General features: G+C 41.4%; 1 protein-coding gene across 2 annotated transcripts; it reads left to right on the top strand.

The window, feature by feature from the left end:
- Window positions 1–34,194: 34,194 nt before the first annotated feature.
- CCNYL1 (cyclin Y like 1) lies at window positions 34,195–70,193 on the top strand. Of its 2 annotated transcripts, XM_047084403.1 has the most exons (10): window positions 34,197–34,528; window positions 45,919–45,993; window positions 47,669–47,703; window positions 53,201–53,301; window positions 56,393–56,428; window positions 58,671–58,722; window positions 59,572–59,691; window positions 63,398–63,564; window positions 66,808–66,970; window positions 68,155–70,193. In XM_047084403.1, exons 1-10 carry the CDS (start codon window positions 34,303–34,305, stop codon window positions 68,269–68,271), a joined length of 1,092 nt encoding a protein of 363 aa, XP_046940359.1. In that variant the 5' UTR covers window positions 34,197–34,302; the 3' UTR covers window positions 68,272–70,193. The 2 variants fall into 2 exon arrangements, with proteins under 2 accessions (XP_046940360.1, XP_046940359.1); XM_047084404.1 differs by lacking the exons at window positions 53,201–53,301; window positions 58,671–58,722 and having other exon boundaries at window positions 34,195–34,528.
- The last annotated feature ends 1,183 nt before the right edge of the window (window positions 70,194–71,376 follow it).

Genomic DNA, 71,376 nt, shown 5'->3' with positions numbered 1-71,376 from the left:
TGGTTTCATTTTAGGCATAATTCAGTGGCTTTCACCTTAGCAGCACATTAAAAATCACACAAGAGGTTTTTAAAAATATCCACCGCCTACCCTCCCTGCACTCCACCTGCCCCCAAAGATATTAAGTTAGAATTGCTTAGGTTTGTTTTGTTTTGTTTTGTTTTGTTTTGTACTGTGGTAAAAAAAAAAAATAACATAAAATCTATCATCTGAACCCATTTTTAAGTACACAGTTCAGTAGTGTTAAGTATATTCACCTTGTTATGTGATGGATCTCCAGAACTTTTTCATTTGACAAAACTGAAATTCTATTAAACAACATCTCCCCATTTCCCCCTACCCACCCAGCCCCTGGCAACTACCAGTCTGCTTTCTGTTTTTATGAGTTTAACTACATTAGTGGAATCATACAATATTTGTCTTTTGCAACTGGTTTCTTTTGCTTAGCATAACGGCCTCAAGGTTGATCCATGTTGTAGCATGTGACTAGATTTTCTTCTTTTTTTTAAGTTTATTTATTTATTTTGAGAGAGAGAGAGAGAGAGAGAGAACTAGTGGGGGAGGGGCAGAGAGAAAGGGAGACAGAGGATCCGAAGCAGGCTCTGTGCTGACAGTAGAGGGCATAACATGGGGCTTGAACTCACAAACCGTGAGATCATGACCTGAGCCAAAGTCGGATCTTCTGTCTGGGTTACTGGCCATTAAGGCTTTAGTTGTAAAATCGTGGATAGGTCTGAGCAGGATTGAGATGGCCGGAGCGCACCTGAGTGTTTAGAGCAACAGTATTTACTAACCAGTAAGGAGGTGTTCAGAGGTGATATTAAAGATATCACATCCTAGAATAGCATGGGTACTAATCAACAGTAACAGACACTAACCATAAGCAGTCTCTTTGCTCATGCCAGTGCCATACTGGATAAATATCAGCCCTGGTCTGCAGGTGGCTAATCTCTTGGTCTTACACTTGGTTATTTGAAATGGTTTCATTTTTGCATACACATAGCAAGAGTTTAGCAGTGTAGACATCTATGTTTCTCAGTTCCTTGAAGCTATTACTTCACTGGCTTTTTTGTGTCATCTGATGGGAAGACTGTTGCCTAATTGCACACCCTGTCTTTTACTTATGATAGCCCTTAAGATTTTCTTGTTGTCCTTGCTGTTTTGAACTCACCCTGCAATTTAACTTTTTTATCTTTTTGGTACGTACAATACACTTTCAGTCTGAGGATTTTGGCTCTTTCCCTTCATTTTCTTCTTCTGGAATCCTTGCAATAGATCCTCAGTACTGCTTCATCATTCTTTCCTATTTTTCTTTTCTTTGGCCAGGAACTGGGTGAATTTTTCTCTTTCAATTCTCTCTCTAAATATTTCCAGCCTAAAATTCATCCTTTCAATTGATCTTTTAATTTTAATGTCTATATTTTCTATTTCTATTTTTTTCTCTTTCAGATCCACCTGTTTCTTGTTTCATTATTGATTTTTTTTGTTTCAAATTTTTGTGCTTTTTATTGTTTATTTTTGAGAGAGAGAGAGAGAGAGAAAGAGAGGGAGAGAATGAGTAGGGGAGGGGCAGAGAGAGGGGGACAAAGAGTCTGAAGCAGGCTCTGCGCTCTAAGCACAGAGCTTGGACGAAGGGCTCTGACTCACAAACCAATGAGATCATGACCTGAGCCAAAGTCAGATGCTTAACCAGCTGAGCCACCCAGTCACCCCTGTTCTTTTTGAATACAAAGGTTACTTTCACTTATCTCTTAGTGCATCATCAGCATTTTTTATTTTGAATTCCTTGTTGAATAATTTCATAAAATCAATTTTATCTAGAGTGGGAAAGTAGGACTCACACTCTTTCTTATGTTAGATATTTTAATATGGTTTTGGAATTTTATTTTTCAGGAGGTTCATTTTTAATAGAAAAGCGCTTAATCTTTTATTTTCTTTCCTTCTCTTTCCCTCCATGATCACGCCTTCCTGTGTGACTATATTGCTTTTGTGCCTCACAGCACCCCGGCACCCCCAATTCAGAACTGACTACACAGTAGTATTTTGGTATTCCTGGTTAACTTTGTTATCGTAGATGTCACAGATTTCCTCTCAACACCAAGCTTGTCTGAGTTCCTACTTCCCAACATTTGCAGCTTTTTAATGAATCCATACCTCTAAGCAATGTGTGAGCAACCTTCCTTCAGTCTCCTATGACAAGGGGGAGCTCCAGCTTGGTCTGTGTCCTCAAAGATCTGCTAGAGGTGGTTAGTCTTCATGAACCTGCGGGAGCTGAAGCCTTGGGTATCTCACAGACTGTGAGGTCATGACCTGAGCCACATCAGGAGTCCGACATTTAACCGACTGAGCCACGCAGGCACCCATTTTCCCTTTTAATGTCCTATTTACAATTGCTGTGGATTGTAATGGGTGTGGGGACAGAGGTGGGAGGGGACATTTTGTCAAGCATGAGGTTGCTGCACCACTTGACTGGACATTGGTTGTTTACTTCTGCTTGAATTTAATATGCGAAGTTTGGGAGTTCTGTGATCAAATATTACGCTGCTCTTCTTTTGATTCCTCTTCATACTTCCGAACTCAAAGAACCCTCTCCTCCTGATGTTGGATAAGTGTTCACTTTGTCTACTTTGTCTGCAGGCTTTACTATTTTATTTGAACCTTTCGTTTTTAAATACCACTTGGAACACATTTGATTATAGAATATGAGATGAGGAATTTCTTCTTAAAGAGCTAAGATCTTCTCAACCCCCTTTATTGAAAAATCCTCTCTTTTTTCATAAATTTCTAAAGTATTCTATATACTAGGATTTATTTCTGAGCTATCTGTTCCGTTCTATTAACTTACTTCTCCAGTCATTTTCCAATAGCATCTGCTTGAATTATTGCAGCTTTTATTTATTTTAATATCAGGTAGAACTAGTCAAATACAAAATAAATATTTGTACTAAATTGGAGGAAAATTTATAGGAGCATGACATACATTAATATGTTATTTTTTTAAATTTTTCTTTAACATTTATTCATTTTTGAGAGTGAGAGAGACAGAGCATGAGCGGGGGAGAGGCAGAGAGAGAGGGAGACACAGAATCTGAAGCAGGCTCCAGCCTCTGAGCTGTCAACACAGGGCCCAACATGGGGCTCGAACTCACGGACTATGAAATCATGACCTGAGCTGAAGTCAGATGCTTAACCGACTGAGCCACCCAGGTGTCCCCAATATGTCATTTTTAAAATCTCCCTTTAAAATGGTTTTGATTTTTTTTCTTCTGGGCTACATTCATTTTTAAAGGTAATTCTAGCTTTTTAATTCTTTCTTTTTCTTTTTCTTTTTTCCTTTATTTCTTAGAAATAATTATTGGTGGTCCACGGGACAACTCTATCTTGTTACTGTTTCCTATGTTGGCTAGAATTTCCATCTCTCTTTTTCTTATTGGTGAAAGTATTTAAAGGCACAAATGTACATCTTTGTTTCTGAAAGAACCTCTTGTCCTTTTCAAAAAGCTATGTTCAAGTTTTATTTGAAAGCTATTAAGTAGTGTTTAGTTTTTAGTTTTTAATGAAAACATGGCAGGGTTCGTGGAGTGAGGAGGACACACACAGGAGGCCGGCAACGAGTCGGGATGAGGTTTTGGAGATCTTACGTGTTGGGCTCAAGAATTTGGCATTTCAACACTACAGGAAGTGACAATCCAAGTTCCACGTTTGTCCTTAAAAACTCAACTTCCGGAACACACGAAATTCCTGTAAAGCTCTTTCTGTGCTACAGCGCAAGGAGCACAATGTTACATTTGAGAATGACTATTTGTTCATTTCCTGCAAGGCATGTTTGAATGTAAAATGGGAGGAAAAGCCTTGTATTTAAGTTCCTTCCTGATTTTTTTTTCCTTAAAGGGAAGGGGGAACATTACATATTCGTCTTCCATGGTTGAACACCAGCAAAACCCCACACCTGTGCTCCACTGTAAAACACAGTCACAGAAGCAGCGCTGTTTTCTATTGCTCGGTTTTGTATTGCTTAGAAAAGCCAAGTTCCAAGCGGTCAAGAGTCTTTGTGATGTTATTTAAAACCTGAGAAATCTGTAGTTAAGTTGAAAGGGCTTTTTTTTTTTTTTTCTTGAATCTTGGGTTCAATTTTTCTTGGTCTCAGGCCCAGTGTATCAACAGTGGTGAGTCAGAAGGGATGCCTGAAATAGTTCATGTGCAGTTATCTGTGTTTGTGTCTTATCTGCCTAGGATGGCCAGGACTGGCTCTTATTCATCTATTTATTCCCCAAAATCCCAGCAAAGTGTTCCTGGAGTAAATGTTTGCCGAATTATATTAAAAAGGTTTCAACTCATCTTTCAAAATTGGGAGACGACAAGTAGTGTTTTATGATGTGCACATTGATGTGAATTTATGGCTTATAGTTAGAATCCTAAGGCCACGAGCAACCCAGAAATGCCCTGTCCCTTTCCTTGACTGGGAGAAAGCATTGCCCAATAAATGGAATTAGCCGATGATGAGAAAGTTCTAGTAAAGATATTTTTCAAAATATGAATAGCAAAGGAAAAACATGTAGAATACATACACACAGAAAGTGATTTTCCTGGTCTAGAAAAGCCAAATGACGCATGAAACAGTGATATCCCTCTTTTGGGGGTAAGATAGAATAATAGATGCACAGTCACTGAGCCCCTTTTCCACAACCCTTAAAAAATGAAAAATAAGTTAGCCTAAGCAATATACTAGCAACGTGTAAACTAAGGAAGGCCACACATTTTGAAGAAGGTCATCCTGCAGTAGAATGAGAAGGTTTAAGGAGGCTTCTCACTTCTGACTTCTCCCCTACCCTCCACAGGCCATGGTGGCCTCCAGAGCACTTCTCAGAGGTGCCACAAGTATTCCTATAAGAGCTTCTATTGACCATACACATGGGTATCAAATCCAGACAGCATAAGAAGTTGGATAGGAAAGGTTGAGGCAAAATTGTTAGTGAAGGTTGTCATTAACACCAAATGAAAAAGAAGGTATGCCCTAGGTATGTTTTTGCAAGAGGTAAGTTGGGGTTGCTCTAAACTAAAGAAACAGGCACACCTGGGTGGCTCGGTCGGTTGCGTGTCTGACTTCGTCTCGGGTCATATCTCACAGTTTGTGAGTTCGAGCCCCACATTGTGTATTTGAAAATTGCTAAAAGAGCAGATCTTAAATATTCTCACACATGCACACACACAAATGGTAATTATGTGAGGTGATGGATGCATTAATTAACCTAATTATGTTGATCATTTTGCAATATATACCTATATCATATCATACCACCGTTCACCTTAAACTAACACAATGTTATATGTCAATTACATCGCAATAAAGCTGGGGCGAAAAGGCATGGCTCTCAATTTGCTAATGAGTCTGGTGGTGGAGCTTCTTCCAATCATTCAACATTTTTGCAGCACTTGTGTGGCATGAATACATGACAGGAAGGCAGAGGGTTTACCAAATGAATGGTGCTGCTAACTCCATGTGGTGGGGTTTAGGAAGCCATGTTTGTGGGTTGGATGGCCTGGGAAGGCATCGCCAGAGTACTCATGATTTGGTGGGACTCATGGAATGTGTCGGATTTGGACTGGAAGAGAAAGAGAAGGTGATGGCTGGAAGTGCAAAGGCATGAGTAGGAGACCTAAGAGAAGTCAAGCAGTCAAGGGAGGTTTGGGCCAGGTTGGGGACACCCGTGGGGTTAGGAAATGTGGGAGGGAAGAAAAAGTATGGTAGGCAGAATAATGCCCCCCCCCCAAGATGTCCATGTTCTAATCCCCAGATTCTGTGAATATGTCACCTTCCATGGCAAATGGAGCTTTACATGTGTGAGTTAGTTGAGGCTCTTGAGAGGGAGAGATCATCCTGGATTATCAGGCTGGGCCCGGTGCAGTCACAAGGGTCCTTGTATACAAGAGGGAGTCAAGAGGGTCAAAGAAGGAGATGTGACCACAGAAGCAGAGCCTGGAGGGATGGGGAAGAGCCTCTAGAAGCTGGAAGAGGCAAGGAAATGGATTCTTTTCTAGAGCCTCCAGAAGGAATGTGGCCCTGCCAACACTTTGGTCTTAGCCCAGTGAGACCCATGTTAAACTAACTCACAGAACTATAAGACAACAAAGTTGTGTTGTTTTGGTAATTTGTTTCAGCAGCAACAGGAAACTAATACAAAACAGAAGTAACATTGAAGGATCCTTTAAAAAATCTTTACATCTTTTAGAAGCTGGGACTACCCTTACTACCATTTTACCGGGAAGAAAGTGAGGCTTGGAGAGAGAGTGCAATCGGCCAGGATCTTATACGCAGCAAACCACGAAGCAAAGTTCCAGCCAGTCCTACCTGACCCCCAGACTGCTGCCCTCTCTGGGTGCCAGGCTGCCTCTGGCACTGGGGAGACCATGAAGTGGCCTGGGCAGGACAGGTAGGGACTTGATTCCGAGGTGTGTAGCCCCAAGGAGTGTGAATCCCCACAGCTCCAGGACAGAATGCCTCAGACACAGTGGCTGCCCAGTCAGCACTGATTGTCGGAAAATAACACCAATGACAAAATGTCGCTCCAGACTTACCTGTGATTCCACACATTCTTCCTCACCCCAAGGTGGATTCTGGTCAGGGGAAGAGTGTTTGTCCAGAGGCCAGGCAAAATGGAAGAAAGTGAGGGAAGAGAGAGGGAAGGAGAAAAAGAGAGTGGAGGGGTGAGGGGTGGGGGGCACTAAAGATAAATTTTGTGTACGTCTACTTTGGCTCAGGGTCTCCAGGCTCAGAGGAACCCCTGCCATGTCAATGAAGGGGCCAGTCAGAACTTTCCCCATCGGCTTGGTCTTTCCTTTCCAAATGTTAGAATCTGAATGTCCTTTTCTTTAAGAAAATTTGTAGAATTACTTAAAATGAAATTTCTCTTTGCTCTGTAGTTCTCTTGTGCCATGTTAAACTGATCATTAAGACCAAATATATACCTTAAAAGAATGTATTTTATGCTATGTGAATTATATCTCAACTTAAAAGCAAGTTCAGGCTATTTAGTTAAGAACCCCAGAAGGAATTAAAGTCAATGTTGAAATGTACTCTAAAATCAAGACAAGAGTCACTGTTTCAACAAAGGTTACATTTTACACAGCATGTCAAATGAAAATTGTATCTGCTGTATGACAATCACTCTGGAAAATCCCTTGAATTGCCCAAGGTATAGTAATAGGATTAGGATATTCTTTACCATTTCTTTTTTTTTAATTTTTTTTTCTTTTTTGAGAGAGAGAGAATGAATGGGAGAGGGGCAGAGAGAGAGGGAGACAGAGAATCTGAAGCAGACTCCAGGCTCTGAGCTGTCAGCACAGACCTGACAAGGGGCTCAAACTCATGAATTGCAAGATCATGACCTTAGTCGAAGTCGGACGCTTAACCAACTGAACCACCCAGGTGCCCCCTTTACCATTTCTTAATAAATGTAGCACAGCCAGCTTTTCTTCCAGGAGTCCATCACTGTTTCTATTGCTAGGGTAACAGATGAAGTTGTTGGCTTGCACTTCAGCCCTAGATTGTGTGAAAAATACAATTTGAGTGTGCAGAGTTGACTTGTCAGAAATTAAAGACATACATGATGCGATTTCATTGTCTTGTTAAATTCTTCTATTTACCTCAGATTATTTCACTTCATCACTTTCCTCACTTCTGTTCAGCTTGTGATTAATTTCAACTATCTAGTCCTAGTGAACCTTTCTGTATATTATACATGCCCCTGCAAAAAAAGGAAACCCTTCCGTATAGATAACATAATCTTGACATTTTCATACATTTCCTTCTAATCTTTTTTTCCATCTTTTTAAATACAGTTGAAATCATTCTGTACAAATTGTTGCACATTTTCATTGTTTTTAGTTTTCTGATATTATAAGTAACGCTGCAGTGAACATATATGAACAGAATTCTTGGCCTTTCCAGCTGTATGTTTTTCAGTTGTGAAATTTTGAAATAACAATAGATTTAAATTTTTGAAACAATTACAGGAAAATTGCAAGTACTGTTCAAAACATTTTATTTTCCCTAATCATGAGAGTAAGTTGATATCAACCTGCTAGCACATCACCCCTAAATATTTCTCTGTGTGTTTTCCTAAGAACACTCTCCTACATGACCATAAAATAACAACCAAAATCCAGAAATTAACACTGATACTCCACTACCACTTAATAATACTTAGAGCTCAGGGTGCCTGGGTGGCTCAGTCGGTTGAGTGTCTGACTTCGGCTCAGGTCATGATCTTGCGGTCTGTGAGTTCGAGCCCCACGTCTGGCTCTGTGCTGACAGCTCGGAGCCTGGAGCCTGCTTTGGATTCTGTGTCTCCCTCTCTCTCTGCCCCTCTCCCACTCATGCTCTGTCTCTCTCTATCAAAAATAAACATTAAAAAAAATAATACTTAGAGCTCATTCAAGTTTAACCAACATTACATTCCAACCATTCCATTACAGCAGAAGCATCCAATTCCAAATCAGGTATTACATGTGGTTGCCGTATCTCTTTAGTGGCCTACATCCTGGAACATTGGTTCGGCCTTTTTCTTTTTTTTTTTTAAACATTTATTTATTTTGGAGAGACAGAGACAGAGCATGAGCTGGGAGGAACAGTGAGAGAGGGAGACAAAGAAAATGAAGCAGGCTCCAGGCTCTGACCTGTCAGCAGAGAGCTCGATGCATGGCTTGAACCCACGAACCTTGAGATCATGACCTGAGCAGAAGTCAGATGCTTAACTGACTGAGCCCCCCAGGAGCCCCTGGTGCAGCCTTTTTTTGTTCTCATTGGCTTCACACTGTGGAAGAGTCCAAGACCATTATGTTGTAGAATGATCCTCAATTTGTGTTTAATTCCTGTTTCCTCATGATTAAACTTAAGATTAGCATGGATTTTTGGCAAGAAGAGCACAGAACTGATGCTGAGTTCTCTCTGCATCCTACCAGGTGGTGCATGATTTAACTCTGTGCCGTGACTGATGATGGCCACTTTGATCATTTGATTAAGATAGTGTCTGCCAGACCTCTTCATTGTAAAATTACTCTTTTCCCCTTTGTAGCTGATAAATATCTTGTGGGATGGTCCTTCAAAAGTATGAAAAAAATCCCATTTCTTATTAAACTTGCAATTGATTTATTCATCCATGTATACCAGTGTGGACTTGTGGATTCTTGTTTTAGATGTTGCATTGTAATTCACTTTTTTCATCATTTATGTTGATGCTCAGATTGTCCCTGATTTGGTAGTTGGAAGCTGTCCAGCTGACTTTTGTGTCCTTAACATGACCACTTTATTCTTTAAGTACCTTTTTGTTTTCTGGTATAGCAAAATATTCTAGGCTTGCTTTGTACTTTCCTTGTACCAGCCCTAGAATCAACTATTTCTCCAAGGAAACCTGATTTCCTTTACTGGGAAATGGTGTTTGGAAGGCAAGATCTGGTCACTAGATGTACTTCTTGCTACTGGGGTGTCACTGGCCAGTAGACAGCACAAACACACCCACAGGCAGACATTTACATCTAGAATTATTTCTGACCTTACCTATATATATTGAAAACCATCAGTTAACAGTGATACACCCAATTCCAATTCAATGTCTTTTCAAACTATTCTGTAGGAAAAACCAGGCTTGCATTATCTTTTTTTGTTAAGGGTGCATATTTATTTTTTATTTTTTAATATAATTGTCAAATCGGCTTACATACAACACCCAGTGCTCAACTCAACAAGTGCCCGCCTCAATGCCCATCACCCATTTTCTCCTCTCCCCCACTCCCCATCCACCCTCAGTTTGTTCTCGGTATTTAAGAGTCTCTTGTGGTTTGCCTCCCTCCCTCTCTGTTTGTAACTATTTTTCCCCTTCCCCTCCCCGATGGACTTCTGTTAAGTTTCTCAAGATCCACATATGAGTGAAAATGTATGATATTTGTCCTTCTCTGACTGACTTATTTCACTCAGCATAATACCCTTCAGTTCCATCCATGTTGCTGCAAATGGCATGATTTCATTCTTTCTCATTGCCAAGTAGTATTCCATTGTATATATAAACCACAACTTCTTTATCCATTCATCAGTTGATGGACACTTAGACTCTTTTCATAATTTGGCTATTGTTGAAAGCACTGCTATAAACATTGGGGTATATGTGTCCCTATGAATCAGCACTCCTGTATCCTTTGGATAAATTCCTAGTAGTGCTATCACTCGGTTGAAGTGTAGTTCTATTTTTAATTTTTTGAGAAACCTCCACACTGTTTTCCAGAATGGCTGGACCAGCTTGCTTTCCCACCAGCAGTGCAAGAGGGTTCCCATTTCTCCACATCCTCGCCAGCATCTATAGTTTCCTGATCTGTTCATTTTAGTCACTCTGACGTGTGTGAGGTGGTATCTCAGTGTGGCTTTGATTTGTATTTCCCTGATGATGAGTGATGATGAGCATCTTTTCATGTGTCTGTTGGCCATCTGAATGTCTTCTTTGGAAAAGTGTCTATTCATGTCTTCTGCCCATTTCTTCACTGGTTTATTTGTTTTTCAGGTGTGGAGTTCGGTATGTTCTTTACAGATTTTCGATACTAGTCCTTTATCCGATATGTCATTTGCAAATATCTTTTCCCATTCTGTCGGTTGCCTTTTAGTTTTGTTGATTGTTTCCTTTGCAGTGAAGAAGCTTTTATCTTGATGAGGTCCCAATAGTTCATTTTTGCTTTTAATTCCCTTGCCTTTGGAGATGTGTCGAACAAGAAATTGCTGCGGTAAGGTCAGAGAGGTGTTGCCTGCTTTCTCCTCTAGGGTTTTGATGGTTTCCTGTCTCACATTTAGGTCTTTCATCCATTTTGAGTTTATTAATTGAAGAAGAAAACCAAACTGGGAGGCATCATAATCCCAGACTTTAGCCTCTACTACAAAGCTGTAATCATCAAGACAGTAAGGTATCGGCACAAAAACGGACACATAGACCAATGGAATAGAATACAGAACCTAGAATTGGACCCACAAATATATGGCCAACTAATTTTTGACAAAGCAAAAAAGAGTATCCAATAGAAAAAAGACAGTCTTTTTAGCAAATGGTGCTGGGAGAACTGGACAGCAACATGCAGAAGAATGAAACCAGACCACTTTCTTACACCTTGCATTATCTTTTTAAAATTTTTTTTAAATGTTTATTTAGTTTTGAGAGAGAAAGAGAGACAGAGAGAGAGAGTGCACAAGCAGAGGAGGGACGGAGAGAGGGAGACAGAAAATCCGAAGTAGGCTCTAGGCTCTGAGCTGTCAGCACAGAGCCCGATGTGGGGCTTGAACTCACGAGCTGTGAGATTCTGACCTGAGCCAAGTCGGACACTTAATCAACCGAGCCACCCAGGCACTCCCAGACTTGCATTATCTTTAAAATATTTTCTTATTTGATCAGTTCCCTATATGTTACTAGACTGGGTTGAATGGTTGCTCCCCCCCCCCCCCCACCCTGCAAAGACATGTCCACATCCTAACCCCTAAAACCTGTGAATGTGACTTTATTTGGAAAAGGGGGCTTGGGGATTATGAGTGAGGCCTAAATCCAATGACCACTGTCTTTAGAAAGGATATACACATGGACACCTGGGTGGCTCAGTTGGTTAAGCGTCCGACTTCGGCTCAGGTCATGATCTCATGGCTCGTGGGTTCAAGCCCCACATCGGGCTCTGTGCTGACAGCTCGGAGCCTGGAGCCTGCTTTGCATTCTGTGTCTCCCTCTCTCTCTGCCCCTCCCCTGCTCATGCTCTCTCTCTGTCTCTCAAAAATAAATAAATTTAGAAAGTATATACACACAGGGGAGAGACACACAGGGAGAAGAGGGGAAGGCCACATAGAGACCCAGGCAGGGGTTGGAGTTGTGCAGCCACAAGCCGAGAAATATGCCTGTGGCCACCCAAAGCTGGAAGAGGCAAGGAAGGATTCTCCCGTAGAGTATTTGGATGTGGCACTGCCAGCAGACATCTTGATTTCAGACCCCTGCCCTTCAGATCTGGGGGAGAATAGATTTCTGTTGCATGAAGCTCCCAGATCTGTGGTCATTTGTTACAGCAGCCCCAGGAACCTCACAACTCCTCTGCCATTCCACTTCCCACGCCAAGGCCCTCCTTTCCCTACTCCAGCTCTGACCCCCTCCTTTTGGGCCACTTCCCCATCCTCATGGATGCCCTCCCCACCCCACTCAAGCTCCAACACCCCCACTCCAGGCCACCCTCTGGGTCAATGTCCCCCGTCATCCCGTTACCAGGCAAAATATAGGATGTCCAGTTAAATTTGAATTTCAGAGAAACTTCAAAGAATTCATGCAAGATATTCATACTAAAAATATCACTTATTGTTTATCTGAACTTCAAACTTAACCAGGTGTCATGTTTTGTTTTGTTTTGGTTTTGGTTTTGGGGGTTTTTTTTGGGGGGGTTGGGTTTTTTTTTTTTGGTGTTTTTTTTGTTTTTGTTTGTTTTTTTGTTTGTTTTTTTTTTTTTTTTGCTAAATCTGGCAACCTTACCTCCTCACCCTACTCAGGCTAGAACCTCCACCTCCACTATACCAAGACTGGTCTCCACGGGATAGCCTTGGCACACCACGAGGGCTCTGACATTTGTGCCAGGCTACCCCTCTAACAAGATACCTGTTCTCTCCGTGCAGACTCTGGTACCCCACCCTGGGCCATTCCCCACTCGGCCCCCTACTCCCACAGACACATCTCTTGTTTTGCTCACCCCATGGCTTTAAGACTGAACTGTTGAGGAAGAGAAGAGAAAAGAAGGAAAGGGAATAGAAGAAGAAGCCTGGTTGTACTTTTAAATGTGGTTTATATTCTCCCTATAATAGAAGACTTTATGTGAAGAAATGGCCTGCATTAGAGTTCTCTGGAGAAACAGAACCAATAGGATATGAAATGTGTGAATGTATAGATCATAATATACATCATAGGAATTTGGGGAATTCCAAGAATTGGCTCACGTAACTATGGAGGTCAAGAAGTCCTGTGATCAGTCCTCTGCAAGCCAGAGAACCAGGACAAACAGTGGTATAATTGAGTCTGAGTCTGAAGGCCTGTAAACTGTGTGTAGTGGGTAGGGGTGGGCCTGGTGTAAGTCCTGGAGTCCAAAGGCCTGAGGCCAAGAGCGCTCATGGCCAAGGGCAGGTGAACACCTCAGCTCAAAAAGAAAAAGCCAAGAATTTGTTCTTCCTTTGCCTTTTTGTCCCATTCAGTCCCTCTGCAGATTGGATGTTCCCCACCCACACCGGTGAGGATGAATCTCCTTTATGCAGTCTATGGAATCAGATACTGATCTCCTCCAGAGAGGCCCTCACAGACACACCCAGAATAATGTTTTACCAGCTACGTGGGCATCCTTTAGCTTGGTCATGTTGACACATAAAATTCACCATCACATGGCCTCTATGGGAAATTGATAGCCCCTTTGTCAGTCATTAAGTAGAAAATAAATTATGTTCTTTGAGGATTGCCTGAGGATAGTGAGATTTCAAAAAGTTCAAATGCTGGGAGAAATCCCATTTGAAGGGTGTTCAGTGTCTTATCTTTTGACCTCTTCACCGTTTTTCAGCTCGTCCTTGTCAATGCGCCTCATGTTTCTATCTTGTGTCTACTCCTGATTTTTATGAGATTTCTGAATAAGGGCCTCTACGTGCCGACTCCAGATTTCCCACCCATTCTCATAAGCCCTTGTCTTGACTTCGATCCTCTGATTGAAACAACAAACAACTGGATGAAACAACATCCAGTATATCTACAAAGTGTGGTCAAGAAATCAATACTTCCACTCACAGTTATTTTCCCACCAGATTCAGTTGCTCGCCGCTGGGATCCTCAGATGATCCCAGACCAACCCTACGAACGTTCCACACCAGCGACCTCTCAGTGCCATGACCTTGTGGATCTGGGTTTCTCATCTTCTCTTGGGGCCGATGCTGTACCACCGTTCCTGTGCCTGGGCGTGGGGCAAAGCCGGGGACCTGGCCTGTCTCCTCTCTGCCCATTTTCTGTCACTGACACAGCTACGTTCATCTTTGTACCACAGACCTGTTGCTCACGACCCCTTCCTCTTCCACTCCCTGCTGTTTCTTGCTCTTCACACATGGAAGATCCTGGACAGGTCCATCTCTCCAGGCTGAAGCAACGTGAAGAGACTTTATGACCTTTTAATTCCCGACTTAGCCCCCCCCCCTTTTTTTTTAATGTTTATTTATTTTTGAGAGAGAGAGAGAGACAGAGCAAAGAATCCGAAGCGGGCTCCAGGCTCTGAGCTGTCAGCACAGAGCCCAACGCGAGGCTCGAACTCACAAGCCGTGAGGTCATGAACCATCCCCGAAATGGGACACCCCACCGACTGAACCACACAGGCGCCCCCCTATTTAGCCCTTTGGACTTACCTGTATAACTTTTACAAAGTTACAGGGCCAAAATCAAAACTCAAGCGTGTTTGGGGCTAAAATAGTAAGCAAAGCAGAAACACTAACTTAGGGAAGCAGCTCTTTTTCCTAAGTGCTCTCTAGTCTTGTTTTTAAATCTACTCTCAGGCCAACTGCGACTATGAATTAAACTACTATGGTTAGAGCACACATTTCTGATCAAATGAGTCACAAATCCAAGTCAGCCAGTCAAGGCATAATTACGCTCTTTTCTGTGTGTCTCGCCACAAGAAGCAATAAATGACCAAGGGCTATCATGCAACAAAGCTGTTATCAGACTGTGAGAAAAACCCCAGCTATCAGTAGTTACGTTATAGCTGTGCCAGTCTAATAAATTCAGATGCCTCTTGTGCGTCAGAATATGTTCCCATCACAAGTGAGGTAGCAAGTAGTGTTTGGCTTTCCAAAGAGCTGTCACAGTCGTTTCTACCTTTCCTGCCTGAATCACACTGGTTCATCTGTTGGCACTTAGAAGATTGCGGCCAATGGTTAACACAAGCGGAGGTGGCAAATGTGCTGTTGGCTCATGTGAAAGCCCGTGTGGACTGAGTTCAGGAATAACGAGGGGAAGATTTACGGTGGAAGGGCAGCGATATGAGTGGAAATTCCAGTAGTGGTGGAGCGGAGACACGGACGGATCAGAATGAGAGGGTTAGACCCGCCCACTGAGCTACGAGCAAGGAAATCTGGACAGAAGCACCGAACCAATTTCAGGGCTGCAAAGGGAAACTTGTGTCAGGGAAGGTTGCAGGGCAGTGCTAAGTTCGGTGCCCCGGCTTTGCCCAGTGGACACCTGGGGGCCTTCAGCCCTGGGCAACTTCTGCAGTGAAATGAGTGATAACAAGCCAACGAGGTGGCAAAAAGAGCTTCCAAAAATCTTGGTGGTGTTCTATCCCCAGCAAGAAACAAGTTTTATGTCTTTTTGAAAAACGTTACTCTCTGTTGAGATGTCCACGCATTGGAGGAAAACTCATCTTATTGATGCAGATAAAAATCAGAACCTATTGATCAGTTACCCCTGGGTTGTGCTTATGTGTACCCAGCATTCCCCACCCCCCCCGCCTTAAATTTTTCTCCACCAATAAGGAGGATGTGGCTATAAATGCCAGCGATCTTGGGAGCAAGACTGACCCCCGGCCTGGAGAAGAGGCACAAGGTGAAGGATGCCCCCATTAAGGTAGGTTTCATTTTCCCTCTATTGGGCTCTTCCCTTCGGCCAGGGTTGAACTCACGGTGAGGGAGGAAGCCCAGTTCACTTCCCTATTACGGTACCTGGGCAGCCACAGCACATACTTTATAAATTATGTTTCATCTGGGTGACACTGCCCTTTGGAATTAATCATAAGAAAAATGCTGGGAAAGATGCAGGAAGTAAATCTAGTTTTCTGCTGGCCATTATGAAGCCTGGTATTTACTTTTTAAGAATTAGTTTGACCATGGTTTGGTGTTGAAGCTGTCTTCAGATGATACTACGAGGGTGGAGAATACAGTCTAGAGAAACTTCTTACCTTTTTTGCCCACCTCAACACACATAAAGGATGCCATGCTTAGAGCATTTCTACCCAGTAAAGAATTTTAAGGAGGGGCGCCTGGGTGGTGCAGTCGGTTAGGCATCCGACTTCTGCTCAGGTCACCATCTCACGGTCTGTGAGCTTGAGCCCCACATCGTGTTCTGTGCTGACAGCTCAGAGCCTGGAGCCTACTTCGGGTTCTGTGTCTCCCTCTCTCTGCCCTCCCTCGCTCGTATTCTGTCTCTCTCTCAAAAATAAATAAACATTAAAAAAATTCTAACAAAAGAATTTAAGGAAATGAAGATCATATTATCATACATGAAGAGCCTGGAATTTATTTTTTTTAACTAATTTATTTATTTTAAGTAATCTCTCCACCCAACGTGGGGCTTGAGCTTAATACCCAAGAGCATGAATCGCACACTCTGGGCGCCTGAGTGGCTCAGTCGATTAAGCGTCTGACTTCAGCTCAGGTCATGATCTCATGGCTTGTGAGTTCGAGCCCCGCCTCGGGCTCTGTGCTGACAGCTCAGAGCCTGGAGCCTGCCTCACATTCGGTGTCTCTCTCTCTCTCTCCCTCCCCGCCCCTCCTGGCTCACCCTCTGTCCCCCCCCCCACCTCTCTCAAAAATAAACAAACATTAATAATAATAATTTTAAAAAGTTGCACATTCAACTGATGAGCCAGTCAGGCTCCTTGAGCCTTGAACTTATTTTAAAAGGTGAAAAATTGGAAAAACGTAGATGCTCTGTTGTTAATGACTAGTCTCTTGTGAGTCTCCTCAAAAGGGACAGCAACACACCGGGTGTGCTAATGATACGGTCTGAGGTGCTCTTCTCCCAAAAACCTCTTGAGGACTTGAAATTTAGCTGAGGCAATTCTTTCCACTCCACACCATAGGATTCCTGAATAAAATGCAATAACCCTAAAAGTGTGTGTGTTTGTGTGTGTGTGTGTGTGGCCTTTGAAAGGAAACAGCCAGGTACCAAAACAAAAGATGGAACTCAAAATGAGAGCAATTGGTGTATGAGACAACAAGGAAGTCCCAGGGACACTGTTACCCAGACGTCGGCCCTAATGGCCATGGGCTGGCATTTTAGTGCTATCTCTGTGAAGAGGAAGGCTGTGACTGAGGGCTCATACCAGCTGGGAGCTGGAACCAAGACCTTTGCTGCAGAGCAGAGTCCAGGGAGGGCTGACCGCTTGGTGACAAGAATGTTACACAGACCACACCCATGGCCTACAGGAAGCTTGTGCCCTGCGTGCTTTGTGTGTAAGAGGGAGTTTCCTTTGAGAAATAGAAACCCGGGCAAAAGTATAAGATCTAAATTTATACTGTCCACATGGTATGGGACTTCCGAGCCCAGAAATTAGTATAAAAGTGGGTCCTGAATGGAATGGAATCCCAGAGAGCCACGCCAGAAGCAAATGCAAAATCTCTTTGAGGGCACTTTTGTGACTCAAAGCACATGCAACAACAGAAGAAACAATGCATCTTGCTAAAGATATGCTCGCAATGAAAAACTACAGACCTCACGAGGAAATGATCCAACGGGAAAGAAAGTCAGGAGACAGTGAATGGGAGAATTAGCACCCCAAGAGCCTGAGAAAATAGATGCTGCAATAAAAACAATCAAGGGATGATAAAATAAGGAAAAGGTGAGATGGTAGGTTGTTTACTAAAAGAAAGATATCAGAATACGACAGCACACATATTTGCTATAAAGTCACTGATTCATCGTGGATTATATTGAAACCAAATAATTGAAGGTAAGCTTGAAATGTTTGACCATCATACTTTGGAACAGATTGCCTACAAGCATTATGGAAACTCAATTATGTGACTCTTACAGGATTATATTTAAAACCACCCGATGGGTTTAACTTATATCATAAATGTATAAACTTTTCGCTGATTTTGAGTTGCTGTATGAATAAGTTTTGTCTGTAGAAATGTTTTCTAGTTTTTTCATTTTTTCTAATTATCAAAATAAGAAATCTTCATTATTTGAGACAAATTCTGAAAAATGGAAAAGCAAGAGAAAAAAGTAGTCTCACTACCCTGAAACCCGATTAACATGTGAGCATATTCCCTTCCAGTTTTTCATTCTGTTCAACGTATCCTTTTTTTTTTTTTAAGATTTTATTTTTAAGTAATGTCTACACCCAACATGGGGCTCAAACCCACAAGTGTTGCATGCTCTACTGACTGAGCTACCCAGGCACCCCTTCACTGTATCCTTGTGGAACTGAACTTATTCTTTATTCCCTTTATTTGATAAATTTTGCATTACAAAAGCATTTCTCTGTGTTCTTAAAACACGTTATAAGCATCATTTACATGGTTGCATAATATTTCTTCATGGGTATGCCATTTACTTCATAATTCTAATTGCCTATTTACATTGTTTCCATGTTTTCTGCCATAAATATCTGTGCATAAATCTTTGTTTATGGGGTTGGTTATGTTCTGAGGCTATAACTGTGTTTTTTAAATCCAGGGACAAGCCTTGATCTTTTATAATTTATGTTTTCAAATGTATTTTATTTTACTTTAACAAAATGTATTGAGTACCTGCTAGGTGCCATATAATTTTTCCTTATACATTTATTATTGTGTATTTCTTTTCTTTGAAAACTCAAGCATTGTAAGTCAATTTGTGATTATATGAATATAGTGTGTGTGTGTATACCTATTTATATATATAAAATACAATAAAATGAGATGATTTCAGGAAGAAGAAATGACATTGGGTTATTGTGTGAAAGACTCATTTCTGAAGAATCAAAGAAAAGGGACAATTGTGTATATGGTTCAGGAAAATGAAGCACCTCTTTTTCAGGAGAACTATCTCTTGCACAGTGCACAAGCCTGGCCTAGCACCACAGCCAGATTTTTGAAGGTTGCTGTCAAAAGCTGAGGCTAAGAATATATGTCAAAAAGCAACTTAAGCAAATAGAAATTGCTGCAGCTTCGTACTTCAGTAATTCCTTAAACAATGTTCAATGATAAGGAAGAGGAAACTCAAAATGAATAACAGGAAAAACCACTAAGCGGGTTTTCACCCTGCAAGGATGGTTTCTCCGGTGCTTCCACTGCTTGCCTGCCACTTGAACCTTTCAAACACTGGCCCTCACAAGTGGCTTAAAACCATGTGGAATCAGCACTGGTGAGGCCACATTCTGACCCCATGTCTTCCAGACGTGGCCACAACACTGCCGGAGTCCTTCTAGGGCTGGTTTCTGAAGACGGCGGCCTCATCTGCCTTTCTTTGCTCTCTGTTTCTTGGGCCAATGCTGGAAGGTGCAGGGAGACCCATGGAGAGGGTGTCGTCCAGTTGTCCACGCCTGTGTGTCTGACATACAGCATGCTATATTGATCGAATGTTTCTCCTACGTCAGGACCTGATTAATTGGATTCCCACAAAACATAGACTTTTCCCGGGGCGCCTGGGTGGCGCAGTCGGTTAAGCGTCCGACTTCAGCCAGGTCACGATCTCGCGGTCCGTGAGTTCGAGCCCCACATCAGGCTCTGGGCTAATGGCTCAGAGCCTGGAGCCTGTTTCCGATTCTGTGTCTCCCTCTCTCTCTGCCCCTCCCCGTTCATGCTCTGTCTCTCTCTGTCCCAAAAATAAATAAAAACGTTGAAAAAAAAATTTTTAAAACAAAACAAAAACAACAAAAAAAAAAACATAGACTTTTCCCTCAGAGTCACCAGGCACCTTCAGAAGCCATACCATCTTTTTCCGTGCAATACAATGGAAAGAGAACGAGCTTGGGAGTCAGGCCCGACCAGGTTTTGAACCCTGAGCAAGTGGCCTGTGCCTCATTTTCCTCATTTGAAAAATGGGAAAACAATGAGCTCCTCAAAGAGGAATAACTTACCCATGAAGATCACTTGATACAGTGCCTGACACACAAAAGGCTCAAAAAAAAAAAATGTAATTTGTGTTGAGCGGCTGCTTAGTAAGGAAGAGATTAAGCTTGGAGACAGAGTTTAAGGGTTGGCTCTGTCACTTACAGCTGTCTGGCCTTTGGCGGATCACTTCAACTCTGTGCCTTAGTCTCCTCATCCCTAAAATGGGAATAATGAGAGCACCTGCTTTGTGGAGAGTTGTGAGGAATGAATGAGTTAATACGTGTCCAGTGCCCGACATATAGCAGATTCTCAATAAAAATCTTAGCCATTCACTAGAATAAGAATTAACAAATTACCTATCTCATAAGGTTGTCAGGAGGTTTATATAAAATAATCCACAAAAGTGCTTAACTAGCAAAGCTTCTAGCTCATATTAAGTACTTGCTTAGAGTTCGATATTACATTAGTGATTATTATTACTACGATTATCGGTATTTCACTATATTAAATAGTTCTGTAATAGAAGACAAAGTTCCACATTTCTAAAAACAGTGATGTGTTAATAGTAATGAATTAGATGCTATTATGAGTTGGTAAAAACAGCATTTTCACATATGGAATTGAAAAAGGTTGCAATAATATAATTAAAGAAAATACAAAATGTATTAGCCTTTATGGAAACGTCTTACTTTACTACTTTACAACCCTTTGTAACACAGATTTTCCATGTTTTTCCATCTGAGTTGGTTAAAGATATATTTTTTTCCTTCAACGTAATTTGAGTCAGTCCCCTGGTATTCAGCTAAATTGAACTCCGGTATTTTGGAACAGCGTCTGTTGACACAAATATATTTGGCATCACTGGGGAATTTAAAACTACATACAGACAGTGTCATGATCCCTCAAACTCAAGATGACGGTATTATTATGAAGTATGAGTGTCACTAAGAAGTTTTATGCTGTCATTTCTCTACTGAACCTAGAGGCACCGTTAGTGTCTGGTTAGCAATGACAATTACAAAGATTAAACCACAGTTTTACTGACGTTCTTAACAAAGTACACCAGGCACTTTGCTCTTTTGCCCAAGAAAATAGGAATGAGAATCTGGTAAGATACGCAGAAACCTGTATAATTTTTCACTCACCTTCTATCTGATTTTGAGATGACTGTGTAGGGTGAAAATCAATTCCCTTGCTCACTTCATCCCAGAGGCATATCTGATTCTCACTCAACCTGGAAGATGTGGATTCACCCTTGAGATTTTGTTTTGGTCTTGCTTAGATGTTTCCAGTCTAGAAAATTCCCTGATAGCCAAATTAAACAAAAAAAATCTAAGAATTCAGAAACTGGCTGGCCTAGGAAGAACATTTGTAACTCGGGATCTTCTGCAACAACATTTTATTTTTCTAAGTAAAGAAGTAACATGAGGAGGCCCTACTGCTAAATGACCAGACTTTGTCACCTTGCCTCGGTTTCAGGTTTTCATAAGGCCTTTCAGAGGTCAGGAGAAGCACAGGCCACTTCCATATTAAAGCAAACCAACCAAACCAAAACAAACAGAAGAAGAAGAAGAAAAAGAAAAAGAAATGCCAAAATAGTGTTACAACTTTGGGGTATATTTTAAATGTCAGTATCTAAGAAGTAAACAATTTCAACCCACACATGCACACCCACACACATTCAGTTCAATATAATTATGCTATTCCCAGGATGATTAAGGGAATTATTAGGGGATTTATTAAAAATACTGGTTCAACATTCACGACAGATGTGGCCCAGTAATGAGAAACAGAGATAAGTTGGGAGGAAATGATCTTCTTTCTTCAAACCTACCAATGCTTCTCTGTAAATACTGGTTTAACCTGGTGGCATTGAGGCCCTTTGTGAGAGCAGGGACCTAGGCCAGTGACCCTCCTGGGGTTCCCCTTCTTCAGCCCTGCGGTGTTTGCACTTGGGAATATTCAGCTACCTGTCTTTTTAATGTCAACTCTCATCTGTGGTCAAGTGAACAGATCAGCCCAAGAGTCTGGGCTGAACTGGCACCCTTACTAATGGCATCCATTTGTTTTTTTCCACTTCTATGTGTTTATTGTTCTTGAGAGAGAACAGTTTGATCTCTGGTCTTCGTGAAGTGAATAACAGTCAAAATGCAGCCTACAGCGGGATAAGTATACATTGATAGAGTCAATAGGCCTCGGGGGCTGGTGGAGGACATGGACAGACCTTGAACAGGAGGTAAACATCTGTACATACATTCTTAAAGGAAGCTACTGATGAGGGCTCATGAGAGAGGACCCCTCAGGAGCCTAAGAGGAATCTGGAAACTAACAAAAGCTTCCCTGGAGGAACACGCTGGTCAAAGTTCAGTCCAACTCCTAGCTACTTAACTGCCCCTCTACCCATTACCTCTGATTTTTTTTTAAATATAATTTATTGTCAAATTTTATTCCATACAACACCCGGTGCTTATCCCAACAAGTGCCCTCCTCCATGCCCATTACCCACTTTCCCCTCTCCCCAACCCCCCATCCACCCTCAGTTTGTTCTCAGTATTTAGAGTCTCTTATGGTTTGCCTCCCTCCCTCTCTGAAACTATTTTTTTTCCCATTCCTTCCCCCATGGTCTTCTGTTAAGTTTCTCAAGTTGCACATATGAGTGAAAACATATGGTATCTGTCCTTCTCCGACTGACTTATTTCACTTAGCATAATACCCTCCAGTTCCATCCATGTTACTGCAAATGGTCAGATTTCATTTCTTCTCATGCAAAGTAGTATTCCATTGTATGTATAAACCACATCTCCTTTAACAGAAGGCGTGAGGCTTCCAAATGGGGCAGAGTAGCCATGACTTCAGTCCCATATCCGACTAACAGACATCGTCTACTTCCCTGAAATTTCACTTACAGATATCAGATAAGGCTTCCATTTCTCCATTTCCTGGGAATGAGGGCATGAGAATGGGGAGAGAAGAGTAAGATGGAATTCTAGCAGACGGCAGCTGGTGCCAGTGAGCTAGGAAGGCTTGAGTTGGGGTAGAGGGAGCCTGAGGATTGAGAACCTGGGTGTCAGATCCAGCAAGAGGGAGAAGAGATAAGGGAGAGAAAGGGATAGCCACCAGAAGGCCTTGAAATGGGGAAAGAGGTCTCGCTGAATGACCCTGTGGAAGAGGACTCATGGAACAAGTCTGAGTCTGGTTTAAAATGATGGTTTATCCAGTTTATCAGATAGGGGAGTAGGATGGCCAAGTGGGATGGTGGGGGTACAAAGAGGGCTTAGGACTCGGGGCCAGTGTCCCTGAAGCCTCTCGCTGCAAACCTTTACCATGCTCTGCCACATGTTGATTGATGGATAAGAGGGTTCCAAACTTTTTGATACATGGGCTCCCCAAAGGAGCCGAGGACCTTTGTTAAAATATGCTAGGTCCGGGGCACCTGGGTGGCTCAGTCGGTTAAGTGTCCGACTCTTGATTTGGGCCCCGGTCATGATCTCATGGTTGGCGGGATCAAGCCCCACATCCGGCTGCACACTGACAGTGCAGAACCTGCTTGGGATTCTCTGTCTCCCTCTCTCTCTGCCCCTCCCCTGCTCGCTCGCCCTCTCTCTCAAAATACAAACATTTTTTAAAAAGCCAGTTTTTTAACTGTATGTATATATATATTCCAGTGGTTCTCCAGCGGCTTCCTATTTTGCAGACTATATTCTGAAGCCCTTTCTGAGGCCCGCAGGGTGCTCTAGGACCTAGTGGTACCCCGCTTCCTCTTCTGCCCTCACCTCCTTCCGTTCTCCCCTCAGTTACCCTTCCAGGAACCTGGCTCCTTTGCTTCCCTCTAGTGCAGAGCGAGCAAGCCAGCTCCACCGCAGGGCCTTGGTGCTCACCGCTCCCGGCGTACTGCGGGACTTGTACCCTCTCACTGCACTCGGACCTCTCTGCCCCTGTTAGTTCGCTAGGGCTGCCATAACAAAGTACCCAGCTTGGTAGCTTAAACAACAGAAACTGCTTTTCCCAGAGTTCTAGAGGCTGGAGGTCCCAGACGGTGCCGACAGGGTTGGCTTTTCCTGAGGCCGTGTGGGGAAAGACCTGTAGCAGGCCCCACTCCTTAGATTATAGGTGACCATCTTCTCCCTGTGTCTTCACGTGGCCTTCCCTCTCTGTATGTCTGTGTCCAAACTTTCTCTTCTTTAACATTTTATTTTCGAGAGACAGAGCGTGAGGGAGGGGCAGAGAGAGGGGGAGACACAGAATCCAAAGCAGGCTCCGGGCTCCGAGCTGTCAGCACAGAGCCCGACGCGGGGCTCGAACCCACAAACTATGAGACCATGACCTGAGCCAAAGTCAGACGCTTAACCAGCTGAGCCACCTAGGCACCTGAACTTCCTCTTCTTAAAAGGATACCAGTCATTTGGATTAAGGCTCACCCTAATGATCTTATTTTAACTTATTACCTCTTAAAAGACACTGCCTCCAAATATAGGCAGTATTTGTGCCTCACACTTTGAAGTGGTGGGAGTTACGACTTCAACATATGAATTGGGGGAGCAGGGGGCCACGGTGGGGGTGGAGTTCAGCCCCAAACAGCTTCCTGTCACAGAAGACTCCCCGACACATCCAAAATAGTGTCCCTATTAAGTGACACACATTGATTCATTTATGTTTTGAAGGTCTCCCTCTATTTATTTATTTATTTATTTATTTATTTATTTATTTATTTATTTATTTTAAGAATGAATAAAACATTTATGGAAGGTGTCCCTCTATTTAAACGTTAGCCCTAGAGGGACAAATTTTTTGTTTTGTTAACTGACACATCTCCAGTGCCTGGTCACTGCCTGGAGAGTAGCTGGCCTTCAATAAATATTCATGAACCAGTGAATGCATATTATGAAGCTATTGCAAGTTACTCTGCAAAAAAAAGCAATGACAGAAAAAGATGTTCACAGCATACTGTTAAGAGAGCACATTAAAAACTACTGTCTGTAGCTTAGTTTTATTTTTAAATCATACAGATATAATTTATCCTTTTTAAAAAATGTTTATTTATTTATTTTGAGAGAGAGAGACAGAGAGAGCACATGCACACATGCCCACCAGATGGGGAAGGACAGAAAGAGAGGGGGAGAGAGAATCCCAAGGAGGCTCCGTGCTGTCAGCACAGAGCTGGACATGGGTCTCGATCTCATGAACCTCGAGATCATGACCTGAGCTGAATGAAGAGCCAGAGTCTTAACCAACTGAACCACCCAGGCGCCCCAAAATATAATGCATCTTTACTAAAATAAAACTTGGAGAGAGATGCAACAAAACGCTAACAGTAGGTGGTTCTTGGGGTAGGATTTTGATTTATTTTGATTTCTCTCCTTTATGTATATTTTCTTATTTCTTTTCAATGAATATATACTACTTCTATATGAAGAAAAAAGTTACTAAAAGTTAACAGAAGATATTGTGTCATGACTTTTAGCTGAGTATTAAGAAAAACAAATACATTATTTATCATTTTTGTGGGGAATGGTGGGATGTACAGCCTGTGGAGTCGCCCAGGTATGGATTCAAGTCCTCACTTGCCACTCTCTAGATTTGTCATCTAGGCATGTCTGTCACATGCACTGAGACTCCGTTCCTCATCTGTAACATGTAGCAATAATGGTACACAGAAGACTTGGGCTGTCTTTAATCCCAGACTAGAATTTGGTTATCGCGTTCTCAGTAATTTGGAAATTTCAGGACACCCAGGATCAGAGGATTTGACTCCCTCCCAAGGATTTGACTCCCTCTATTCCCACCTCCAGGTCAGGCCAAGCAGTATCCAAGTGCCCCTTCCATTGTTTCTGGGCTAAGGAGAGGTGAGTGAGGCACTTGCCACAGGAGCCCAATTTAAGGGGACACAAAAACTCGGCAATCGAGATAAATAGTAAATAAGTGGAATGTTTTGAAAAACAAAATTATGTAAAAAAAAGCCTGTAATGAACGAACTATCAACAATTTTAGTAAAGATGGGATACATATTACTGATTTCCCCTTTGTCTCGGGCTCCATTATGGCTCAGAGTGTTACTGTCTCCAGCCCACAGCCTGAAGGTAGGGAACCCTCAATTATTCACATCATTATTAATTACCACTTAATTATAATTAATTATCCAAACTCTCTCTGAGCCTCAGAATTGCCACTGTTCTCTCTGTGACTATTTGGCCTTGAGTTAAGCCCCTGCAGGGATACCAGGAGGGAACTTGTATTTTTCTGCCCCTGTTTCTTTCTTTCTCCTCTGAAGACACCTAATCACAATTGCTAACTAATCACGGCTTTCTTACTTCACTGAGGACTCTGAGGGGCGAGTGTCTCCCTGTTCTTTTATAGAAACATAAAATGCCAGCAAAGCATGATTTCTACCCAAGATAGTGCTAAGCAGACTTTGCAAACGTTGCACCACCACCACCCCCCCCCCATTCTTCTGGGGAAGGGCACAGAGACCTTGGCATACCTTGTTTCAAAAATAGGCAACAGCAAACAGCATGCTTCCTCCATCTACTTCCCAAGAGAAGGGAAAATCCTTATGTAATGGGATCTGATCGGCAGGTCAATGGTACCATGTGGAGAGTTGCCCTGAGGGGCTTTCATATTACCACATCCTGAGATTTTTGTGGCTGTACTAGTTTATGCACGTCAAGCGGTTCACAGTGTGCGTTCACAGGGCAATTACTAGTTAAACATTGCAACGATAGTAACATTTAAAGTCTTGTTTTCAGGCAGTGGCTTTATTTTACACCGGACACTTCATTTGCTGAAACTGTAGATACTAAGTTGTGCTACCGAAGTAATCGCTAGAAAGATATGATGTTCTTAGCATGTAGATTTTAAGAATTTTCTCCTATTGCTCCTATATTTGATTTAAGGTAAACGCTATTGTCAAACATACAATTCGAAACATCACAAAAGGAATGTAACCAACGGCACATTTGTTTCTGAAGGCACCTGCAGAAATCCCCATTCTTTCTCAGTACTAAAACACTCAGAGACCAAGGGGGAAAGGGGATTACTTAGATGCCAGGTAGTGCAGAAAGATTTGGTCACAGAAAATTTAACATAATGTTGCTGTGTTGTTTTTTTTTTTTTCTTCAGTTTATTTACTTATGTATTTTGAGCGAGTGCAAGCTGGGGAGGGACAGAGTAGGGTGAGAGAGAGAGAATTCCAAGCAGGCTCCACACTGTCAGCACAGAGCCCGATGCGGGGCTCCATCTCACGAACTGCGAGATCATGACCTGAGTCGAAATCAAGAGTCAGATGCTTAACCGACTGAGCCACCCAGGCGCCCTGTAAATTTAACGTAATCCATTGTAAGGTGATGTTCTGGACGAACTTCCTAACTTTACTTCCAGTAAAGGAACTGGCTTTGAAGGATTTTTTTTTTGTTTTAATTGAAGGAATGTTGCTCACCACACCTCTCCCTTCCTCCCCCATATTTTTATATTAAATAGTGTTTACCAGAGAAGTGAAACATGCTGGGATTTATAATTGTGTCTGGGAAAAGGTCTGACTACTAGGAGAGAGCCATGCTGGGAGGCATATCCAACCAGTCCCAGACGCTCCGGCCTTGGCAGGCCAGGCCCCCCATGTGTGAGTGAAGAAGCAAGCTTGTGAGTCATGACACCCAGAAGCAGGGGGAGCCCGGCTGACGGCCCAGAACCGCTGCTTCAGACCTGTGGCCCCAGATGAGCCTTCCTGCCCAGCCCCGGTTGCTAGACGCACTCCAGCTGAGGCCGCAGTGGTCCCAGAGCAGGGATGCCCAGTTCCCACTGTGACCTGCCTGCCTTCCTCACCCACGCACTTGAGAGGATTATAAAATAGCCGCCGTTTTTAAACATGCTATCAGGGAACAGAAACTAGACGCAGAGGCACAGAAGAGAATACTAGAGAATACTGAAAAGTAAGGAATCATTACAGTCGTTCTTGAATTGTGATTTTTGGTGCTCTCGACTCAACTTTTTCATTCACGCACCCATTCATTCAAGAAAAGCGTGTGGGACAGTGGCAAGCCAGGCTTCATACTTAGCGCCGGGGATACAAACACCTAAATAAAATAGCTCTGTCTTCAGAGAGTGCCTGGTTTAATGGGGAGGAGGGCGAGGGTTCAAATAAGAAAACAATATCATACATGCATACATACATGCAATTATGATACATACATAACAATCATCATATGATACAAGGCTGTGTCACGGTAGAGATTTGCAGAAGGTACTAATTGCAGTGCAGATGCAGAATTTTACAGCCTTAAGGGAGTCAAAGAAGCTTGGCAGCCAAGCTCCGCTTGATAGAAGCCTCAAAGAATGAGTAGAGGTTTATCAAATGGTCAAGATGGGCCAGCTCTAACACTGTGGCTACCAAGAACAGGGCAGATCAGGTTTGGGCCCTGGCTTCAGCTGTTTTCAGGGGCCTTTTTTGTTTTGTTTTGTTTTGCCTCTTCTGGACAAAGCACTGACTATATAACTAGAGTATTTTTCCCCCCAGAGGAGCATTCTATGTTATCTGTATAGTAAATAGAACTGAGCAGAAATAGCTCATGGGGTGTGTGACATTACTCAAAGAATCACCCTTATAGAAGCCAAGGCTGCTCAGCGGAGGGGCCAAGGCCCTAGTCCCCCCAAAATGCAATTTAAATTGTTCATTTTTTTTTTAATTTTTTTTCAACGTTTATTTATTTTTGGGACAGAGAGAGACAGAGCATGAACGGGGGAGGGGCAGAGAGAGAGGGAGACACAGACTCAGAAACAGGCTCCAGGCTCTGAGCCATCAGCCCAGAGCCCGACGCGGGGCTCGAACTCACGGACCGCGAGATCGTGACCTGGCTGAAGTCGGACGCTTAACCGACTGCGCCACCCAGGCGCCCCTAAATTGTTCATTTTTTAAGTGCTATTCAAATGTGTCTCTCTCTTGTGAAAAAATTTATTTATTTATTTTGAGCGAGAGAGAGAGAGAGAGAGAGAGAGAGAGAGAGAGAATCCCAAGCAGGCTCTGCACCATCAGTGCGGCTCAGGGCTGGCAATGGGGCTCGAATTCACAAACTGTGAGCTCATAAACTGAGCTGAAATCTAGAGTCAGATGCTTCACCAGTTGAGGCACCCAGGTGCCCCCAAACGTGTCTTGTAAGACAAATTTCCTGGCCCCTACATCAATCCAGTTTGCTATCCTAATCCTTTCTGATAGAAGAATTCTAGGGGCGCCTGGGTGGATCAGTCGGTTAAGCGTCTGACTTCAGCTCAGGTCATGATCTCACAGCTCGTGGGTTTGAGCCCCGCGTCAGGCTCTGTACCGACAGCTTGGAGCCTGGAGCCTGCTTCGGATTCTGTGTCTCCCTCTCTCTCTGCACCCTCCTCCACTCGAGCTCTCTGTCTGTCAAGAATAAATAAATGTTAAAATTTGAAAAACATTCTAGAGGTAGTACAGGGTGGATCTCGCACTGTGGGGATAAAAATTGATTTGTCTCCACAACAGGCAATGGACTCATCATGAGGAAAAGATCATGCCCTAAAATCTGTGAGTTTTGTTTCCAGGGAACAAACTTGGTTATAAAGACTTCTTTAAACTTTTCCCTGCTGTCAGGTTTAATGAGACTCCTCTTCCTACAGTGTTTCTAATATCAGCTTGATTTTAGGAGGCTGCTGTCAAAAAGGCTACCAGAAGAAACCGAGGGAACACGTGAAATCATTGCAAGAAAAAGGTTCTAACTTCAGTAAACCAATTTGGCCAAGGATTCCATTTTAAGAGTAAAATTGACACATCTTAAAAGCACCAAGATATCACTCAAGTGAAACAAGTGGAAATAGCAAAGCATGGAGATGCCGAGGGAAGGAGTATTGGCAGGATTGGGTAAAAAACAACTGAAAACATTTAATGTATTTATTCATACTCTGCCTTGTTCCAAAGTGGATTTGGCAGTGAGTTTGTCTCCGGGGCAAGTGTGGAGGGCAGTTCCCTCCTGAAACTAGTGAAGTGCAGATCACAGGCGGTTGGTTACAGCCCTTGGAGCTAGGGGTAGAGCCGCATCTGCTGTAGAAAACCAGGATCCTGAACGGAGCACTCAGCGGGAGAGAAAGGCTCTTCCAGCCCTACCGGAAGGTGATCTGAGGAAGCACCGGCTGTGGGCTAAGATTTTAGATTTCCTATAGCACTTAGACAAATGCAACTGGAAGCAAGTAAACCATAGAACGGCAGAGAGGAGAAAAGGCTCCAGGAAGGGCAAAAAGAAACTCCTAGTCTCTTAAAACTGCAGGCCCTTCCTAGAACTTGTCTTAGCGCCCTAATGTTCGGAGTTGTAATCACAGTGGACATTTGGGGCCAGAACTACGTGTCCAATGAACATTAACTGCCCTTAATGGAATGCCAAACTAACACATTTTTAATTTTTTTCAGAGCATCAATTCAAATTAACATTCTTATCTCGACTGACTCACTGGACAGAAAGAAACCTGCATGCTATGAGAAGAGAGAAGGTAGAAGAACAGTTCAGAAGGTGTAGAAAGAGTCAGATGGAAGAGACACTGGATAGATTACTTAAATATGAATGCCAGCACTATCAAATGCCCTACTTGCTTAGAGATACCGATTATAATTTTCCAAACTCAGAAATGAGAAAAGTCCAGTTGTTCCACATCAAATCAGGTCTAATAATAATTCTTAACATTTTTGTTCACATATGCCGTTGAGAATACGGTGATAAGGGGAGACTCTGCCCAAAGAAACCCTACCTATTAGTTACACACAAAATCCTATTCTATATGACCAACTAGTCACAATACTCAAGATGGAATCCAATTAGTCACAATACACATATAATATGTAATCCTAATCACCTGACCACCATAAAATCTTTCTTGTATCTGAGGTAGTTTATTCTATAGTTTAAGCCTCTCTCCACTTTTTTTGTCCTCTTAGCTTAAGTCACTATAGAACTCTTTGCATAAGTTTCCATATATGCTTGCAAAGGGATATGAAATTGTATTATGATCTTCCTTGCTTTAAGCTGAGACTTCTCTAATCTTACCTTAAGATTGTAGGGTAGAGTTAGCATCCAATGCCCAGTTATTCCCTATGCATTAGTTCCTCAGCTATATGACTGCATTTTCTGATCCTTTCGTAGAGCTGTGTGTGGCCATATGGCTAAGCTTGAAGTCAATGATATGTAAGTTCTATGCTATATGCATCTTCTTAAAAATCTCCATTCCCTTCCTCCACCCTACTGTTTGGAATAAAGATTCAGTAGTTATTCCTGGGCCATGATTTTGAGGTGTGATGGACAACACTGCTTGTTGACTCTTTTATTGGAAGATATGTTTCATGAGAACAGGAACCTTGTTTATCTTGGTCAAAACAACATCTTCTGTACCTAAAAAGTATGTGGCATGTGGTATTACTACAGCTTAGGTATTGAATGAATAAAATGAATGAATGGGCTTATTCCGAACCCATGTAAAACACTAATCACAAGATATATCCCAAGAGATAATTCAGCCATCAGCAGCCATATGCAAGGTCTCAGGTTATATCACAGAGTCAAACTCTTGCTTAATTCAAATCACATTACTATTCTTTGCTTCCCTTTTCTCCATCATTGAGGATGGTTTTTTTCTTAATGTACCCCTTAGCCATACATCTCCCTCTAACTGCTACTGCATGTCTGTTCTCAGTCAAAATGTTTAGGAAAAGAAGCTCTCAGTTGGGGTCTTCACTTTCTCAACTCCTATTCATTTCTTTGCCCACTGCCGGCCACCAGGCTCACAACACATCCCCAATCACCCAGTTGCCATAACCCATGGCATTTGTAGTTTTCCCACACTTGACTCTTCAGGGAATTGCTTATTGCTGCCTACTGACCAGGCACTGTTCTAGATGCAGCCATTGCAGAGATGAGAGGCAGATGTGACCCCCCTGCCCCCACACACCTCATGGAACTCACCCAATCAATCAGTCTTTTCTGATTAGTGCTCAGGTCCTTGGACTTCACTGCTCACCTTTGCAGGTTTCACTTAAATGCCACTTAAATATTCACCTAGTTTGCCTTTTTAAAAAATCTTTAAAATTATACACATCTTCTCAAGACCATCACTTCTGTACCCATGGCTTCATTACTTTCTATATGTTCTAACGACAATACAATTGTAAATAGTTTTTCATTTAACAGTTTTGTTTTACATAAAATGCGCCATTTGTTAAAACCATAGATTCCAAGCTGTTCTATGAAAGTAACCACCAGGAAATGTTATATTCTCAGCATGTCAACTTTAGGAAATCACCCCAATTACTTTTTGGGGGGTTGAATATGTGTGTAATTTTTGAAAATGTAAGTTGGGATATCACAAAACAGACTTAGTCAAAAGAGCTATAGACCCAAGTTTCCCCCGGAGAGCTCCATTTGGATGTGTCACTTCATAGGGCAAAGATTATCTTCCTCCTCAAACCTATTCCTCTTTCTGTGTTCTCTCTCTGGGAAAAAGTCACCGCTCTCTATCCAGTCCTCAAAGCCAGAATCCTAGCAGCCATTTCTGCCTCCCCTCTTCACTTCTCCCTCCATACCCAGTCATCAAGTATTGCAATTCTACCTCCCCAAAGATCTCAAGTCCTTTCCCCCCACTTCAGTCACTGCCACTGCCTTCTCTCCTAGTTGAACATAAAGTCTCTGAATTGGTCTTGCATCCTTCAGTCCTTATTGTTGGGAGTGACCTCATGACAAACCATCTGATAGTGACACGCCAGCTTCCTATTACTCAATCGTCTTGTGTTCCCAGGGTAAAAATCCATCCTCTTTCCCCCAGCATGTACTTTGGGGTCAGTTAGATCTAGGTTTGAACCCCAGGTACAAGCACTTTCCAGGAGGAGCGTGACCTCAGACAATTGGACTCTCTGAGCCTTTGTCTTGTCATCCCTGAGAGCTCACTGAGGGCCCGAAGGTTTCCCACATGCAGTGACGGGCACATGGGAGAGAATGTTGAGTGAAGGGAAAACATTTACAAATCTACACTAAAAAAAAATTGTCCTCCCTTAAATAAATATCCTGATATACAGTGTCACTTCCTCTCAAGTTTTACTTCTACCTTTATTTTCTGGTAATCACAATAAGGCGCCTGTGGGGATCCACAATATCTGGGCTCAAATCCCGGCCCCACACCCGAGCAATCACTTGGCCTTGGGAATGTTAATTCGTCTCACTTTCTTCCCTAAAATCTGTGCAAGGATTGTTGTCGAGGGTTAAACGGGTACCTACCTAACTTGGAATGGGGTTGGGCGCGCTATTAGCTAACCACTACCCAAATGTTAACTATCATTATCATCATCTCCATCAGGTCAGGACCGTGCCACCTCACTCTGTGGGTCTCAATTTTGTATGAGAAAATCGTGCTTTGTGGGTTGTTGGCCAAAGAAGGGAAATCTGGAAACTCCTGCCATCAAAGGGGGAAGCAGAGGGGAGAAAAGCGAGTCGGTGAAACCCAGCGTTTCCGGGCCGGGAGGGACGAGTTCGTTCCTTATTTTAGTGAGAAAGAAGTGAAGGGTGACGTGTCCTCGGGTCTCATTCAAGACACAAAGCCACAGCGCTCTACTGAGAGGAGGACCAGGGCTCCGGGGGTTGCTGTGGTCAAGTTGCAGGCGAAAACTAACGTTTGGAAGGCAAGAGAGGAGGAGCGTTTAGTTACAAAAACGGTTCAACAATTCGGGGGGAACTAAGTTCGGTGGCCGATCAAATGAGTCAGCTGTCACACCCGGTGAAATCGAGTTGCTAACGGAATCGGCTCTTTACTAACGAGACTTTCTATAATGACCACCGACCCGGACGGCTTAGAGTAACTAACGCCCGGTGCGCTTCCCACGGGACCGGAAAGCTCCGGGCTGCGCGAGATGAATGGAAACCGGGGTCGGCGGCGCGCCGCGCGGGGGGCGGAGCAGCCGCGGGGCGGGGCGGGGGCGGGGCACTGCGAGTCACGTGCCTCCGCTCCGAGGCGGGCGCGTGGAGGGAACTCTGGGTGTGATTGGTCCCTCGTAACCAGGTGACCGCAGAATGTGTTCCGGTTGGCAGGCGCCAGCCAGGCCAGCGGAGGGCAGTCGGGAGGTGGTGGCGGAAGGAGGAGGAGCTCCGACCGCGCTCTCTGCCGGCAGTGGCTGCGCCTCTCAGCGCTCGTCGGGTCCCCACCCCTTTTAAATAAGCCGGGCTGGTCGCCGCCCTCACAGACTAGTTGGCTCGGGGGAGGCGGCGGCGGCGGCGGCGGCGCGGCGGCGGGGGTGCGGCCGGGGCCGGAGCCCTGCCCGGGGCCCGGCGGCGGGGCGTACCGGCGGGCAGCGGGCGAGGCCGCGCCTGCATGCGCGGCACAGCCCCGGCGTAGCCCGGGGCTGCCGGTGCCGACCGCGCCATTGTTGGGGGAGGGGGCAGCTGCTGAGCGCGGCGGAGTCGGGGGCGAGCGCAGGCGAGGAGTGGAGGCGCCCCATGGGGAACACGCTGACCTGTTGCGTGTCCCCCAATGCCAGCCCCAAGGTGGGCCGGCGCACGGGGCCGGTGGAGGCAAACTACGAGTCTGAGATCTACGAGGCGGCGGCCGGGGACGCGGTGGCAGTAGCCCCGGCGCCTGCTGCCGTGGAGCCCGCCGAGTTGGATTTCGGAGCCGGCGAGGGCCACCACCTGCAGCACATCAGCGACCGGGAGATGCCCGAAGGTGAGGAGGAGGCGGGGCCCTCTTGTCCCTCTCGGGGGCCGGTGCTGTCCGCTCTCTGGCGGACCGCTGGCCTGCGCCGCCCCCGGAGTCCCCCGGGACCGAGCCGCCGCCTCGGGCTCCTTCCTGCCCGGAGCGGGCTTTCTCAGGGCTGGGCGCCGGGGATGAAGGCTGGCTCTGCCTGGCGTCCCCATCCTTTCTTCTTTCCCCGTCGTGTCCGGCCAGTTTCTCTCCCTCTTCCCTGCCCGAACGCCTAGTTCTTTCCCGTATTCCCGTTTCCCAGCGCGGCCTGAGACCGTCCAGCCCGCAGCCCTTTCCTGTTTGGGGGTCTCCTGGACGTCTCCGGAGACTTTATAAAGACTCTTTTGGTATACGCGCTCCCCTTTCTCGGTGGAAATGTAAATACCCCAACTTGGGAGTATCCACCTCATCTGCCTATCCTTACCTAAGTAAAGGGACCAAGTAAGGGCCTGATGGTACCCTTCCTCCTACCATTAAGGTAGTTGACACGCGGGACGATTCGGACGAATTGTAGGAAATTCGAAATAGAGATTGGCCTGCGGAAGTCTATGCGGTGTTCTTAAGTAGGCTGTTTCCAGTAGCCTCGATGGAAACTGCCTAATGCTAACTATAGTTTGAAGACGGAATGAAAATGATGGCAGAAGAGACTTGAACTCATTGTGAACAGTGTGAAATGTTACTGCCAGGGCTGCGAGAATGTAGTTTTTTGTTTCTTGTTTTCCTTTTACTGAACGGAGAACCCAGGGAGTTTAAAATTCCCACTTTGGCACAAAAGTGTCTTCTGCCCTATCTCAGTGATTTAACAGACTTAACTTACATGCTGCCAGTTCTAAAAATGAGCGGGGCAGTGGTTCATGAGGCTATTGGTAGAAAGTTTCCAAAGAGAAAAAACCATAAATTTAGACCTTAATTTGTAACATAAACTTTGGCAGTTAAAGTGTCAGATCTTGTACAGAATGTTTGTCTCCATGGCTCCCTCTCCTTCCTCCCCGCTCCTGCCAATAGAATCCTGTTCAACTTTAAGAATGTTGGGGTAAAAGTTCTTCAGACTAAACGTTTGGGGGAGGGGGGAGGGCAAAGAGGAAGTGTTTGATTTTTGCCTCTGGAATTTTGGAAAGGGAGGACTAGGTAAAAATAATTCTGAGTAACAACGTGGCTCTTTAATAACCATGTGGCTCTTTAATGAGCCTTATGTTCTTTGAAGTAGAAAACATTGTATCATAAAGATGTTAAAGCCCCATTAGCCCATTCGTTTCATTTAAATGCCATAGCTTATAGAGGAAATGTCTTACAGCTCTTTTTCTACTTAAACTTCAGCGGGGCTCTTAAGAATTATAATAATTAAGCCTGTGGATTCACCCATATGAGGGACATGGCTTTGTAATGGGGAAGTACTGCTTTTTCAGAATATTCAAATATTGTAAAAGAATGAACAAATTAAATGAATTAATTGGACGTTTAAACACAAAGCATGTGAATACTTGTGAAAACTTCTATTCTGCTTGGTGTTGAAAGGTAAGCTTCTGAGTGATTTTACAAACTAGTTAGTAGATGGGTAGTGTTGGATAAGAGACCAAATGGGACCTTTACATAATTCTTTTAAGATTTACAGCACATTTTCATGTCAATCTCATTTGGCCCTTCCGACTACAAATAAGCCTGCAGGTTTTCTCCCCATGTTGCTAATGAGGAAAGAGAGACCCAGAGATGGGCAATGACTGTGTAACACAGCTACTAAACAGAAGAGACTCACATGGAGGTGACAGATTGCTGGGTTCAGCTCTTGTACAGCTCTCATAGTCAGCTCTCACCTTGTTTATACATAAGGTAGACCTATCCCAACGTAGTCATCATGACTGTTTCCATTCAAGGTTGATTGTTCACAACTCAAAGCAACTTTTACCTCTCTCCTGTCTGTACATTCATTACAATAGGTAAGACTAGATAAAAGTGGAAGCCATGAGCCTAGATTAACCTGTCAGGGAAACAGGTTGATGCATTTTAAAGAGTTTGTTCTGGTGACCTCAAATTGAAGCCAGGAATACGCTGGACAGAGGAACATTAGGAAAAGCAGATGAGAAGGATGACTGGGAGGCTTAGTCGTTTAAGCATCTGACTCTTGGTTTTAGCTCAGGTCGTGATCTCATGGTTTGTGAGTTCGAGCCTCACATAGGGCTCTGTGCTGACAGTGTAGAACCTGCTTGGGATTCTCTCTCTCTCCCTCTCTCTCCGTTCCTCCCCTGCTTGTGCCCCCTCCTTCTCAAATAAGCTTAAAAAAAAAGAAAAGCTGATGAGGTAAGGTACCTTAAGCATAGGACTGTAAGGAGTATTAAACCAAAAAAGTTAAAGAAAAAAGTTTGTAAGTATAGAATTTACCCTTTATGTTTAACGTGATAGTTAAAATTTCATTTCAATTTGTCTTAAAATTTTCTTTGAAGTTCAATAAAGTGATAAGAGAACTCCCAATTTCAGCATTTGCCTATTAGATTTACATAGAAACAAGGTCAGAACACTAACTCTAAAGTGCAGGCACATTGAAAGTTTGCTTTTAATGTCTTTATTTCAGAAAATTTTATATCAGTTTCCCTGGAAACTAAGAAATACCTACTTAGATATAAAGCATTTTGGCTTTTCTATGATGAAGAATTTATTTACTTCATTTCTTAGACAAAAGTCATCCATAGATAATGCTGTGCCTTGTTTTTCTCAAACATTTCAGAAAAATGTGATTTCTTCAAACCTTTTCAAAGAAATATTCTAAGAACCTAGCATAGATTTCAGATAGACTCAAAAGAATTTTTCTAGGTGCACCTGGGTGGCTCAGTCAGCTAAGCATCCCACTCTTGGTTTCTGCTCAGGTCATGCTCTCGTGGTTTGTGAGTTCGAGCCCTGCTTTGGGCTCTGTGCTGGTAGTGCAGAGCCTGCTTGGGATTCTCTCTCTTTCTGCTCCTCCACTGCTCACTGTCTGTGTCTCTTTCAAAATAAACAAACATTGAAAAAAGATTAAAGAATATCTCCACTACCTTGCCTTTACCTAACCCTGTATCTACTCTAACTGGTGTATCAATGACACAAAATAAGATACTGACGTCCTATTATCCAATTTTATTGTTACTTACCAACTTTTCATACAGTCTTTATGTTCTGACCTTACAGGCCTCACTGATTTGCTGGCCAGAGTGCTCTCTGAAGTGACCCCTTCTTCCCCCTTCCCCCGAGGAGTGAGTAGGGAAGGAATTGGCAATATGATGTGGAAAAACCTCTGAGCAACGGATCTTTCCTCTTTCCAGTAGCTATTTTAAACCCTCCTTTTTTTTGTTTTTTTTGGTTTTTTTTTTTTTTTTGGCTTTTTTAAATGACAATAAGCATTTGATATAAAAGATTTAGAAAATATAAAAAAGTCATTCACTTAGAAAATCCAGAACTTTTATTAATATTTTGGCATTTACTCTTCCTAAATGTGCTGTATGTATATAAACATAACATTTTGTTTATTTAACAAAAATGAGCTAACTCTTCATGTACTGCTGTATAGCATTTTGTTTTAAAGGAAAGCAACGACCTAAAGCTCCTAGCACTGTGCTTGATGCCTAGAGAGCACTCTAGGATATATTTCCGTGCAGCTGCACGTAGCTCGACTACATGCCTTTTCATAACTGTGTAGTGTACTGTTGAATGGTGGGAGCACCATTCATTTACCTACCCCTTATGGTTGGGCATCTTTTATAGTAAAACAGTATACAATCCCGTTATTATGCTTTATTCAGGGGGCACAGATTAAAAACTGGTGCATTGTACCTCCCTTTAGAATTCAGATGGTATATGGAAATTAAGTCTTATGACTTAATTAAGTCTGCAGGATGAGTCCTTTTGTGGGTAAAGTAGTTTAACACTAAATGTCCTTATACTGAATTACAGTTACCATTGGTTTTTCACTGGATGTTAGAATTCCTCTTTTAGATTTTTGTGGTTCTTGGTAGCCTGTCTTGTGTCTTTAATTCTGAATAACTACTACGCTAAGAGATCTGAAAGTAATGCCAGTCTAAGATGACTAATCAAAAGAAGCATTAGAAGAAATCTTAGTAGAGATGGGAAAATAGGAAGAAACTTAACTGGTTTGGGGTACACTGAAACAGATGTTTATTGGGCACTGTTCCAGATGCTGGGCAGCGGGTGGTATACATGACAAAGCCCCTACCCTAACTCCATACATTCTGGAAGGACCTAGGGGCAGACAGCACATGAATAATAAAGAATGTCAGGTAGTGAGGTGCTGAAAGAAAGCCAAGGATGGGAGGGCAGTTTTACTTGAAGTGGTTAAAGACGGCTGTTCTCAAGTGACAAGTACACAGCCTTAAAAGTGAGGGGGAGCTGTGGGAGGGTGTAGGACAGGAGGCTTCCTTGCAGAGGTCCTCAGTTGGGAATATGCTTGGTGCAAGCAAAGGACAGAAAGACATGGACTGGCTCCAGAGTGCGAGGGATGCTATGAGAAATGCCGTGGGTTAAGACCTTGTATGCCTATTGGGCCTTGACTGAAAAACACGGATCTTCGTTTAGTTGTAATGGGAAACCAATGGAGGATTATATGTGGGGGAATGATGTTAATTCTTAAAAAAAAAAAAAAGAAAGAAAGAAAGAAAGAAGAAAGAAAAAGAGACTAGCTACTGTGTGAGAATGTGTAATGCAGGCATGGGTTGGAGTCAGGGAGAGCAGGTAGAAGGCTGATGCAGTAGTTTAGGTGAGAGCCAACAGTGAATTGAACAGAAGATAAGGGTCTAAAATATAGGCTGACTTAAATTCAGTGAATTTAAAAGGCAACAAACGTATGGATGGGCAAGTCACAGAAAAAGAAATGCAGATAACCTTTAAACATTTTTATGCATAGAAGAAATGTGAAATAAAACTATACTGTAGTTTCTCTCCTGTTGGGAGAAAATCCATTGATGCTACATTCTTTGGTGAGGCTGTGAAGAAATAATCATGTATTGCTGGTGAAAATGCAAAGTGGTTTGACCCTGTGAAAGAGAAATTGGCACAATCTCACAACACTGCAGGTACATTAAATCCAGCAATCCTACTCTAAGGAATTTATTCTGAAGATATACCCCACAGATATGAAACCACATATTCACAAAGGTTTTGTTGCATTATTTTCAAAAGCAAAATATCGTTAGTACCTTGTATGTCCAGTAAGGGGCTAGTAAAATCAAGTGTTGCATCTACATAGTAGATAGCTATGGAGCTGTAAAAAAAAGATCAAGGTCTGTCTTCACTGCTATGAAGTGATCTCCAGGATATGTTGCATGAAAAAAACAAGGAGAGGACATACAGTAATCTGCATGACAGAAGCAAGAGAAATGCATATTTGCTTAAAGAAACCAGAATCAATGAGAGAAATTCTTACTGATTGTGTGAGTATTATTCCTTTCCCTTTAGTGGCAGCCAAAGCACATATTTGCTTAAGATGATATTTGGGTATGAGTAATGAGTGGACATTTCATACACTTTCCAGTGAAATGCTAAATATTCACTTTTTGCTTTTGAGTTCATTTGTGAAAGCTTTGTCACTTATTGTGCTTTAGATGATATATAGATTGCTCTTACATTTCTTTTGCTCCTCACAAAGTTGAGTTACATAGTATAGGAATGATATGTTTTACACATGAGAAGACCGGCTTTGAGAGGTATAAATTGAGTTGTCCCAGTTTTAACAATGAGACAGTAGATCAGGAATGTAAATTAAAGATACATGGTCTATAGGAATAGAATTTATTGAATGACTCATCATGCGGGCTACTGTGGGATGCTATTTTTTTTTTTTAAGAGTTTATTTTTAAGTAATCTCCACACCCAGCATAGGTCTCAAACCTACAACCCCGAGATCAAGTGTCACATGCTCTATACTGAGCCAGCTAGGTGCCTCTGTATACTACTTTTTTTCCTCAGTCTTTTGTGCATGTGTGTATTAAAATAATTAAGCTTTAGAATTAAAATATTAACATTGCACAATGTAAAATGAAATAGAGGTAACTTGCAACCCAGAAATGTACTTAAAAGTTCAGGAAACTGAGAAAAAATACTCTTTAGAAATATATAAAGGAAGAAAGGTGTACTTCACTGTATGAAATGTCACATCTCAGTTAGAGTCACCAAACCATGGGTTGAGGATTAAAACAAGGCAAGACTGAGAAGCAAGGTAGAGTCAGGTACAGTAGTTTGAAAGCCAGAGTTAGAAGGATTGTCAGAGGCTAGGAAGTGGAAGGAGAGCTCAAGCAAGGAGTAGATTGGGGGATGCGGGAACACTCTGTGTGCCCTCTGGTGACCAGCTCAAGGCCATACGGTAGAAATTACCTGACTGGGGTGGAAAAGTGTGGACTCAGATAAAATCACATGGCAATTGTAAGACTTGAAATGTTTTTGTTAATGGGCCATAAAATGAATGCACGTACAGTATAAGGATGATAGTGTAGTTCAGTAAATGCAGGAAGCCTTAAGTGAACAGGTACCCAGCAGTTAGCCCAGAAACTGCTGACATCTTCTATTTTAATTGGGATATATTGAAATCAATATATTGAAATCAATCGCTTTGTGAAATATGCTGCTCTGTCAGGTCGTTTCCTGGTCACTGCCTTCTCCCTCTAATATTTTGACAAGGAAAAATCATTTACTGACAGTTTCTAGTTGCCTAATTTTGCCACATTTAGCCTCTAATAATGCATTTCCTTTATTCTAAGTTGCCTGTGTTTTCACATTTTTAACATCTGTGAGTTGTATAACTGATAGAATCTTAGGGGAAAAGCAGTATTGGATGTCAATGGTTTTACAGATTTCCTCTGTATTTATATTAAGACCCAAGTTTAATTTTTTTCTGAAGTTCTACTTTTCCTGCTTCAACCTGTCATGCTGTCAAATTAAGTTGCAATTTAAATTGATTTTAAAAAAAAGTGATGGGTATTAAAATACAATTTTAATCATAACCTCTAATCATGAACTCAGGAATATTTCTCTTAGGTTAAAAACATTCGTGGGGCGCCTGGCTGGCTCAGTCTGAAGAGCATGTGAGTCTTGATCCTCGGGGTCATGGGTTCAAGCCCCACATTGGGTGTGGAGATTACTTAAAAAATTCTTAGAGGCGTCCAAAGAAATAATTTTGGGCCAGATTCGCATACAAGATGTATAGTAATTTCATGCCATCTCTCTCACTGCGTGTGCTTGCATGAATATGTGAGTGCATGGTGGTGGGAGGTGGTAATGCTTTGCTTAATAGTTGGCAGTATGACCTTTGTGATAGTGTGATTTCGCATAGTTATCTTAGGTGCTTGAGAAGACAGTAATGGACAGCACGGAAATGTGTGTGTGTATCTGAGTTTACAGTCTAGTGGCTTAAATATCCATTCTATAAAGTAGCAATGTGGTTTTTGTCATTAGCAAAAAGTGCAGGTTATATAGACAACTGTCGCAGGCTAAAGACAGAAGGTTACTATTTTCCGAAAACCTCATGAAGACTGACAACATCAGGGTCTTAGTAGGTGTAATACATACAGTATATACAAATCATAGCAACTTACCAAAGTGGCAATAGCATTGTTAACTGTGGGGAAAATAGTCAAACTGTGTAATCAGAGAAATGCAAATTAGAGACTGTGGACTTCCTCATTTTTATCAGTAGGAATCTTTTCTTTCAAGTAATCAAAGCCGGGGTAGGAGCTGAAACTGGTAGAGTTGATAGCATTATACACTAATATCCCTACCCCCCCCCCCTTTCTTTAGAAAGCAACTCAGCAATACATTGAGCCATGACAATGATCTAAACATGTGGCCTAGTCATCCTATTTTGGAGATCTTTCCTAAGGAGATAAAAAACAAAATTGTTTTTTAAAAACTTTGTATATGAAGATTTCCCTCATAATATAAGAAGTTTGTAAGCACCTAAACCCTAAGAATAGGGATTGGCTAAGTAAAGTATAGGAATAATACTTGGTAGGCCATTGTATATACATTAAACAATAAATATACTGGAATGGGGTAAAGATCACTTGTCAGTAACAAAATAGGACATAAATGGTACACTGATTACAGTTTTTCTTTTTTTTTTTTTTAAAGAGTATAAGTAACAAAGTAATGGTTGTGAGTTTATGAGTAATTTTTAAACAAAGTATTATTTTGACTCTTGTAAATTTTTGTTCATGATATTTGTTAAAGGAGTGAGCAAGTGAGTTTTATCTATTTGCACCTTTAATGTGATCATCATTACTGCCGATTAACCAGATCCCTTTCAGTGACAAATTAAAATTGATCTTAAAATTTTTTAAAAACAATATTGACTCCTATAACCAGAGTTCATGGAGTAAACTGGGTACCACTTGACCCAGGAATTAAATGGCCTTCTTAGAACCTGTCTCAGTTCTGCTCTCTTCTCTTGATATCTCCTAGCAAGGTCCCCCTCCCCCAATGATAGCAAAGGAAACATGGGACAGCTCCAAGCTAGCTGGGAGCCCACAGCTTGGCCTTGCTCAGTGGTTCTTTGGAAGTCCCAGGGCACGTGCCACCCTAGAACTCTAGGTGGAGTAGGGGCAGTGCCAGTTTCCTTCTTGTCGCTTGGGCTAATTTTGCTTTGTTCCTGCACGTTGCCATTTCTTTTATCCCAGCTCTTGATTTTTGTACTTAGATCGGTAGTAGAACATCTTGGTTTGGGGTGTGTGTACATGTGTAGCCTGCTTCTTCTCCTTTGATTCTGGTACTTCTTTTTCCTGGATTTAATTTTTTTTAACTTAAAAAATTTTTTTTTGAGTTTATTTACTTTTGAGAGAGAGAGAGAGCGAGCACGAGGGAAGGGCAGAGAAAGGGGGAGAGATAGAACCCCAAGCAGACTCTGCACTGTCAGCATGGAGCCCGATGTGTGGCTTGAACTCATGACCTGAGCCCAAACCAAGAGTTGGATGCTTAACCAGCTGAGCCACCCAGGCACCCCTAATTTTTTTTCCTAATTTTTAAAAATGTTTATTTATTTTTGAGAGAGAGAGAGAGAGTGGGCGAGAGCAGAGGAAGTGTAGAGAGAGAGGGAGATGCAGAATCAAAGCAGGCTCCAGGTTCTGAGCTGTCCGCACGGAGCCTGATGTGGGGCTCAAACCCACAAACCGTGAGATCATGACCTGAGCCGAAGTCGGATACTTAATTGACTGAGCCATTCAGGTGCCCCCCCATTGAAAAGATTTAATTGAACTTCTGTGGTGCCATAGGCACTGATACATAGTATGTTTACTTCTGCAAACATTTCTGTTTATTTTTTGGATTCAAATGCAGTATATTTGCTTTCTTTTTGGTAGGAAGTTGGTTATGAACTCTTTTGGAAGCTTTAGGTTAGAGGCAGCTGTGAGAGTCTTTGTCGCTTTGAGCACAGCTGAATTCATTTATTTTCCCAATAGCTGACACTGTCTCATTTTTCAAATATGTGAAAAAAGTTTAATTTTTATGGGTATTTTACATAAAAATGTTGAATAGTTTCTCCAAAAGCAGTTTTAACAAACTTCAAATTCAGTGAAGGAATTTCCATGAAGAACAAAGCTATGTTTAGCTATGTAAATTTCTAGTGCTGGCAGCACCATTAAAATGGATGGTTCAGATTCCTGTTAAACCAGGAAGTCCCAAATGATGTTTGTGCAAGATTCTAACTATATTACTTGGAGGAAAAAAGGATTCTAGGTAGATAAATTTTATGAAATGCTGAATTAGACAGGATTCACTGTAAGAATGATTAGTTTTTAATATATCATTGGACATTTTGATTCTCTAATAGCCACAGATAGTGTTTAAAGAAAAAAAATTTTAATATTTTATTTTATTTTTTGAGAGATGGAAGGAGACAGAGCATGAGCAGGGTAGGGGCAGAGAGAGGGAGACACAGAATCTAAAGCAAGCTCCAGGCTCCAAGCTGTCAGCACAGAGCCCGATGCGGAGCTCAAACCCACCAATGCGGGATCATGATCTGAGACAAAGTCATATGCTCAAAAAAAAAATTTTTTTTTTGATTGAACTGCCAACACCCCTTTTAAAAACAGAACAATTATTATGTGGTTTCTTAACCATACTCTGTCAGGATCTTGGCCCAGTTTCTTACAAGATTGACTAAATGCTTTGAGATGGACATTGCTGAGTGTCATAAAGTTTTGTGGGGGTTTTTTTTTTCCTTTTTAAGATAATTTTGAGTGGTTCTTACAAAGGTTGTTGCAATATGAAAGTCATTTATTTGATAGAAATATCAAGCTGTCTTGTCAAACACAATGAAGTAACCCAAAAATATATTTCAGAGCTTAAAAAGAGCAAAGATTATATGGAACCAGACAAAACCTATTTGTGCATTTCCTATTTTTGCTCAAACTGCTTTGCTTACCAGACTCTCACTAAACATCTTGAGGAAATGCAGGGATCATTTTATTTGGAATCTTAGACACACCAGAGGTTTTGGTTTTGTTTTGTTTTTTATATGACAACTTTGGTTCCCATATGGTGGCAAACCTTGTTCTATGAAAATTCAAGGACCTGTTTTTGTATTCTTGCATGAATAGAGAGACTTTTTCCCACCTTGGTGCAGGATGGACTATAGACAGACATACCTTTTACATAGGCATGGGAAAAATTTTTTACAAGTAGCCTCATGATCTGCTCCAGAAAGTACTCTTATTGAAGCCCCAAATGAATCATGCAGCATGGACAGAAGAAGCAAGAGTTTGGCTTTAGAAATCAAGGGCAAAAGTTAAAAACCACTTGCTATTATGGAAGTGTACCTAAAGATGAGAACATTGAACCTTGTATACATACAGTCCTCTTAATTCTTCCTGTGTATAGCTCCCTACATAAACCACAGCTAATTCAGTGAGTTCATTTGTTGAATGGAGTTAGAATTAGCCATTTGATTATCTAAGGAACACAAGCTTGCCAAAAGCAACTTGTTTGGTTTTGGCACATTTGATATATTGAGCTGGTATCTGACAGTAATTAGCCACAGCATAACTTGCTTCTTGGGACTGTTTCTAGAATATGCTGTTAATATCAGCTTAAAGGATGGTAATGGGATTTTTAGTAAGTAGGAGGGGGAAGGCACATATTTCATCTAAAAGTTGCATAGGTTATTTAGGTGCAAGTTAGAATAAAAGTCTAAGACATAGCCTGGTTTTATTCCACAGGTGTGGAGAGATTCTACAATTTTGCAGTGTCCTGGTATATTTTTTATATTGTTCCTGTTACTAAAATTGGCTTTTTGTCATTACTAAAAACTCTTCCCAAGACTGCTAAGTGATTCAAATTGATGTGTAGCTATTTTTAAAATCATGTCTTTTTCTACTCAAACCATCATACCTTTTCTTCCTATACAGACTTAGCTTTGGAATCAAACCCTTCTGACCATCCAAGGGCAAGCACAATTTTCCTGAGCAAATCTCAAACGGATGGTAAGACAGTATTTTTTTTCTTCTGAAAAAAAGATTGAAAACCGTCTTTGTTTTGTGTATTATAGAAGGAACCTAGAAGAACTCATACGTTGGTTTAAGTGTTTCACTTTTTCATGTATTCACTTATTTTAATATGTGATGATATACTTTCGTTGTCACTGATTTAGTTGGCAGAACACGTGGACTGTTCACACATTTGCCACCTCTTTATCAACACAGTCGGTTGACCACATGATTTAGATGTGGTCTGACTCATACCACTTTGTCTTTTTCCCCTGTTCCAAAGAGCACACATTTTAGAGATGAGTGATAGGATTTAGGCCACAGTTTGGTTTTCATTTAACAAATTTAAAAAATCATCAATTTATGGGGATTAAATCTGTGATTCTGGCCCCATTTTACACAGTGCTCAACCAAACAAGCCTATCTCACATCCACATTTATGCCATTCAGAACTTCTGAGCTATTCAAAACTTCCTCATCCTAACGTAGTGATGTGGCAGGATTTGTAGGAACAAACATAGCCTGTGGGGTTTCCTAGAAGGTTCGCTTCCACAAGTGAAACTAGTATACATTACCTGTGCCCTTGATTTAGAATGAGAGTCTGAACTGGAGATTTTTTAGCACTCCTGCTTTCCTGCTTATTTTCCTTAATGTTATGTTAAATCCTCATTTATTTGAACTAAAAAGCCATACGTGACCAAGTTTTTCAGTTGATTATGACAGAAATAAAAGAAGTGAGGGTTCCATAATATTTGAAGTGATGCAGCACAATAAATAATGGAGTGTTTTAACCTGCATGTTCATAGTGTGTGTACTTAGCCTATCGCAAGCAGATCACTTCTGGTTAGCATTGCTGTATTTCTCAGGTTCATCCAGAAACATGGATTGCCCACCTGATACAGACAGTGTGGAGACAGTTAAAAGCTATCTCATGTCTCTCTCGCCTCAGTCATAAGGAGTGCGTACCTCTGATGTCACGCCACATTAAAGGAGACAGTGTGGGAAACAAAGTGTGGCCCGAGACCCTCATTGGACCCTTTTATTCTACTGCTGTCCTTTGTTAGAGCAAAGTGATTTTGTGTGCTGTAGATATGTCCAGTTAGGTTAACATACTCATTAAAATAGAAATTTAAGGTAGATTACTTTCCAGTTGTGTAATGACCCATTTATTTTTTAGTAAGCTGTATTAGTAGATTACCAATAAGTGCTTCAGGATGCTTCCAGGATACAGATGCATCTACAGATCAGTGCCTGGCCAGAGACTGGTTCTTAGAGCTGGCAGATCCTGGTAACTAAAGTAAGCTATATAGAGAGAATTAGAAAATACTACTGTGTAGTGGTTCAGATATAGAACAGATAAACATTTTTATTAGCTAAATTTTTACTACTGGTGTGGTTTGCTTTGTCCTTTTCTTTTGTACGTGGGGAGCCTTTCATTTGTACCTAACAGGGAATATCTGCCGAGTCAAAAAGTAAAACTAAGTCTTTAGATTTTACTATAGGATTCATCTTGCTAGGTGATTTAAATTATGAATTTTGTTGGAAATTATATTTTAAAAATGGAATTTGATCTCCTTTTGTATGTTGGTAATCCATCAGATAATTAGCAGCTACTTTTACTTTTCTATGGCATTTGTATCAGAATTGATCAGTTAATCTTTTTTATTCTTAGTGCGAGAAAAGAGGAAGAGCAACCATTTAAACCATGTAAGTAAACAGTTGAAAAGTTAAAAAATTAATAGTTTGAATTAAAAATGTGTCTGCCATTATTCCTAAAAAATGTAATGGATCCAGTATTGTTAGTGTGGACCTCTTTTTGTAGGTTTTCTAAATCTCTTCTATTTTCCTCATTATGAAATGTATTCAGGAAAGTCTTTGGCTTAGTAATCCTCATTTTTTAAGGGTCCTGACATTTGACTTAAATTTTAAAAACATGATTGTGATATAAAGTTCTACCTTCAGTTTGTTCGCTTTAATTTTTTAATCTTATTTTTTAACCAAAGTAACAAAAATATACCAAGTTAATTTGTAGCGCTGTCTATCCACTTGCTGTCATGCCAGGTGAAAGCTTAGCTCCCTCACTCACCTTGGCCTTGCCTCCCTCCCTCTGTTCCCTCAGCCTGTATCATGGTTCTTATTAAATCAGCACCAATGTTTTCTTATGACTGTGCAGATACTCACTGCTGAGCCATGTAGTTCTCTGCCTTCTCCTGTATACACTTCATCCTTTTTCTTAAACATTTCTGAAACCTGAGCACTTCAGCACTTCTCCAGGGTAATCCAGTCCCCATTTTCCTAGCCAACATGATCTCACACAGCCAAATGCTGTAAGTAGCTCCCTGGCGGGCCTTCCTACTTTCACATACCCCATTTTTTGTGTGTGTGGAATTAATTTCCTGACGATATTCACTTGCCTATTTTCTAACAGCTATTTTTCCCCCAAATGCTGTAACATTTGTCACATGTCTATCAAAAATATTTTTCGTTTACTAAAACACATCTGTTCCATTTTTTTTCTTGGAGACAGCCTTTTGTCATTCTACTCCAGTAGAGTAGACTGGTTTTTGCTAGGCCAGCTCTGTGTCTGTTTTCCTAGGATATCTCCTTGAAGTCATCTGGGATCTCACATAACTACTGTCATGTTTTGGGTCCCCCTGTGTCCTAGAATCTTTGTTTCCCTTTGTCTTGTTAAATGCCCTTGTTTTACTGGAGTCCATTTTTCTAGGAATGGGCAGAAGTTCTTAGAGATCTAGCCTGTCTCAAACTCCTGTTTGAGAAAGTATAGAATTCTAGGTTGAAACTAATTTTGGCAGTTCTACAGACATTTCTCTTTTGTCTTCTCATTTACAGTGTTGCTCATAAGTCTATTGACATTGTGCATTATTGATTTTAGTCATTGTTTCCTCATCCCTTCTTTCTCTGGAACCTTTGAGTACCTTCCCTGTCCCTGGGATTCTGAAATTTCATAATATGGTTTGGTATGGACCTTTTCATTTTATTGGGGCCAGTAAGTCTGTAGACCATCCCTCCTCCTAGTAAAGTAATTAATTAATTAATTTATTTATTTATTTATTCTGTTTTGGTATTTTCTGTTATTCAGATGTTGGGCCTCTTAGACCAGTATTGCTGCATGGATCTCTAATCTTTTCCCCTTCTGTTTTCATTTTGTCTTTTTGTTCTACTTCCTAGAGATTTTCTTGACTTTATGCTCTGACCCTTCTCTTGAATACTTAGTTTTATCTTATTTTTAATTTATAAAGGTCTCAAAAAATGACCTTTAAATGATTTTTATTTATAGCATTATTATTCTTATTATGCTTATTTATCGTATTTTAATTCTTTCACCAATGCAATTTCTTGTCTTTCTGAGGGCCTTTAAGAGTTTTTTAAGTTTCATTTGCTTCTTAATTTTATCATTCCTATCAGTTTCTTTTTCCTGTTTCAGTCTCTTGTTGGAGGCTTCTCTTAAATGTGTAGTGGTCCCTGCCTATCTCAGATCTCATTGGAAGTCCTTGTTAACTGATGGGCCTCACTGTGGAGATTTGGGGCTGAGCCTCAGAATTCTGAGCCTGCCGTGGCTTCTTAAGACAACTGGCTTTCTTGTTCCTGTTCCTGTAGCATCCTGGTTGTGTTTTCTGTGTTCTTCCATGTCACCTGCCATTCCTTTGTCTAGTCAGGTCATCTTTCACACGTTAAAAATCACCTGCTGTTTATCCTGTGTTGTGTGTAACCTCTGAAAGGAGGGGGAGCGGAAATAGATACATGATCGTTTACCATGTTTAACTCAAACTTAGAATCTGTTTTAATTTAATACAATTAATCATATTAAATCAGACAGTATTTTTGGTTATCCCTGTAATTTGCGTATTATACTTTTCTACTAAGGCTTTGGTTAACAATTCAAACCATGCACCTTGTCATATTGCCCCATTAATGCACAACATAGATAAAGCGTAGTTTTTATTAATGCGTAAAGTGCTGAGAATTTTTAAGTTATATTGCAAGAAAGACAAAACTTGTCCTGTGAAAAAGGGGAGACACAAAAGTGAACTTCAGCAGTAGGCACAATGGAAAAGTCAGTGGGTGGGGGCAGGATTTCAACAGGTACTTGACCTTTGATGGTAAGTTTTGGGTTGTGACTTCCTAGACTTCTAGGTGTGATTATTTTCTAGTCTTTGCCATTGAACCTTAAGTCTATGAAATAACCTCTCCTTTTGTTGTAAAGATTGTAAAAGCCCACCTATTCTGTTAGTGCTCAATGAAGATAAATCCTGCCTTTGTCTCTTCTAGTGACCACTGAAATAATATCTATGAAAACTACACTGCCAGTACTGTTTTTTGCTCTTTGGTTTTGTTTTTTTGTTTTTTTGGTTTTTTTTTTTTTAGTATTTGCATTTTATAACCCTGTGTTTGTCAGTATAGTTTATTGAGGCTGTAAGCCACCAACAGTTAAGCCTTTAACCTTAGAAGACAATTGTCTTAAAATTTCAGCTAATTTTAAGCTAATAAGTAATTACAGCTAATATATCCAGGCTTTGCTCAGAGACTTAATTCTGCCACTCTCTAGTTGAATATTGGATATTACTTAATACTGAAAAGTAGGCCTGGACTGATGGGGAAGTATTCAATGTTTCTTTGGTTAGATCTAGTTAGTAGACAGTAAGTTCCTGATTCACTAACTCCCTCCCCTGCCCAATATGGCTATAAGGCCACATGTAATTAAAATTTCTTAATGTTTCACACTAATATTTTTAGAGACAAACCAATATACATTTATAATAGAAAAAAAATTTTTAAACATGTATTTTTGAGAGACAGAGCACAGCAGGGGAGGAGCAGAGAGAGAGGCAGACACAAAATCCAAACCAGGCTCCAGGCTCTGAGCTGTCAGCACAGAGCCTGATGTGGAGCTCCATCCCATATACCATGAGATCATGACCTGAGCCGAAGTCAGACGCTTAACTGACTGAGCCACCCAGGTGTCCCAGAAAAAACATTTTTAATGGAGGAAAGTGGGAGTAAATATAACCAACCCAAAGCTTTACCAACTAGTCTACACTTTGGTGCATTTTCTTCCTATTCTTTTTATAGCTCCCCAGTGTAGGTTTTTGGTCAGAATTGACTTTTCTTATGATGTAATATACACTATATTATACACAGTAGTAGTGGCCTAAAAACATAACTTTCTTCCCATTTAGAATTTTTTTTTTAACATTTATTTTTTAGAGACAGAGACAGAGCATGAGTGGGGGAGGGACAGAGAGAGAGGGAGACACAGAATCCAAAGCAGGCTCCAGGCTCTGAGCTGTCAGCACAGAGCCCGATGCGGGGCTGGAACTCACGGACTTGCGAGGTCATGACCTGAGCCGAAGTCACTTAGGGGACTGAGCCACCCAGGCACCCCTAGAATGAAAGTATTTAAATGAATTAATTTTCATTTTCATGCTGTATTTTTTGAGATTCTTAAAGTAAATTACATATTAGCTGAATAGCTTAGGGAACATAACAGTTTTAGATACAGTTGAACATTTCTGGCTTAAAGGAGAAGTTAGTGATACTTTTCAAAAATATAATGTCTGGAATTTTTTATTAATAAGTGAAGTGGCGTTTTTATATGCCATGTGGATATTTCTGATTATTGGCTGCTGGCAGTTTTTAAATGCTCTATAATTTAAAGAGTATCAACTAGATTTTTTCTCTGCCCCATCTGTCTTGTATTTGAGGAGGATGCCAGTGGGAGAGTATGACAGGATGGCAAACCCTATTTTATATTAATAGGAGGAAGGAAGGCTCATCTGAATTAGTAAAAAAACAGAAACAAAAATAAAACCCAACAAACTAAGCACTAAAATTGTTGGTATTTTGTGGTATTGAATGCTGCCATTTTGACTTCTCAGTTATTGGCCTTACTTTAAGGAAGAGATTTGTCCTACCAGAGTTTAGGCTGTTTCAGTATGTGACTGCTGCTGTATACCCCGGCTCTTCACAGATAAATGGATACTTCTAAAGTGTTTTAAAGATCATTTATTATTGCATAGAGGGTCTCCGGAAGCTCACTGTCACCTCTCCTGACACCACTGCAGATAAATTCCGCAGATAAATTTCTATCTGTAGTAAGATTTACCTTCCAACTGTAATTGATTTTTAAATAATTTGTCAGACACTCATGGAACTCCTGATTTGCCCCAGATTCTGTGCTCAGCAGCTGGAGGTGGGAGGAGTAAGAGTCCTCCTTTTCCTGGAGAAGCTTACTTTCTAAGGAGGGGGACACCCTGTAAGCAATTGATAGCATGTAACAAGTGGCAGATGAGCTGTGTGAGTGTACAGAAAGAGAAATTTTGTGGTGTGACTACTGGCAAAGGTATCTTTCCTTGGAGGTAGATGAGATCAAGCTTGCTGAGACATGGAGGAAGAAAAAGACATTGTAGGCAAAGAGAGCAGCATGAGTGAGGCAGGCACGTATAGAATAGAATAGAATTAATAAAAATTTTAAATGAATGGAAAGTATTCTGAGGTTCTCACCTGAGTAATGCGATGGCAATCTTATTCAAACATGAAGTCAAAGTTAAGTTGTCGTAAGCTGTTTTATCTGTTTTTGGATGTGAGGGAATCTTAAAGCAATACTCTTACCCTCCAAATAAGGAAACTGAGGCCCAGAGGGACCTATGGCCCCTTCGCTTATTAGTGATAGAGCAGCCCTGGTACAAACAGCCTCTGACTCCAGGACGTTTGTTTCATCACACTGTCTCCTGAACTGACACATTTGTTGATGGCTTTCATTTACTGCGATAAAATGTTTTTGCATCAATATTCTACAAGGCATTACATTTTATTGTAGTAAATGAATAGTAGAAATGGAAGTCTCAGCTGCTTTTCATTGCTTAAGAAAAAAAAAAAACACTGAAGTCTTATTCTAAACTTTTTACCTTGTTATAAAGGGAATTTATAATAGGTGCTTATCAGGTTTGATAATAGGTAATTTATCAAGGGCAGTAGTTCATAGCCCATTACTTAAACCTCATGTGGGAATTTAGAGTATCCACTGGGTTTCCCATAGCACTGCACATGATAGCACACTCAAGCAGTTCATGAAGTATAAGAAAAAACGTAATGCTTTATCGTTTGACATTTTAACCGAGGAAAAAACACACTTTTATAGGTTTAACTTACTGTGACATTTTCTTCTATTTCCCTTCCCCTTCAGGTATCTCCAGGGCAGCTTACTAAAAAGTATAGCTCATGCTCAACAATATTTCTAGATGACAGCACAGTCAGCCAGCCTAATCTTAGAACCACAATAAAATGGTGAGTACAACTAGGTTGCCAAGGGCTGAGTGACAGACCCCCTTATGCTAAAACAGCATCCTAGCTATACTTGGTCATTTCAGTCACTTGATTGTCCTTTTCAGTGATCAGGTTAAGAAACTGGTATCACTTTTATATTGCTTTCAAGGACCTAAATCTGAGTATTCAATTTCCATTTTAATCTTAGAGTACCTGGTGGAAGGGAAAGCCAGTTAGCAAATAAGAAATCCCAGAGAGAGTGCACCTCTTACTTGGTGCATTTCTGTTGTGAAGACATTGTTGAACATGATGAGGAGAGGGAGAGGTGCTTTTTATTGGGTATTTCTAGGAAAAAGTATTTCTTTATGAGTCATAAGTCTAACACAACGTGTATTACTTTGGAAGCTACTCTTGAAAGAAGGAACAGTTTGTCCCCTACTGGCACCAGAGTGTATCTACATTTAAACGTAATTGAATTTTTGTCAGATTTTCCCTATCATGCGTTTTTTTACCCTGCCCTTTTTCTGTGTGAAAATTAACTTCTCCTTCCTATCTCTCAGAGAGGGGGAAAATAAATATCGAGCCTATCTTAAGGAACAAATTCTTCATGCTTTATGGATGAGATTTGCTCAACTGGAAATTTTAACTTAGTAGATATACTTAATTTTAATTTTATATGTGTGTATGGATACAGAAATATATCTCCAGGCCCCACTGTATCAGTCCATATATAAAAAAAGTACAGCAGAGAACAGAGATGGTTTTGGAAACATAGCTGGTTAGGTTTATAGTTCAGCAAACATGAACAGCGTTGTGATGATGACAAGTATTCCTTAATTTCTGAGAGCACTTCATAATCCACAGTTGGAGTTGCACTTTCGGAACACCCTAAAGATGAACCTTTCAAGCTTATTTAAGAGGAAAAAATAAAACAGGATGCAGTGCTTCTTGACTTCTTTGAGATTGGCCAAGGAACATTTATTAATGTCTCTTTGAGACAGGAGTGTGGATTTTCCAGAACACAGTATGGAAACACTACTTCAAAATATTAATATTCTCATCTTTACTTTTATTTTTCAGTCTTCAAAACAGTTAGCTTTTAACTTATTTTTTTCTAACATACCAAGCTTTTTCAGCTACTTAAATTGTTAGTAACTTCTACTTTAATTACAGACAGCAGGTTCACAATCACAAAAATGTAACTTTCCTCTCTCCCTTATGAATAACAGTAGTTGAGATTAAATTGTGTTTCAGCAAAACCTGAGCCCCAAAAGTCTAAAATCCTGAGTTTTTGCACCTAACAAGTGATCACTGAATGTTTTTATTCAGCCAAGACACTAAACCCACGTGTAAAAGAATACTTTACTTTGGCTAGAGTCCCCAGCTTTTGAGTTCAAAAGATTCTAATGTTTTAGTATATAATTCAAAAGTGGTTTTAAAGATTAATCTTGCTCAGACAAGTAGGTTTCATACTTGTTTCTCCCAACTTAGTCTAATTTGTGGAAGTACATTAAGTTTAATTTGCTCTAAGTTTAAAAAATATTGATTCAGTGCATTCATTATTGGTGAAATAAAGGTTTACTGAGAAAATTAATAGGGCAAAGTGGCTTTTAGGAATGATTTTGAAAAATGTTTACATTGGGGTAGGGCATTGTTCTCAGTGGGGAGGGGGGCTATTAGAATCACACAACTTTTTTCAAGATCTGTGTTTCCAAATACATGCATTTTCCCCTCCCCCACCACACTCTCACAACCCTTTTGATAGGCTGAGGAAGGATAGGGGGCATAATTATATGGACAAAAGCATTCTGGATGATTCATTCATTCCCAGATTTTGTTGCACATTGCAATCACCTAGGGACCTTTAAACACCCTTCTGATGCCCAAGTCCTACCCGATGCCAATTAAATCAGAACATCTTGAGGTGGAAGCCAGGCAGTTTTTAAAGCTCCTCAGGTGATCCTAGTGTGCAGCAAGCTTGGGGAACCACTGCCTGGTTAGAGTGTAGGAGAATGAGAACTGCTTCTGACCATCTGTGGGGCTTTGGGCAAGTCAGTTTTAAGCCTTGGTTCCTTATTGGTAAGATGGGTTGTTTCATTAAATGCTACGTAAGGTTTAGTGGTCCTTTTCATCATAGAACTTTGAATTCTGTGATCTTAAAATCAAATTGAAGTTGAAACTGTTTGAAGCACTATAGAAGTATCCATCTTTGATGCTAATAACGTTATAGGCCTTTTTACAAGTGCTCACCCAACAGACCTAGTTAAAATTCAGATTTGCCTTCCCTCAATTGTTTTGAGCTTCATTTTAGATACTTTGAGGGTGAAGGGAAGCATATAACTTAACCAGGAGAACCCCTTTGTTGCCTAATACAAAACATCTGAATAACTTAGGACTAGTGATTTAAAGAGTGTCTGAGAGACTTCTATCTATCTGTTCGTTAATATTTTATTCAAACTAATTTGGAAATACCTGTCATTAAATACTATATGTGTAGTATGATGCTGCATTGTTAATACCACTTATTTCGGGATAGCTAGACCTATCATCGATTTTGTGGGTACTTATACTTACCATTAAATTTTCTAATTATGCAAAAGTGATTTTAAATGATTTTATTTGGTACAGAACACTTTAATTTACTCTTAGGGAAATAATGGAAAATGGGTGGGTTGGTGGATAGTGAACTAAATCAACTGAAATGCAGGGCCTAACCTTTCTTTCTTTTTTTTTTTTTTTTAATACAAAAACTACATTATGGCTTAAATTTAAGCATGTGTACAAACGATAAAACTTGTACAGGAGGAAAGATTCTGTGGGTAGAAGGACAAATGACAGGGAAAATATGTAATAAATTTATAATTTGTAATTATCAGCCAAAACTTGTCTTCTAACAGCATATTACCTAGCAGTTTGGTCCTCCTATTTTTGCCAAAGCCAACGAACTAAAACAAGGGGGGAAAGTGCCCATATAAACTGCTCTGAATTAGAGGATTTCAGGGCCACTAGGCCTCTGGGAAGAGCCTCTCTCCCTCCCAACCCCTCTGAAGAAAATGTCTTCATGCCTAACATGGTAAAATCAATTGTTACAGTTTTCTTTTTCCCTCCACAGTGTGACCTTAGCAATATACTACCACATAAAGAACAGGTGAGCTCTTTTCAAACCTGTCTTGTTATTCCAGCTAATTTGCTAGATATCAAGTTTAGTGTTAGGTAACAACTATAGATATCATTAGAGTAAACTTATAGAGTGCTTTTATTACAATATTGAGACCCAAAGAGTATTTGTTCCTGTGGGTTATATTTACTGTATTAGAAATTAAATTTGAGAATTAAAAAATTAAATCCACTGTATGTTAAAACATGGTTTTTATGGCACTATTGGAATTTTGAGCTAGACAATTCTTTGGGGGGATTGGCCTGCATATTATAGGATGTTTAGCAGTATCCCTGGCCTCAGCTCACTAGATGCCAGTAGCACCCTCTCCCTCCCTCCACATTGTGTCTCCAGACCTGGCCACATGTCCCCTGGAGAACAAAATCATCCCCGATTGGGAAGCCCAGTGTTAACAGAAATCATATCTTTTATTAAAAAGTAGCTATTATCCACAACAAGAGAGTGAAAAGTATGTCATTGATTTACAGTTTTGCAAATCTCTTTAATATCTGTTTTAATAGAAGACAGCTCATTCTCATACCCTGTCTGTCTTCAGTGATTTGTTTTGAAGAAACACTATGAAGAAGAGCTGGCCTCTTTCAGATACATAGTTGGACAAAGGTGTGCTTTTAAAGCCTTCAGATAACCGTGGATGTTCTATGATGCTGCACCAAAAGTCCACAAGGGCTAGTTTCTTAAATTGTAACAGAATTTTAAATCCTGTCCGTGAATTTGTACTCTGTTAATACATTGATCTATCTGTCTTGCACACTGAATGGATCTTTTACGTGTATGTGATTTTATAATGATATGCACTGATCAGTTGGAAAGTACTAGTTCACATTTCTTTATACAGTATCAAAATCTCACTTTTGTTAGTGATACTAACAAAAAAAAGACCAGCAGTCTTACCAGAAAAGTGTTTTAGGTATTGAGAAGCTATCAAGCTCACAGTAGCTGAAGCTCCCATTGAAAGGTACAAGTTTTCCAAAATCCTCATTTTTTTAGCTTGATAGCCTGAATTTTATCATTGGCAACAAATACTTTAGTTATTTCCTTGAAGTTTCAGGCTCACTTTAATTTAAAAAAATTTTTAAAATTTTTATTTTAAAGTAAACTCTATGCCCAACATGAGACTTGAGTTCACGACCCTGCGATCAAGAGTCACGTGCTCTACCGACTGAGTCAGCCAGGCGCCCCTCATTTTGTTCATTTTTAAGAGAATGACTATCAGTTGCGCTTTCAAATAAAGACGGTGCTCTATGAAAAAAGCGGCTTGTTCGGCTCACAACTAAGTCGCAAGTGCTTTTCCTTAACTATCTTCCAGTATGTGGAAGTGTTTCATATATACTTTCTGCTTATTCAGAATATTAGAAGGGTCAAGGCTTAATAACTGTTAAATTTGCCTGCTTTACCAAAGATGTTCTTAAGTACAGCAGAATTTTTTTTCAACTGCAAGTGGCAGTGAAGACTAGAATGACTAGGTACAGTTGGGTACCACTGCCTTGATTCATGCTCAGAACCCAGCAGTTTTACTCCCTTTTATTTTTTTATACAATCACTGCAGATGTGAAAAGTGTATGAGCGAGTAATGTCTTTAATATTTCCCTCGGTTCTGACTTCCTGGGTCTCTGAAAAGGGGAACCCTAGAGACCTGTAGACCACACTTGGAGAACCACTGTTTAAATGAGCGCAATGTATTAGTGTGGTGAACTTTTAAACAAAAAGACTTTGAAAATTAAGAAGAAGATTACATTTTTAACTCAAACTATTGAAGAGAGACAAGAAGAAATACGTGATAAGAATGTGTAATATAGAGAACTACAGAGAGGGAAAAAACAGGGAAAACCATGAATTTCATATTCACATTTATTAAAATTCTGAAGACTTTATTGCCCACCACTATGGCTTTATGAAATGTTTTTCTGTGTTCCAGTGTGTGGTTAGAGAAGTGAAAATATATTGGCTTCAGTAGCGGTGCCGGCTAGGGAAAGTCGGTGTTAAAGGCAACTCTGGCTTGGGCTGGTCATTGTAGGAAAGATTTCACAGAACTTGATGTGTTGAGTAAAAAGAGGTCAGGAAACCCTCTTAAGGCCAGAATACAAAAGAGTTTATAAAACTGTTTGCTTTGTTGAAGGTTAAGCTTCTTCCACTCCCCTCTCTACTCCCAGCAGATATATTACTAAGATATTAATTCCTGAATTAATTTTTTAAATGCATTCTTATTTTATAGAGATGCAAATAGATCCTTGGATATTTTTGATGAGAGATCACATCCACTCACAGTAAGTGTCAGTTTTATTGAAGTTGTATTTTTCTCTCATGCAGTTGTGTTTATTTCATGCTGATTTGATTTGATATTAATTGCTAAAAGAAAATTACTCGCTCCAGCTTGAAGTCAGACTCATCTTTAGTCTTCTTCCCTACCCCATGTTGTGTCATCATTTCACAAAAGGAATGTTGTAGAAGGGATATGAAAGAGTAAGAACGGATTTGCTGCTTTGTCTAGTTTGTGAGCCAAAGTGAGTAAACGTACCCAAATAACAGAAAATAGAACTTTTTAAAAGCTAATCTTCAGTAACATCAGACTGTATATATTTATAAATAAACCTAATGAATATGTTATGATCTCTGTGAAGAAAATTAGAAGACTACTTAAATTTTAAATCACTTAAAATAACAGTTTTAAAAGTCACTTTCTCAGGTGCTCTACGGCCACAGGTGGCTGGTGACTGTTGCATAGGTCAGCACACACTTAGTGCCTTATGGTTACAGGAAACTGAAAATGGTGTTTCAAAGTTGACTGCAGAGAAGTATGACTTGTCTGAACAACCAGACCCTTGAGCCTAAAAATAGTTTGCATTTGGTTAGATTGCTGTGGGGGGAAAGTAGGAAGGAACACATAACCGATTTTCTGAGGTCGTGCCTGTATTTTTCTTTAATGAATGGTGGTGAGTATTGAATCACTGTGGTATTTTAAGATCCCATTGTTTATATTCAAAAGACTGAAAGGCATGTCACGCAATCAAAATTACTCTAAGGGGCACGTGGGCACAAGTAAAGACTGCTATATTACGGGCACTTAGGTATTTTTCTTTGACAGACATTTACACTGCATTTTCTTCTTCTTTCAGCGAGAAAAAGTTCCAGAGGAGTACTTTAAGCATGATCCTGAACACAAATTTATTTACAGATTTGTTCGTACTCTTTTCAGTGCTGCACAGCTAACAGCCGAATGTGCAATAGTAACTTTGGTAAGATATTTCTTCTTTCCTAAAGCATCTTTAGAAATTTCTATCTTGCGCACAGGGTATGGTCCTGGTTTTCACATAAAAGTAGGTTCCTGAAATGATCATCAGAAATTTATTAGGAGAAACCTATTGAAAGTCACATACACACGTTCGAGTTTAATATAATTTGAGTTTGAGACTAATCATTATTCTTTAAAATGTTGCCATTGCTTTTCTCATCACAAAACAATTGCTATTAAAGGCAGCAGGAGCGATTTCCGGTTTCTCCCTCCATACCTCAGGACACAGATGCACACACAGCACACACATGTTCACACACAGAGGGTGTGCTGGTGGGCGTGGGTAGGATGGGGGCAGTCACAAAACCATCTGGTCCACAGGCAGGCACTCATTCAATGTAGGTCTCAGCTGAGTCCCAGATTATTTCAGTATTCCCCAGACAGTTCTGACGTGGGTCCTGATTGAGAACTATTGCCTTCAGTTCTCTGTTCCTTGGACGATGGGTGTTAATCCATCCCTGGTGTCCTCTCGTGCCTGCCTGTGAAGTTGCCCAGGGTTATAGTGCCAGAAGGACTCAGAAAGGCTTTGTTAGTCAGCCTGCTAAGCTACAGCTGTGTAAGGGACCTTTGTGTTCTTCATACAGATTCCTGTGATAAGATTTTATCATTTGAAAAATAAACTCTATTTAAGTGAGAGGTGGTTGGGATTATTTTTACTCCTCCCTACAGCAGACCTATAGTGGAGGCTTACCCGCATGGTCTGTAGGGAAAGAATACTTAGGTCAATGCCTGCACTCCCTTCCTATCCAGTTAGAATTCAGGAGAGGAGGCTTATGCTTTTGAAGAGAGACCCCTCTGTGGGCACTCAATCAGACAGGCCTTTTCATTGAACTATAAACCCTTTGGAGTGCTTAGCCCATGCTGGAGAGGGGCAGCAGTGGTGCTTGCATCTGAAGAGCCAGGTGATGCAGGAAGGAGAATATCTGGAATGGAAGAAGGGGAATTCTGTGTTAGGTTAAGTGTGACATTACCGTGAGACAGCAGAGTGATCTTGTCTGGTCATCACTGGAATAGATGGAATCGAGCATAAACCTGAGCTCTAGAGGTAGGGAATTAAGAGTAGTAGAGAAAAGTATAGACTAAAAAGTGGATAGAAGCTAGACCTGGAAGGACTAACAACATATGAGGGACAGGTCCTCAGAGGAGCGGCTAGAGTGATAGGAGAGAGAATAATAGTGGTAGGACCAGGAGAGAATAATAAAAGAGATGCCAAGATGAGAGGTTCAGTTCAAGGAGAGCGTGGTCCAGATGCCAAATGCTGCCGATCAGTTGCTCATTCCATACCCACTGGATACCTCATCACTATTCCCAGTGTTGGAGGTAGAGGAGACAACAGGTTGAATAAAGGTCTTGCCTTTTATATGGCTTATATTCCAGTGAGGAAGAGAGAAGTGTGTGTTTTTTTCAAGTGAGCATTAACCTAAACATTTCAGGCAGTGGTAAATACCAAGAGAAAGCAGGGTACAGTGATTGGAGGGGTTGCCATATTAGACTGATCGGAACAGCCTCTTTAAAGAAGTAGCGCTTGAACCGTGACCAAACTAAACTGGGGAAGATGATGAGCAAGACTCTGAGATGGGAACACATCTTGCGTGTTCAGGGAACAGCAAGTGTCCACTGGTCAGAGTGAGGAGTGAGGGGAAGAACATGGGAGATGAGGTCACAGAAGGGCAGTGCCGTATCTCATGGGGTCTTAAGGCTTATAGGCTGTGGGAAGAAGGTAAATTGTTATTTGTTTGGTGGGAAGCCTTTAGCAGATCTTCCCCCAGGGGTATGAAGTGCTCTTAATTTAAGAGGCTGTCCTGGCTGCTCTGGGGAGAGTAGACTGTAGCGATAGTCAGCGTGGAGGCAGAGAGGTCAGGAGGCTGTGACAGTGATACAGCTGAGGAGTGACAAATAGAATAGAAATCAGCCAGATTACCAATGAGGGTAGAGATAACAAAAATTGCCAATGGATTGGAGCAGGATTAACTTAAGGGAGGTTTGGGCCCCAGCAAGTAGGTGAATGGCAGTACCCTTTGGGTTATTGGGCAAGGCTGAGGGAGTAGACAGTTGGGGTGAAGAGCTCTGGTTTCTATGTGTGAAAGCACCAGTAACCTCCTGAGTGACAGGGGCAGGGGGGCATACTGCCCAGGGTTAAGACAATGGGAGATGAGAAGCCAGCAGGGGGCATTTTCCCATGAGCAAAACTGAAGGAAGCTTTGTGCTGGGGGGCGGGGAAGGGCAGGTTAGGCTGGGGGGCAATGTAAATACATTCACATTGGGGGAAATCTCTGGCAAAGAGGGAAACATTCTTCAAGAAGAGGGAATTGTGAGATGGGATCACGGAAAAAAGAGTTCACTTCAGTGAGAAGAAACCTCCCTTCCACTGACACTGTAGAGCCGGGGGCATGAATGATTGGGCAGGTTCCAAGTTTGCCAGGGAAGGTGATAGGAAATCAAGACATTGCCAGTGTCCTACACATGCCTCTCATTATTCCCGTAAAGTAGAGAGTGAACCTTGTTGTAAGCAAGGGTTGTTCTTAGGACACCTGAGAATGCTGGGTTTTGGGGGTCGGGAGCAGGATTTCACTAAGAACATGTAGTGTTCAAGAACCACTTGTTTTTGAAAACACAGTTGAGTTTGGACAATATTGCAAATCTGAGCTGGCAATCTGACAACCTTCAGACAGTAAACATAACTCTAAAATTGGACTTTTCTTCTTGTCAGATGGCACCCTTCTTCTTCAGAGCACCCTTTGAGGTAACGAATCCTAGCTTAGCTCTGTAATCTCTACTCAGCTGCTCACTCCACCCCGGTCTTTGCAGACTGGGCATTTGATACACAGTAAAAGAAATCATGAAATCACCTCATAGGCGGCTTTAGAGAAGCCCCAGTGATCTAGAACCTGGCAGCTGTGAGCCCTTTAAAACCAACAGAATTGAGTACGCTGTAGGTTGTGTAAGACAGGGTGAATTATCACGAAGGGATAATAGAGATGTGAAGGAGAGGGGCCAGGAGGACTGTCCTTTGTATGTGCCTATGTTCCCGTAACAGACACTAAATAGGGGATTACTCGACAGTTGGAAAGACTGGCCCAGGCACACCTGTTGCTACTTCCTGTCCTGCTGTGCCACGCAGCAGCCACTGGGAGGCTCTCTTGACCACCAGTTTTTATCTCCAGGCTCATGCCGCCAAAGGACTGCTTGTGAAAAGGGGAAGGCAAACATGTGCTCAGTATCACCAGGGTTTTACATATTCAAGTATTTGTACATTACCATGTAACCACCAGCCAGCTTTGGTACACAGCACATGGTAGGCCATCAGGTTTATTGAACGGCTTGAATCTACAATCGGTTGTACTGAATCTTTTCCCTTTATGAATGGGAAGGTTAATAGCCCGGTGCCTGTCTTCAGGATGCCCTTTGCTGAGGCGTCCAGTCATTCCTGTGACCAAAACTGGGCTGGAAATCCGCAGGGGCAGAGTAGGCAACAAGTATCCGACCTACAACTGTGACCTGGCCTCTGGCTTTGGCTGGCGGAGCAAAGTCTTTGTAGAACCTAAGACTAAAAGGCATGTCAAAAACAGATGAAATCTGTCATTCCTAACAGTTCTTATCACAGCACTTAAACTGAACTAAAATGAAAGACCAGTGCTCTACTTTTGCAGGTTTACTTAGAAAGGCTTTTAACTTATGCTGAGATCGACATTTGTCCCACTAACTGGAAAAGAATTGTTTTGGGAGCCATTCTTCTTGCCTCCAAGGTTTGGGACGATCAGGCTGTATGGAATGTGGACTACTGCCAGATCCTCAAGGACATTACAGTTGAGGACATGTGAGTTTGTAAGGTTTTGGTGAACTTTCTAACCATTTTTCAGTGCCTCCTTTGCTCCGGTAAAGTTTACATTTTAAGAGTATTTTTAAAGGTTACGTTGTGCAGACAACTGCAATAGGCATTAAAATTACATACTATCCGGCTATGGTATAACAATTCATATTTCCCCATCATTAATTGATAGGTCTTGATGTGTTACTTGTAATAATCTCCTTGGTAAATTGAAGTGTATTTTTCTGGTGGTTTTTGGCATACATTTTACAGGCTTACTATCAACACAGTACAATACATATCTTCATGGCTCTCTTCAACCTGCCTACGCGTTCCAGCCCATCTTTAAGAGGCATATGTCTGGCCTTTGAGATAAATGTTTGGCCACTGTTAAGGCCTTAGGGCCTCTAGACTATAGAGAGGTTATACCTCACCCTGACTCAGCTTTTGCTGGTCTTTCCTTTTTATCTCAAGTTCTGTTGTTACAGAAACCATGGTACAAAAGTAGCCACATGTATGAAGGTTTCAGATCCCTGTTCTTCTGCCTCCTCCCCTCCTAGGTGTATTGCTCCTGTTTAAAAATAGCTCTGAGAAGTTCGGGAGCTCCTGTTTCTCTGGCATCCCTGGGACATCACCTGCTGCCCATCCCATTGAAGAGTCTCCAGGGCACTCAGCAACCACAGTAGTGCCTCGTGGGGCTTTCGATTAATCCTGAGGGTGCCCCCGACAGATGACATGTGAACATGGGAGTGAAGTGCCAAACTCAGCGAGGGCTTTCGATTTGGCCACCCTGGCTTTTGTGAAGGGCCCCGAGGATGGTAGGCAGAATGAGCCAGAGAGGGATTCGCAGTAGACTCTCGGAGTGCCCCCCTGAGAGTGAACATGTCTTTGTGGGTGGCATTGGAGAAGATGTGGAAGAACATGTCCTGATTATACAGAACAGCATAGGAAGATTAAGATCTTGGCAGGCAGTGGCAAGTTTGTGTTTGTTACCTTTCCCTGTTGTTCTAGATAAGATCGTCATTCAGAATTACCAAAGTGCATATTTACAGCTGAAGTGAGGGTACTTCTGACTAGGAGAAGGGACCAGTCATTGTCGGTGGCAGTCAGAATGGCTTTTGAGAACAGCGTGGACGGAGTGGGTGTGGACATACTGCTTGCGGCCCCAGTAGCAAATGGTGTAATGGCAAATAATGGATTTGAAATGAATAAAAGTGGTTTGGGAAGTCGCAGAAGCTAAAGAGACTTTGATCACCACTGTTGTCAGTCTTCAAGCTCTGGTCCCTTAAAGGAAGAAAAACGTGTAGTCCTGAACACTAGCCCTGCCGTGGCGGCAGCTGAGAACCCGTGTTGAAGCTGGCTGGGCCTCTGATTCCAGTGAGAACATCAGAGCCCGCTGGGAAGTGTGGAAGCTCGTAAGAGCGAGTTCCAGGAGCAGTGGTGGCAGTGTCTAGCCACAGGAAGACTCGTTGTAAACAAGTTTTTTACACGGTCAGAGAAGCACCAGGAGCTATGTTTATAATAGGTTGTTTTGTTTACGGTCTTTGGAAACTGGAAAGTATCACAACGAAGTGTTTAATACACATTTGTGTTGTCCCCCTGCTGTTGCCTTCAATGTGTAATGGTCTCATTTTGAGTCTCAATTGAAAAATTGCTGTCTATCCACTTTTTCTTCGCACTTTCTAGCATCCACGCTTTAGAATATATTCCCTTCAAAAGAGTAAGTTAAACTGAGCAGCTGCTCTTCAGAAAATTTGCTGTGCCCGTAAATGGTGTGCTATTCAGCCATCTAGCTATTTAAAACACAACCCAGAAGACGCATATCCTATAGGCATAATGCTTTTCTTCGGTGATTAAACCTTGATTATAGACATGTTAATCCTATGAAGTACTGTATTTCTACACAATTAAAATGTATTAGTGGAGGAAATATAAAAGGGATAGTGAAGTGCATTTATTCCTGTAGTAAATTAAGTCCTGATTAGCTCATTATCAAAACATTATCTGATTTACATTTCTATAGACTTGCAGCCATATGAACAGGAAATTAAATTTGGAAGTAGGTTCGATTGGGTTTAAAATTCAACAAACGAGCACCTCATCTCTTCTGTTCATATTCTGAATGTTCTCCATACAGGAGAGCATCAGGCATTTGTCGATCTGTCCGGTGGATTAAAATATTAAAACCGAGAAACCAAATAGGTTATAAAATTAGCCTCTTGCGTTTTTTCAGGTATTTGCCATTTTTATGTATTTCCCTAAAAGGATTACTGTGAACATGGTAAATTTTTAATTTATTAAATATTTGGCAAGGAAGCTGTAAAGTCACGTGTAGCAGAGGACTGCTCCCAACACTTTCCTTTCCTGTTTTATTGAACTCGCCCCAGGCGGCTGTGTTCACACTCTGTTCTGACAGGGGGTGGTGACACATCTTGGGGTTGCATTCCCAACATGAGACATGCTGTTGGAGTCCAGTGCTCTATCAGAGGTCCTATCGTAAAGTGAGTTGACTAGCCATGACGTCTCTTTGATCGTTCTGCCTGTCAGAGTTTAAAAAGTACATCCTGTCCTGTCATAGTGACAGTCTCTTGCCCTAGTAAGACTAAGGTGAACAGAAACTTACATTTATGAATGCCCTTTGGCATAGTCCCATGCACTGGGGGAGGGGATTCCCTTTTCCATCGAATGTAGCTTATTTATTTATTTATTTATTTGAGATGAATCCTTGTTGCTTCAAGAGTTTTTCCCCCTCAGAGATAATAGCAGTGGCTCTCGATGGATCCATTTGTTGCCGTGGTGATGTGCCCACTCCTTTTGTTGGTGCGTCTCTACTTCAATAAGCCCCTTCCTGTTATCGGCCCGGTGAAAATGTCTGCAAGTTCTTCAGAGCTAATAAACAGCACACATCACTCCTTTCATCTGATCACTATAGTGGGGCCTTGTGAGTGAGCGTGGAGCATGAATCGTACAGCTGCACTAATGGAACTCTGAAGAATGAGCCCCTGAGTCAGCAGCAGGAGTGCATAAGAGGGCCATAACCTCTTCCCCCTTGTCCCAAACTCAAAGTGCTGGGATGCAGAAAGGACCACAAATAGCTGTACCTTGTTGGAGCATTAGTGTATTAATCCAGCCAGGGAGCCTTTATTTGTTTCAAAACAGAATTTAGAGCTCTCCTAGTAGCTCAGAATGATAGTTTTGAAGATAGCCCAGTTGACTAAAATTGTCCTGTGTTGGTTTTGTCTCTTCCCCCAGGAATGAGATGGAAAGGCATTTTTTGGAGCTACTTCAGTTTAATATTAATGTTCCCGCCAGTGTTTATGCCAAATACTACTTTGACCTTCGCTCCTTAGCAGATGACAACAACTTGAATTTTCTGTTTGCTCCTCTTAGCAAAGAAAGAGCACAGAACCTAGAGGTAAGGCTGTGAAGTCATCAGTCAGGCTTTTCTGTCAGCCACCAAAAAACCCACGTCGGTGGCTAAATCTCATTCAGCAGTGATTCGCAAAACGGAAAGCTTTTCAATAAACACATCGAAGAGCTTATTAACCCTTTGGCAGCATTTTTCCGGTGTCTTTTATGATTTATATAAAGGCCTCACATCATTTCAAAGAAGTATATAGATATCTCTTCTGTGACCATAATTCAGAATATCTTAAATCAGATTTAACCTGTTCTTAATGGTTTTCCATTTGATCCATTTGAACCTCTACCCTTCCATATAACCATTCGTGAATAATGTATGGTTGTATCCCTAATCATGTCTACATACATAATCGACTCACTGCTCTTAACTGTCTTTTACTCGGTTTGCAAATTCATGCTGGTGTTTTCTATAGATAGCACAGTTCAATCCCATGAGTTTATTAAGCATAGCATTAGTGGCTCACCTGAGAGACCTGTACTTAGACTGTATATCGCGTGTTTCATGTTTCCAGTACTGGTGTAGGGCTTTTAACGGAAATGGTAACATACCGGAGACAAAGTAGCACGTATGCCTTATCACTGTTGGTGAGCGTACAGCAGAAGTAGTCACAACTGAAATTTCAAACACATTTACAATGGACACTTTTGGGGGTACCTTGGGTGGCACTTTGCAATCAGGTATTTTCTGCCCTGGTTGATGTGCAAGTGAAACAGCCCTCTTTGGCACTTCAGGCGTTAAACCTCCTACCTTCCAATCAAGTCCAGCACGTGTCTGCCCTGGGAGAATTTGCTGAGAGTATGTGATAATCACTGCAGACTGGAAAGACGTTGACTAGCTGAGAAAATGCTGATTTTTGCCCAGGTCCATGTTCATTATGTTGAAGGAGCAAGTGCGGTGCTGTTAGGAGCCTGTCACAATACGTTTCACATCTTTGGAACCCAGTTTTTAAATTCTTCTTTGCCCCAAGGATCAATCATAGCCTCTTAAGGATTTTACCTTAGTGAATTGGCAGGAAGGAGCATCCCCAGAATCTGGGAGCATAGACCCCAGCTCTCCAAGGTAGCAGTAACTGTGAAGTATCTGAAGGAGTGTGGCTGTGTGGCTTACCAATGATGCTTTTTTTTTTTAAGGTTTTTTGTTTTTAAATTGTTCTTGTGTTCTGTTTGACTTTCTAGGCCATTTCCAGATTGTGTGAAGACAAATACAAAGACTTGTGCAGAGCTGCTATGAGAAGGTCTTTCAGCGCTGATAATTTCATTGGTGTTCAGCGCTCTAATGCCATCCTCTCTTAAGGGAGGAAGGAGGGGTTGTAACATCACGAACCCCTCACCTACAAGGACTGGAGAAATACCACCTCTCCTGCTCAAAAACCAGCAAAGTTAGTATTTTCATCTAAAAGAAAGTCAAGAGACTCGTGGACCGCAAGGATTATGCTCATAGGAAAGAATGGAACTTGTCAATGCAACACACTCGTTTGTCCTTTTTAATGTAAACAGAGTTACAAAAACCACTCCAAAGCAAAAGCTCCAACCCACACACAGATATTTGCTTACTATGTAGGCTTATAGCTGTGAGCTAAGTGAGGTTTTAAAATTTTTAGACAAGACACTAACTACATAACTTTTATGTTTTTCTATTTTTCTTGCCCCTCCCTCACACTGCTGCATATTTCTTTAGAATCAATGCAGTATTACCATTAAAACATGGGACTCCTAACAACTCATAAAGCCACTTAGGAACAGACTGTAGCGTTGTGAGGTATCGAAGGGTTCTTCCTCCCTACTTTACCATTGAAGCTGCTGGTCGTTATTGGCAATCAGTTTAAACCAAAAAGCTGCCAAATAACACCTGTCGTTCAAATTCTTTGCAAGCACTACTTATTAGCATTATTAGTATGTTTGGGATCATAAACGAGAAAGTACGTTATCGATTATCTACTTCTGTTGGGTCCACGCTGCATTTCTTGTGAACTATAATGGTGCTTCTCATTTTCTGACGATTTTCCTCTTTGTTAAATGTGTGTATTAAAATATATTTTCATAATTCCAACCAACATGGTGGTCCAGTGGTAACAAGCAGGTAGTGAAATAGAAGGTGTCCTGAAAATCTTATTGCAACTTTCAGCTTAAATACGGTGTGCTTGGGCCCTCCAGGGCCCTGCTGAAGTATAAATGCCACAGACTTACAAAGTATCACTTGAAAGTTTAATTACATTTCTAGTAAACTTCTGTAGTTTTGTAAATTTTAAATATTAAGCTTTTAATTTTAATTTTTTGTTTCAGCCCCTCTTGAAGATGGCAAACATTGGCTGAAGCAAAAAATTAAAATTAGAAGTTTAATATTTAAAATTTACAAAACTAGTTAAGTTTACAAGAAATACCTAAACTTTTAAATGGTGTTTTGTCAGTTTATAGCATTTATACTTCCACAGGTATCAAAGCTTAAAGTTGCACTAAAACTTTTAAAGATACCTTGTACCTTCATAGACATGCCCTCCCCTTTGAAAGTAGTCCTTTGCAGGGCTGTGCCGTTTACCTGCTTTGATCACCTGAGTTTCTTTTTTCTAGATTTGGTAAGGATTATGAAGAGCAATGGTAATTCACATGTAATAAACTGAAAGGAATTGGACTCTAATAGTAGTGATATGAAAGTAGGGGATAGGAAACCGCTTTTCTATCCTACGTGTTAACCTGGCTGGAGATGTCTCGTTTCAAGTCCTGCTATTTAAGAGGAACCCTCACCTCAGGCTTTAAAGGGCAGGGAGTTAAGAAATCAATCTTCTAGGACATTGGTAATGATGTCACCTAAACTTGAAATGTTAAAAAAAAAAAAAAAAAGAAAAAAAGAAAAAAAAGATTCGTGTTCTTAACCACGTGAGATCTTTCTCCTACCTTCTCAAATGTAATCCTAGGAATTTTGCCTGTAAACACAGCATTTCTGGGCCAGGAATACTTTCTCTCAGTATAGCAAGGCTTCATATTCTATTGAGTGCTGCAGGTTCCATCATTTTTAAAGGACAGAGACATAAATGATAAATAACAGTATATAAAATATTACAATCTACCACCTCAAAAAAATGTTTTGTGGAGTTCGGAGCTTGGAGATTCAAGTATTGATTACAGTCTTATTTTGAAAAGAATGCTACAACGTATGTGGTTTTTCTTCCTCATGTTTATATTAAAAGAAAAGCTAATAAACTCTATTTTAATTAAAATATGGCTAGTGTGTAACATTCAGTTCACATAGTATTCTAACTGAAATGCTTTCAGTCAGCTCTAATAGTAGGGTCTTAAAGCATTTTCAAACTGACCATTCGTGATGGGTTTGATCCTTGCCTCTGGTTCCAATGTAGTCATGTATTTCTTTGGCTTCTGCTCTTTTGGACCTGCAGGTAGTTTGGTACATTTAAAACCGCTGGCCATAGTGCTCGGAGGCACAGTGCAGTAGATGGCATCTTTCAACGGTTCATTATTGTGCCAAGAGGGAAAAAAAGCACACTGAGAGATTCGGTAGAATATACCAGAGAGAAAGGAATTACAGGAATACTGTAGAGTCAGAATGTGAGCTATATGAGGATCTCCAGCAGTTTTGAAAACCTGGAGGCTGGTTGGAAAGGGGAGCCTGGGTGCCTCAGTTGGTCGAGTGTCCTACTCGTGGTTTCAGCTCATGAGATTGAGCCCCCTGTCAGGCTCTGTACTATCAGCAGAATCTTGGGATTCTCTCTCTCCCTTTCTCTCTGTCCCTCCCCCACTCACGTGCTCTTTCTCTCAAATAAAAACTTAAAAAACAAAAGAAAATGGAAGCACAGGAACATTGCTATAAAAAGAAAAACCACCCACATATTTTGACTTTAATATGCTATCTTCAAACTTAACATTTCAGTGAGAAATATGCCAAATCTCCATAAGGTGTCTGTAAAACTAAGACCCTGCGGCACCTGGGTGGCTCAGTCGGTTAAGCCTCCAACTTCGGCTTAGGTAATGATCTCACGGTTTGAGTTCGAGCCCCTCGTGGGGCTCTGTGCTGACAGCTCAGAGCCTGGAGCCTGCTTCGGATTCTGTGTCTCCCCCTCTCTCTGCCCCATGCTCATGCTCTGTCTCTCAATTAAAAAAAAAAAAAAAAAAAAGTTAAAAACTAAGACCCTGTCCACTCGAGCAATGCTCAGTAAACTGAGAGTCTGGCCGTATTCCCTTCCACCTTCATTCATTACCGAAGGTCACATCATCAGCTAATCACTTTGTTCTTGAGAAACTGCTGGTGAGGATAAATGATCTGATTTCATTTAAAAGGGAATTCTGTCTCAAAACACTATTAAGACTGTCTCCCCTTTACTATGCCAGCCACTAAGCAGAAATGCTGACACGAGGGGTCAGATGTTAAAGTCTGGCGGGGGGGGA

Source organism: Lynx rufus, unplaced genomic scaffold, assembly GCF_022079265.1.
Source record: "Lynx rufus isolate CCGP_SWC_20201006 ecotype Redwood Valley unplaced genomic scaffold, mLynRuf1.p SCAF_2, whole genome shotgun sequence".
Taxonomy (NCBI): Eukaryota; Metazoa; Chordata; class Mammalia; order Carnivora; family Felidae; genus Lynx; species Lynx rufus.
This window is presented reverse-complemented; position numbering and strand designations above follow the sequence as displayed.

Coding starts and splice junctions, on each gene's coding strand:
- CCNYL1 (XM_047084403.1), top strand. CDS start 34,303: ATGGGGAACACGCTGACCTGTTGCGTGTCCCCCAATGCCAGCCCCAAG. Junction 34,529..45,918: donor CGACCGGGAGATGCCCGAAG/GTGAGGAGGAGG, acceptor CTTCCTATACAG/ACTTAGCTTTGGAATCAAAC. Junction 58,723..59,571: donor AGAGATCACATCCACTCACA/GTAAGTGTCAGT, acceptor TTCTTCTTTCAG/CGAGAAAAAGTTCCAGAGGA.